Raw genomic sequence first — 72,089 nt, forward strand, 5'->3', positions numbered from 1 at the left:
AAGCCCGGTTTTTAATAAAAACCCATTGTAAGTGAGTTATGCCTATACTATATTTAATATAGCTTTTATTTAATTATAGTAACATTATTAGGACCTTAAAATAATTATTTGGGCTATTATTATGAGTTATATTGAGTGTTATTTAACGCTTATATAATAGTAATAATAGCTAGACTATTAATTAGTCGTGGTTAACGTTAAAAACTAAACCCTAGTGGTATTGATACTAGGTTTTGTCGAGGAAAATTGTTTTGAGATAACGAAGTGCTGTCTGAGTTCGGAATCACCACCTAATCAGGTGAGTGCATAGTCCCTTTCATCTTACACATAGATATGAAGTATTTAATATAAACTACGTGCTATGTGTGCATATTATCTGAATACTTGCTGTCTATGTTGGATGAACGTTTTATACATGTTTTAAAGGATTTAAACTGTATACGTATTTTATATATATGAATATGTGGGGTATGATGATGGGTAGATAGATGATGAGAGATAGAAGATGACGTGAGTATACATTGGCAGCTATAAACTTAGTGCCTATGGGACAAACACCGGTAGCTATGGACTTAGTACATGTCAGACGTTGGTAGCTATGGATTTAGTACCTGTTAGAAATTGGTAGCTATGGACTTAGTACCTATTAGTTAGACACTGGTAGCTATGGATTTAGTACCTGTAGGAATTGGTAGCTATGGACTTAGTACCTGTTGGACGCTGGTAGCTATGGATTTAGTACCCGATGAGTAGGATATAGCAGCTATGGAATTAGTGCTTTACGAACTAACATCGGAAGCTATGGATTTAGTGCCAGTCCTATAACCTTGGAAGTAAGGGACTTCGGAATAAACAAATGCAGGATAGACGAATCTTAGGTTAAATCCTTAAGAGTAAAGAAGATAACGGGGATGGGTAATGGGGTTAATTGTTTGATGATTAAACATAACAATTATATTATTGTGGGTTGAAAACCCTATGTACTCACCAGGTTTCCCAACCTGACCCACTCAGTTTATGTATATCACAGGTGTTGATATGAAGTCACTTTACACTGAGAGATTTAAAGAGATGTAGATCACTAGTATAAATAAATGTAAGTTCTGTTTATGCTTATGTTTCTGTATTAACGATGACATCCCAAACGTTTTAAGATGAATAAAAATACGTATCTTCGAAAATGTTTTAATAACGTATTTATCATGTTTTTCTGGGAACAAATTCCGCAACCTTTTTATAAAATGAAGTACTCTGATTTTTATAAAGCATAAACAAAATCAGTCTTTTCTGGCCGTGATTTTGGGGATGTCACAGACACAAAACATCGCCCTGAAATGTTCTCTTCGCAATCCTCAAAACTTGCGAACATTGCTCCATGTGTGGGATGCCTCATTTCCTCGTCATCAGATCCTGAAGACCAGATCTGATAAGTTCCACTTTCTTCTTCAGCAGATTCTCCCTTAGCAACTAAAGACACTCCTTTGGTCTTAGCACGTAATTCTTCAATCTTTTCGGAGTAGTATGCTTCATCTTTAACTTTTTCTTTCTTCTCTTCTTTCTTTTGCAACATGCAATCAGCTGCGAAATGATTCACACCATTGCAATAGTGACAGTAAATTCCTGAATCACCCTTCAACTTTTTCTCTTCATTCGCATTTTTCTGTTTTTCATCTATTTTCTCCATTTTCTTCCTCTCCTCCCCTCCAGTTCTTGTGACAGCATTTTTCCCATCACTATTCTTTCCTTTTGGATTAAAAGGCTTTTTGAAAAACTTCTTAACTCTGTTGTTTGAATAGAATGCTACAGCTTCATCGTCGGAGTTCATCAAAAATCCTTCTTCATCTGAACCATCTTTTTCATCAGTTTCTGATACCTTTGAAACAAGAGCCAAAGGACCACCAATAGCTTGTTTTGATTCTTCATACATTTCTGTGACCTCACATTCATGTGTTTTCACTTGATTGTAAAGATCATTCAATGTAGTTGTATCAAAACTTTGTTGATTCTTAATCATCATGCTCACACTTCGCCATTCCTTGCGAAGACCCATAATGAAAGTTAAATTGAATTCTATGAGAGATCTAGTGATACCATACCTATTGCATCGAAACATAAGCTCATTCGGACGATCATAGTAATTTTTGAGAGTTTCTGTATCCTTTTGTCTGAATTCCTTCAGTTCAACTAGACATTGCTTCACAGAGTTGATCTTCGTCTTTTCGCTACCTTGATACTTTTCTTTTAGAGTATTTCAGATATCTTTGGCTGTTTTACAACTACGAATGTAATTGTAAACCACAGGAGGTAGAGCACCTCTTAGTTCCTTCATGCAGCTCTTTTCATAATTCTTTAGTCATTTTCGTTGTTCTTCAACATCAGTAGATGCAGTGGATTATCCAATTGGTTGAACATTAGCAGGAGCTTGTACTGTTCCATCGATACAATTCCAAAGTTCTTCATCAATTCCATTTAAGTAATCTTCCATTCTATCAGCCCACTGATCATAGTATTCTGGAATTAACATCGGAATTTTGATTGATGAACCAAGCAAGTGAGAGAAAGAAGTCATTGTATTCATGTTGAAGTTCGCCATTGATGAACACAGAAAATATCCAAAAACTTGAAAACTTGATGAATTTCAGAATTTGATCAAATGAATTGATCACAAATCACTAATCGATTACTCGACTTAACAATTCAAATACAGAATCAATTCAAATATGAAGATCAGCAGTGATTTTCAAAACCAAAAATGCGCGGAAAATTTTGAGTAAATTTGTAACTCAAAAAGCAAATGATTCTTATACGAAAATCAGATCTAAGCAGTTTGAAACCTGCTCTGATACCAATTGATGAGAATTGTTATCGAGAATTTAGAAAAGAAAAGATAGATTTGAACGATTAAAGATGAAGAACACAAAAGAGTAAATATTAATCAGATCTTATATTGATTAAGACTGATTACAAAATAAGCAGAAGAGAGTTTTGCTTTCGTATCTCTCTACTTCTAGCCTAAGTCCCTATTTATAGGGAACATACAAAAAAATATACTAAGTCTATACATTTTCACTTCGCATACAAAATGACTTAGTAAAATAACATAAAATGCGAATTAACACAATACACTATTTTCGACTTTTTACAATTTACATCTACACCTAATATTGAGGTTAATGCATTTAAATATTAGAGAAACCCTAAAAATCCTAGGCTTGGGCAGCAGTTGCCACGCCGTGGCCACCTTCTTGCCACGTCGTGGCAACAAGCCAAACATGCAATCTTCATTAATGATGTGGATATGTCATGGTGGCCTTCTCACCACATCTTGGTATTAGGTTTTTCCCCAAAACCTCATCTTTGGAATCCTCTATCCCATGTCTAATCAATTCCAAAAAATGGGTGTTACAACTCTCCCCACTTCAATTAGATTTCGTCCCTGAAATCTGTCCTTGCATGTTACTATTAAAACACCCTTCGAACCTCTTGTTAGTCCCTTCAACCCCGAATTAAGACCACTCCAAATGCTGGAAAATTGTATCAAAAATCACGGGGATTTCCAAAACCAAGTACATAAACCAAACCTGAGCGAAAACTCTCGGAGGCCAAAATCGCATCCAATGCAACACTAAGATGACACCATAAGTAGCAATGATGAATAAATACTCAGCGAGAAATATGCGACCCGACGAAGGATGAACACCAAGACGTCCTCACTAACCCACAACGAGAAGAACTAATTTTAATGACCATACCTTGAAGATTCCAAATTCATGTCTGACTCCCAGGTAAACAAAGTCACCCCATACGACATCCATGCTGAACATAAGCTCATAGATCTAGTCCTACCGAGACCTTCCCGACCTCGCATTGTCTACCTGATAACTGGAAGATATAATCCATGACCAACCGTTAATGCCGACAACCTCACACTCAGATACAAAGGTAAATCCAAACATTAGCCCAAAAAATAAAGGCTAAACTAATATATATACCAATCATGCTGATCGAAAATTCACAAATTCAATCTCATCAAGATCTTCCTAGTCCCACACCGTCCTACTAATAATTTGAAATACGGAATCCATGGCCGACTGCAATCATTAACTGATGGGTATTATAGGTTATACCGAAACATATGTAGTGGAAAAAACTTAATTCTTAAGTGCACATGCAACCTATAAATGATCTATTCTTTCTCTAATTGTTAGCAATAAACTATGAACATCAAGAACCCTAATGGTAACCTATTATAATCGAAATGTACATAAGATTAGGTTACATACCTTTTGATTATTGTACAAAATAATCACACCAATATCCTTCTTGAAAACTTTGGAAAGCAAGCACCAAAAGCTTAGTGCCTATAATGGTTTGAACCCAAACCCAAACTATAACATCCATAAAAATCACAACATATTTAAGCTTTAAAAATCAACCAAAAATCATAAATTGTTTACAAATCATGGTTTTGAAAATATTTTCTAAATAACAGAGTCACCAAAAATCATAAGCCATAAACAAAAGGATGTGTATGGTCACGCCTTCGACTTCCCGCGATCATCTGAAGTACCTGAAACCATAACTCAAAACAGTAAGCCAACGCTTAGTGAGTTCCATAAAGTAACACCACATATAACATATCAAACACATCATTCATAACCAAGCCTTCAGCTTGACTGGATCGCCTCATAGGACCATCAGCCTATCTGGACCGCTCCCGAGCCTTCGACATGAGTGGACCGTCTCACATGGTCTACAGCTTATCCAGACTGCTCGTCGGGCCTTCGGCCTAATTGGACCACCTCACAGGGCCTGCAGTCTATCCAGACCACCGTGGGTATCTTGGCCTTCAGCACAAAGCATGACGTCCTTAACTTGACTAACCATAACATGTCGACATACACATAACAGATAAACATATAACTAGGTTTCAAAGAACAGCTAGATTTACTGATCACTATGCATTCCAACAGTCCATATACAAAGATACCGAACTAACATGTCACTATAACATAGCAACATATAGCAAAACAGGATATCAATCCAAAGGGCTGGACACGGTGCCTTTGACCCGTAAGTACAGTGAGGAAGACAATCACATCTGGCAAAATTAGGTTAGGATGTTAATTCCTAAACAATATAATCTCCTTGTATATGCCCAAAAACTCGATCCAACAAGCCAAACCCAATCATTTTGGGCCTTAACCCATAAATTCTCAACCCAATACCCTTATTGGACCAAGAATCTCTTATTGGGCCCAAATGGGCCGATAACCCCTCCTTTGGGCTTTAAGGGGATGAAAAACCTTATTTTAGCATTAATAGGCCACAATTTGTTATTGAATCTTCTATTTGGTCCAACCATGGGCCGAGACCCCTCTTGGGCCGATTAACGTTTGAGTTATAAAAAAAATTAAATTAAATTAAATTAAGTGACAAATGGATGCATGCCACCTCAAATTAGCACAACATGTAACAAAGCTTATTGACCAACAAACTTCCATGCACCTCACATCACCAAGCCTAGGTCCACTCCTATTTCCTTCTCCTCTCTCCATTTTTCGGCCGTGAACCCCCTTCCCCTCTCAACAATTCACTTTCAAATTTCTCTCTTATTCCATTTTTCCTCTTAATTATCCTTTGTTTCTCTCAAGCATTTTCCTCCTTATCCTCTCAAGCAATTTCGAGTTTTTCATCATCAAGGAGGGATTTCTAAGATCCTAGGTAAGTCCATAATAAACTCCATTGTTTTATTTCAAGTCTTTACAAAGATCTTTCCTCTTACAACTCTAAATTTCGTGATTATGTTCTTAGAACACCAAAACTACACAAATATCATCAAGAACTCAAGCTAGGTTCAAAGTTTCACTTTCTTCTTCTTCATCTACATCTTAAAAACCCCCAAGGTGAGCTTCATACCCCCTATAATAAGCTATATATGAACTTAAATCATGTATTTTCTTGGCTCTAATGCATACACAATCATATTCCCAAACACAAATGTTATATGAAAAATTGATGAAACCATATCATATATATTACATGTAGAAACCTATATATACACCTAATTTACTCGGTCCCTGCAATCTTCTTCTTTATCGACTCAATATCTGTTGCCAACTCTTTTCTACTAGACTGAAATATATCAAATATATAAAATTCCTAAAACATCAGTATCCATGCCTTTTAATTTCAACATAAAATGTGGCTAAACCCTACATTCTTTTAATATTCAAATTGCAAGAAATTTAATTACCTTGAACAGAAGGTATCGGTACACAAACCATCCGGTATATCCAAGTCCTACCAACTCAAAGATCTTTGGAAGCTATAGAAAACATTAGACACCAGATTCAGAAAACAACAAATCAAAAACACAATACAAACAAGATATAGAAAACATACCAATGACACTGAGTTGACTGCACTAATAAGGATTGAAGATATCCAAATTGCAACAACTGCTCCTCCTCCATACACTATAACTGTTGACTTGTTTTCAAGTGCATCCTACTGTAAAGGAAACAAATATTGTATCAGAAACAAACACTAATAAGTAATTAGATCATGACAAAAGAATTGAGCTTATATATGTTTCTTGAATCTTCACCTTTTCCATTTCCTTGTTTGGATGTGGCTTTAAGGCATCGGTTATCCGTTCGAAGGTGGTTTAAATATTAATTATATATCCTGTATACATATATAGTCATAAAAGTTCTTTCATTTAGATCCATACCTTTAGGTAGCAAAGGTATTCAATCATGATCATACATTGCTAGTAAACTACTATAGGAATAGTTTAGGAAGATACTAATACTACTACTACAACAATGAAACATAAAATGGTCAGTTCATACATGAGTCAAGAGATACAATGCCCTTGGGTAGCAAGGGTATACAAACATGTTAACACTGTGATGAGAAACAAACATAATACATAGTGATGAGAAGTAAACATAATACATAGTGATGAGAAACAAACATAATACGTAGTGATGAGAAACAAACATACAGGCTAGACAGAGAAAGAACACACAATACAGCTAGCACATACATTACATATACATTACATTCAATTATGTGAGTCATTAAACGGGTCATGACACTACCTGCCATGACCGTTTTTGTATCCAGAATCTCCTTAATTGGGGAGTGTATGAGTTTGCGTATAGATCTATACTGGATTAACTATCCTACACCTTGTTGCTCGCTACAGTGGGACCTGCAAGTCTACGGGTGCCAAATGTCATTTCTTACGACGTCTTACATCGTCGTTTTACTATTGAGTCGCTAGCAGGGTACATGCCGATCACATGGTACTTTAAATAACAATTGGTTTAAGGTAGTTAGTACAACAGTAGTTACTTAATACAACACTACAATACTATAATATTTTCCTATTACATTCACTTCGAGAACATTCACACGATGTACGCTAATGTAAAAACTATATTTTTGGTTAATGATAGTCGGATTTGGGAAAATACACACTCTTACAAGAGACACACACAGTTACTAGATGCCTTGGTAGAAGGCTACTCTTTGTAGGAAACATAGGATTTTCTAGGATAGTACAAACAAATACACACTTTACAAAACTTATACATTACATCTTACAAATGCTTTCATACAAACTCAGACACTAATATACTTATGATCTCACCAGATTTAAAGCTGATACTCGCTTTCAAAATAACTTATATTCTCAGGCCACCAGTAGACAGGTACCGATGCCAGGTTTTGAGAAGATGAAGCTTGTTCAAGACTCTTATTTTATTTTGATGTACTTTTTGGTGTCTATATAACTTGACAGAACACAGTTGTATGGAATTATATTATTAATGCAATGGATGATGTTGTTGCTTGTTTAGTACTTTGCATTGTTGTGATATTATACATGATGTCCTCCACCCCTGAACGATTCTGCCATCCAGGTTTTGGGGTGTGATAGATTGGTATCAGAGCATTGTTTATAGTGAATTGAGTGTATCAACTCATAAAAGATATACGAACTATAAACACAAGCAGGATTAAATTACTCTGATAAAGAGTTTATACTTTTAAATAATAAAATATTTAACCAAGTATACATCCCTGCATTCATACTAAAATCAGTGTCACTAGGACAGAACAAAAGTATTACGATTGTTGGACAACACAAGTAGACTTAGAGACATATGGTCAACCCTGGGAAGATGTAGCCTGATCAACTACATTATCCGAGGAGTGACTAGCATGTGCCTAAGGATGGCTGTGAGCTTGCAACAAGTCTAAAAACTTACCAACACTACCACACTAAGAAGAGTAGAACATAACATTAAACTTAAAATACTATAGGAGTATTTGGTGTTACTATAATTACTTATCTGAGAATTGAAGGTCTTTATTGGTATGCCCTAGACAAGTATTAGAGTAACTGATAAATATCACATTATAATTATCTAGCTAGTCCGTCTATTAATTAGTTCCTTATCTCTTTTCTCTCATAGATATCATGGTTGGATTCCATCATCATGACGACCCGTACTTTCCACCCAACGGCAATGTTGGATGGCTTGAAGCAGAGTCCGATAATGAGCATCAAATCCCTTTGGATGATCATCAAGCAGAAGGCTTCTCGGATGGATATGACTCTGAGCCCGAAGTCAACAACCTACCTCAAGTAGGTCAAGCATAGAATAACAACCCCCGACCTGCATTTCAAGGACCCACACCTCTGTGGGCAACAAACTTGAATACATGGAGCCAGGAATAGGTTCAATCCATTCCCTACAATGGAGACAAAAGTTTCTACAACATCACTGAGGGAGGTTCTACTAATAGGGTCTTACCTGTCATGGTTCGTAGGATTTCTTGGAACACGATACTGGGTCAATCAACTATCAATCGAGTCTTGGAGATTGACACCAACTCTGGCATTAACACTGTCCGCATTCGCCAACTAGAGTCTGCTCATGAAAGGGCTCTGGTTCACAATGCAGCTCTTCGGAGGGAACTCGCTGAAACCCGAGCTGAAGTCATAGAACTTCGAGCTCAGCAAGCAAGAGCTGATAGGCGCATGAGGGACATAGAACATCTCCTGCCGGAATCAAGAACTCACTCTGATAGTTCTCGTCACCGATAGATTCTCATCAACTTCTCTCTTTTGTATATAACCTAGTTATGTAAAACTTTAGTCTAATTCCCTATCCTTGTAAATCATAGGCCTGTTAGGTCTTGGTTAGGTTGTAATTCTGTCAAAATTTTCCCATTTTGGTTGATGTAAGGTCTCCTACTGTAGGCTATTTTTCCTGAACATGTTACATCTGTAATCCCAGTAATATTGACAGGTACCTAATCTTGTGGGAATTATTATCCAAATAAGATCATCTATTAGTTCTAGATCTACATTCAATCGTATTATTGGGCTATGAAGAGTTAGTCCATGAGTCATTCTCATCAATTCTTCCGTTAAATTCTTATCAATGTTTTCATCTTCACAAACTTATAGATCAAAGATGCCGCCTCGCAGAAATCCAAGGAGAAACCTTAATAACGAAATACCACCTCCTCCACCTCGTCAACCACCTACTCCCCAGTTCGACACGACAGCCTTAAATGCTGCTGTAGCTGCAGCTGTGGCTACAACCATGGCTCAGTATTATTCATCTGGTTCCACTGGAGGAGGAACCCCTATTTAGTCTATTCAGGTTGATGCTCCTGTCCGCTCGAGAGAGTGCTCATATAAGGACTTCACCAACTGCAAGCTATTATCCTTTAAGGGGACTGGCGAATTCATTACCCTCTCGTAATGGTTCGAGAAGACCGAATCGGTTTTCGAAATTTGCTCCTGTCCAGAGGAGAGCAAGGTCAAGTTTGCTGCTTGCACCCTTGAAACGAAGGCCCTAATATGGTGGAATAGACATGTTAAATCACTATCTATAGTAGTGGCTAATGTTATGAGCTGAGATACCTTGAAAGACCTCATGATTAAGGAATACTGCCCGAGGGGCGAGATCCAGAAGTTGGAGGAAGAACTGTGGATCCTAACCATGAAGGGCTCCAACGTAACCGCCTATACTGCCAGAGTCTGCGAACTGGTGGCCCTCTGTCCCAACATGGTTCATACAGAGGGAAAGAAGATTGAAAGATACATATGGGGGCTGGTGCCGCCGTACCAGGGAAATGTCTTGGCATCACACCCCACTACATTTGATAGTGCCAAGCGATTAGCACAGTGACTCATAGACCTTGGGGTTCGTACCCCGACCGCAACAACAACTACCCTGGACATCTCAGAACCCGCAAAAACCGCTGATTCCAAGCGGAAGTTCTGGGATGACAAAAAGAAGACTAAGGCTGCCAAAAAGCAGCAGGTCGTGGCAATAGATGCTACGATAGCACCTTCCGCTGCTGCTTCGGTAAAGCAGTTTGCTGGAAGTTTGCCCAAGTGCAACAAATGCAACTTCCATCACGTCGGCACCTGCCAGGAAATGCAGTGTATGAACTGCAACAGGAAGGGGCACACTGCCCATTTCTGTAAAGCTCCTGCGAAGCCAATCAACCAAGTCCCCAGTGCAGGAGTGGGCCAAGCTTGCTACGGATGTGGCGAGGTAGGCCACTACAAAAGGAACTGCCCGAAGGCAGGGTTTGCCGGTGGATTGGCAAGAGTTTTGGCCATAAGCCATGAGGAAACAGTTGCCGACCCCACAGTGGTCACTGGTACATTTCTCCTCGATAACACTTATGCATGCATTCTATTTGATAGTGGAGTGGAGAGAAGTTTCGTGAACCAAAAATTTTCTCAATTACTTAAGCAAAAATATGAACACTTAAAGAACCGTTCACTGTAGAAATGGCTAATGACAAGACAGAGAGCACTAACAGTATATTCATAGGGTGTACCTTAACTTTGGATAACCATTCATTTTCAATCGATATCATGCCGGTCTCAATTAAAAGTTTCGACGTCATTATCGGCATGGATTGGTTGAGTTCTCATTGTGCCGAAATCATGTATTACGAAAAAGTTGTTCGCCTAAAGCTACCGTCTGGCGAAACCCTAATAGTATACGATGATAAACCCGGAACGAACCTTCGTATCATCTCGAGCATTCAAGATCAGAAATTCTTGCGAAAGGAATGTCGAGCATTCCTTGCTCATGTGGTCGATGTGAGCCAAGAAACGAAAGACATTCAGAACATTCCAGTAGTACACGAATTTCCCGACATCTTTCCAGAAGAACTCCTAGGATTACCTCCTCAACGTTAAGTCGAGTTCCGTATCGATTTAGTTCTAGGGGCTACCCCAGTAGCCAAATCGCCCTATCGTCTAGCACCTGCAGAGATGCAAGAACTGTCCAGTCAACTTAATGAACTGCTCAGCAAGGGCTATATAAGACCAAGCTTCTCACCCTGGGGAACTCCAGTCTTGTTTGTCAAGAAGAAAGATGGATCGTTTCGTATGTGCATTGACTATAGGGACCTCAACAAACTTACCGTCAAAAATCGTTATCTGTTGCCTCGGATCGACGATTTATTTGATCAACTTCAAGGGGCGAACTTCTTTTCAAAAATTGACTTAAGATCCGGTTATCACCAACTACGAGTGCCAGGGGAGGATGTTTCGAAGACAACCTTCTGAACTCGTTATGGGCACTACGAATTCATAGTGACGCCGTTCGGATTAACAAACACGCCTGCAGTATTCATGGACTTAATGAATCGGGTGTGTCGTCCTTACATGGATCAGTTTGTCATCGTCTTCATCGATGACATACTTATCTACTATCGTAGTGAGGAGGAGCATAGTCAAAATCTACGACAAGTCCTCGAAACATTACGTTCGGAGAAGCTCTACGCGAAGTTCTCGAAGTGCGAATTTTGGATTCGACGAGTCGAATTCTTAGGGCACGTGGTTAGCGAAGAGGGAATACACGTGGACCCTTCCAAAATCAAGGCCATTGAGAACTGGTCAGCACCAAAGACGCCTACAGAAATTCATCAATTTCTATGCCTCGCTGACTACTATCATAGGTTCATTCAAGAGTTCTCCCGCATTGCGAAACGTCTTACAACACTAACCCAGAAGGGCGTGGCCTTTGATTGGCAAGAGAAGCAGGAAAGAGTGTTTCAAACACTCAAACGAGCCTTGTGCACCGCGCCAATACTATCCCTTCCCGAAGGAATAGAAGACTTCGTCGTCTATTGCGATGCGTCAAATCAAGGACTCAGATGTGTTCTGATGCAGCGAGGTAAGGTCATCGCCTATGCCTTGAGACAGCTAAAGACACATGAGGTCAACTACACGACCCACGATCTTGAACTAGGAGCAGTTGTGTTTGCTCTGAAGACCTGGATACATTACCTATACGGTACGAAGAGAACTATCTTTACAGACCACAAAAGTCTGCAACATATTTTCGACCAGAAGGAGCTCAACATGAGACAACGACGGTGTGTCGAGCTACTCAGTGACTACGAATGCGAAATTTGTTATCATCTGGGTAAAGCCAATGTAGTAGCTGACGCCCTAAGTCGGAAAGAATATTCTGGTCGTAGAGTCAAATCATTGACTATGACTATCCATTCACACTTGTCCACACAAATTAAGGCGGCTCAACTCGACACTTTGAAGCTTTAAAACGTGGCAGGTGAATCCCTGAGAGGGATGGATAAGAACTTGGAGGTTAAGGGTGGCGGAGCTCATTATTTCATGGACCGGATCTGGACCCCGAAGCTAGGTGGTTTCAGAGACTTGGTTATGAACGAGGCGCACAACACTCGTTATTCCGTGCACCCAGGTTCAGATAAGATGTATCTGGATCTTAAAAGGTTATACTGGTGGCCTAACATGAAAGCAGAAATTACTACCTTCGTGAGTAAATGCCTTACTTGCACTAAGGTCAAGGTCGAATACCAGAAACCCTTTGGTTTACTACAACAGCCGAAGATACCGGAATGGAAGTGGGAGCAGATTACTATGGATTTCATAACCAAGTTACCCAAGACAACGGGTGGACTTGATACCATATGGGTCATCGTCGATTGATTGACCAAGTCTGCACACTTCATGCCGATCAAAGAAATAGACAAGATGGAGAAGCTTACAAGAACTTACATCAGGGAGATTGTACGAATGCACGGTGTTCCCTTATCCATTATCTCAGACAGAGATAATAGATTCACTTCGAGGTTCTGGTAGTCGCTAGAAATTTACTTAGGAACTAGGCTGGACATGTGTACAGCCTACCATCCACAAACAAACGGACAAAGTGAGAGAACTATCCAAACCTTGGAAGATATGTTGCGAGCATGTGTGATCGACTTTGGGAAACATGGGATACTCATTTACCCCTTGTTGAATTTTCCTACAACAACAGTTATCACACGAGCATAAAGGCTGCTCCATTTGAGGCCCTCTATGGCAGAAAGTGTAGATCCCCTCTGTGCTGGGCTGAGGTGGGTGATACCCAGTTAGCTAAAGGATGAGTTCCTGACAACACTCTCACAGGTCCGGAGATCATACGGGAAACGACGGAGAAGATCGTTGAGATCCGTGAACGACAGAAAGCCTCCAAAGATCGATAGAAAAGCTACGCTGATAAACGTAGGAAATAGTTGGAATTCCAGGTGGGTGACCGTGTGCTATTGAAGGTCTCACCATGGAAGGGCTTGATACGCTTCGGAAAGCGTGGAAAGCTAAATCCAAGGTACATTAGGCCTTTCGAGATTTTCGCAAGAATTGGCCCTGTAGCTTACAAACTTAACTTACCGCGTGAACTCAGTAACGTACATTCTACTTTCCACGTCTCAAACTTGAGAAAGTGTCTATCCAACGAGAATCTTGTAATCCCACTCGATGAGATCGAGATCAACGAGAGCCTTAACTTCGTGGAAGAACCAGTAGAGATCATGGACCGAGAGGTCAAGCAAATGAAACAAAGCCATATCCCAATAGTGAAGGTTCGCTGGAACACCAAGCGAGGACCTGAATTCACTTGGGAGTGAGAGGATTAGATGAAACTGAAATATCCTCATCTTTTTGCTTCGTTATTTGTAATAACTTAGTTGCTTAAACTCTAATTTCGGGACGAAATTCTCTCTAATGGGGGGATGATGTGACAACCCGGAAATTTCTAGCTTACATTCTTAATTCTTATCAAAGTTAAACTCGTGTTTAGCACTTTTTGGAGTCAAATAAAGTGTTTAAAGCCTAGTATAAGCAGGGTAGGAGTTGTGGGATAAGCATTGTGGGTGTATCGCCTTGCATTTGAGCCATTCACACCAACACAAGGTGTGTGCGGCTGCACACAAGCGTGTACGGCCACACACCCATCCCAACTGCACACTCCTTCCTATATATTCAACACTTAGCCATTTGGAACACTTTTCTACACTTCTTCAAAGCTAGGACCCGAAATCCTCTCAAGTATCATCCAAATCTCCTTGAGGATCTTCATAAAAGGTAGCATCTTTAGCCAAGAACAGCAAGAACACCAAGAAAACTAAGTGTGTCCGGCCTCACACACATTTTGGCCGCAGACACTGGCCGCACAACCTTACCGCACACACTTATAGTGTGTGTATTGACCGCACACTCCATTGTGTAGCTAAATACCCCTTATATGCAATCATTTATTGTTGTAACACTTCAAAATAAGTGTTTACTAGTCCCTAAGGTGGAAACACTAATTGTATTTATATATGTGTCATATATGTTAAATAGGATCCGCATGTGTGTTCAAGCCTTCACTTGACACCTATCATCCTATACAATCTGTTCATTCAAGCCAGTCACTACAGGTGAGTTCATACCCCTTAATCAATGGTTTAAATATTTTTAAATGCTTTTATGGGGAGGGGGGATACAAGTTGAACAATTATAGTTATTATATCAATTACATTTGATTAATAACTACCAAACAAGTGGTATTATTACTTGTTAAACTGTTTACTAAACTGTTTTACTTCAAACTGTTTTACAAAACTCTTTTACTTATCAAACACTTTTACTTCAACTTTTATACATATATATTGTCAAATGCATGCCTATATATGTGTAGTTATATAAGAAATGTTTAAAGGACTTACGAAGGCTAAATCGTTTTAATTCCTTTTCCTTGTTTGGATGTGGCTTTAAGGCATCGGTTATCCGTCCGAAGGTGGTTTAAATATTAATTGTATATCATGTATACATATAGTCATAAAATTGCTTTCATTTAGATCCATACCTTTGGGTAGCAAAGGTATTCAATCATGATCATCCATTGCTAGTAAACTACTATAGGAGTAGTTTAGGAAGATACTAATACTAGTACTAGAACAATGAAACATAAAATGAGTCAGTTCGTACATGAGTCAAGAGATACAATGCCCTTGGGTAGAAAGGGTATACAAACATGTTAACACTGTGATGAGAAACAAACATAATACATAGTGATGAGAAACAAACATAATACATAGTGATAAGAAACAAACCTAATACATAGTGATGAGAAACAAACATACAGGCTAGACAGAGAAAGAACACACAATATAGCTAGCACATACATTACATATACATTACATTCAGTTATGTGAGTCATTAAACGGGTCATGGCACTACCTGCCATGACCGTTTTTGTATCCAAAATCTCCTTAATTAGGGAGCGTATGAGTTTGCGTATAGATCTATATTGGATTGACTATCTTACACCTTGATGCTCGCTACACTAGGACTTGCAAGTCTACAGGTGCCAAATGTCATTTCTTACGGCGTCTTACATCATCGTTTTACTATTGAGTCGGTAGCAGGGTACAGGCCAATCACGTGGTACTTTAAATAACAATTGGCTTAAGGTAGTTAGTAAAATAGTAGTTACTTAATAGAACACTACAATACTATAATATTTTCCTATTACATTCACTTCGTGAACATTCACACGATGCACGCTAATGTAAAAACTATATTTTTGGTTAATGATAGTTGGATTTGGGAAAATACACTCTTACAAGAGACACATACAGTTACTAGATGCCTTGGTAGAAGGCTACTCTTAGTAGGAAACATAGGGTTTTCTATGATAGTTCAAAAAAATACCAACTTTACAAAACTTGTACATTACATCTTACAAACATCTTACAAATGCTTTCATACAAACTCAGATACTAATATACTTATGATCTCACCAGCTTTAAAGCTGATACTCACTTTCAAAATAACTTGTATTCTCAGGTCACCAGTAGACAGGTACCGGTGCCAGGTTTTTGAGAAGATGGAGCTTGTTCAAGATTGTTATTTTATTTTGATGTAATTTTTGGTGTCTATATAACTTGACAGAACACACTTGTATGAAATTATATTATTAATGCAATGGATGATGTTGTTGCTAGTTTACTACTTTGCATTGTTGTGATATTATACATGACGTCCTCCACCCCGAACGATGCCGCCGTTCAGGTTTTGGGGTGTGATACATGCACAGAGAAGTTCAAAGTGTTTAACAAGATTATGCTTCAATCAATCAAAAGGTTGACATTATTTGTGATGTTGTCACCAAATTTGTCAAATTATACGAAAGCATGAGTCCTTAACTTACTCATCTTTCTGAATTGGAAAACAAGAATTTTGTCGAGTTGATTGTGTTGTTAAAAGAGCTGAAGGAGTTATCTATAAAACCTATGTCCACTTCGATTATCACTCCATAATTTTTATCCCAAAAATTCATACAGTTTGAAGCTATTCTTCACAAACAATTATCTCCTCTTACTCGCATTTCAAGTCTTCTTCCCTGCAGTATCAGATGCCCAACTACTTTCACAGTGGTGCAAGGGGGAGAAAAGATTGATGAATTTAAGAAGACTGGTGAAGAAGTAAACACAAGCAAAGAAGATTCGAAGGTGGTGGGAAAAGTGTTCCCTTCGAAGATCCCAATTACAAAGCCAATCATTGTATCAGCTGGTTTAGCTACTTCAACTGTGGTCACAACAGTTCCAATAACCAGACTAGTTCTGAAAGGTGTTTTGATTGGAGAAGCTGCTGGAAGTGCTTCGAAACCAAAAATTGTGGTGGGAGAGTCTGAGTCTAGAGATAAAGGTAAATCCAAGATCATTGAAAAGACTAAGGAAGAAAAGAAGGCTGAAGTGGACGCGGAGTTGGAAAGGATGAGGCTTGTGCAAAGTATTATGACTCTTCGTGCACAAGACCCTGTGGGTTTGGAAAAAGGAGATCCTTCGAAGCAATACAATTATGATACAATTGAGGCAAAAGTCATGTTTGATCACATGTATTCATTTGAAAAGGTGCCAAAACAGAGTTATGTGGTTACAAACACTGATGCAAGTCAGCTTGACTCTCCTATAAATGAAATAATGTTCATCATGCCTCAGTTTAAAGCTGAAATTATGTGTAAGACAAAGAAGAAAGGAAGAAGATGAAGATTCGTTTCCATTCAATGTTGGCGAAAGCACCTAAAGAAGTTTGGTCATTGTTGAAAATCAAGAAAGTTATAAGTATCAAAAGAGACGTGGTCTTCAAAAAAGTTATTCAGAATCTCAAATACATAGTGGCTAGATCAAATGGAAAGGTTTATGAGTTTACCATTGCTGATTTTCCGATAATGAACTTGTATGATCATATACAAGTTGCATTAATCCTGAAAGACAAGTCATTCTCCTTATTACAATAAACAGTCGGATGTTTTCCAACTTGAAGTCAAACACATCAAGATCTTTATTGAAAATTATTTTGAGTGTCTTGCTCAAACTGATGTGGAATTGGCTACTACGAAGGGTATTGAAATTACAGCACCAATGGCTCTTACGAAGAAACAAGTAGATCTGAAGAAATATGAAGATGGTGAAATATGCTTAAAGCCATTGGGGGTTGTCTTCGCAGGGAAAGACAAAGCTGGTAGAGCAAAGCGATTCTTGTTCCAAACTTATGAAGTGGAGAGATATGCAACTTCTCAGTATACGAACTTAATTGTTCGTATGAACCAATGCAGGAAGAACGGTGAAGGAGACAAGAAGGAGATTAAGAAGGTCATTGCATTGTACACAGAGATACAAAGGGTGATGATGTAATCAATTCAACTGCTTACAAATTGAAGACTTCGACTTTGATTACAAAGGGGGAGATTGTAAGAGTAAATCGAGTTGTAATTAGTCGAAGGGTTTCATGTCTTCGAATGTACTGAGTCTTCGTATCTTTTGTAATCTATTTTACTAAGACATTGTATTCAAAGCTTAACGCTTAGTCCTTAGTATATTTTTTTTGTACGCTTTCATCTCCTATAAATAGGAGTGTTTACTAGAGTCATAGATACAGATCTTTTACAGAATTATCATTTTGTACTCTGTAAAACTTGAAAGCGTAATAGAACTAAAACAAGATCATATTTACATTTGTATTCAAATCTCGCAATCTTATTTTTTGATCATTAAACTCTGATTCATTTCATACTTGATTCATTGCTTCATCAACAAACACATAACCAATCGGATTCTCCATTTCAATTCGTAATATGCACAACGAACCACAACCGGCCGAGATGGTGTACACGGTCGTCGTCGTGGTCCAACTCAACCACGAAGCCGGTCGTGCTATCCATACCGGATGGTCTCATTTTACAAATATACTAGATATTATGGTATTTGTTATTAAGGAAAAAACAAACACACAATCCTTATAATTAATATAAATTTATTTGTGTATGCGTATTGCATTCATTTCAATAGGAAGTATCTTCATAATAATATAGTTAAAAGGTAGTAATGTACACATTACATTTTTTAATTAAGTTATAAAACTGAATTACTACTACGCTCGAACAAATTTAACAATGTGCGCAAATTGGCATTGACACAGTATCAATTTTCATTGCAAGGCTTTCAAGAATACACCAACGTGTGTTGCCTAAAACTGAAACGTGGCATTGCGATTCCATTTGAAAGGTGCGATGCGGAGGCTCTTAAGCCTATTGTGATTCCATTGGATCCATTTGGTATTATTTTCTTGAGTAAATTACAAAAAAGGTACCTACGATTATGTGAATTAAGTCTATTTTTTTAATTGTAGCGTTGGTCGTACTCAAAGTTATATTTCTTTTGATTTTGGTCCTTATTAAACATTATGTTTTAAGTTATTTTTTATCTTTTATTTATTACTTATAATCTTAAAAAGAAAACTCATCCGTCACCAAAACCAACCTAATTTCAATTTGATTAATATAACATGGGTGATTAAGAAAAAAGGATTAAGATCCTTTGATAATCACAACAATTGAAAATCTAAAACATGTTGTGTTAGGAAAAACGACGTACCAAATATGAAAAAACATTAAAGTACAACATATCATGAACTGAGAAGGACATGCAAAAACTAGTTTCATTGATTTAAGAGGGCATCATCAGATCCAACATGGTGTTATACACTACAAAAAAATGTCAATTAGTGATGAAAACAAACTGGTCACTAACAATAGAAGGAATCGTCACTAAAGGATAATCACCTATAAGAAAAACAAAGATGTCATCTCAATCTGCAATTCATTTATACAATTTCAGTTAATAAAATTCACTTTTTTTACTTGACAAAATCCATCAGTCAAAGCTTCCTCGGAGCCCTTATTCCATGCTTTACCACCAACACAATTCAAGGCATAGAACAACTAATGTTTTAAGTCTTGTTTATAAATAAAAAGATAATAGTAATAATTAAAATATACATAATGCATGTCTTCACATGTCAAGACTCCAAATATAAAGTGTGAATAAATCAGTTAAAGAAAATGATACAAATGTGAGAAAGAACATCAAACTCATTTCTTGCTTCTCCTTTGTGCTTGCACCTACCATATTTAAGCAGGATAATCACCTATAAGAAAAACTTAATTATTAAATTTATAGAAAATTAATCAGATCATATCAAGTAGAAGCATAACCTAAACAAATTTATTTATTAAGTTTATATATCTAAAAATAACCCTTATTTACTCAGAAAGGCACCCATGCTAAATGATAGCAAAAAATATAGCATGCTTGTAATTAATAGTCCTGAGTAATAATTTATGTTCAAAATACTTTAAACAAAAGAAGGTAAATCCAATATGTGAACATATTATCATCATAAACATGTATAGTTTTAATGGTTGATATTCTTTATCTTAAAGGCTGAATGTGTTGCAATATAGTCAAGAGAAAATCTGTCTACTACCAACATCACTGAGTGCACCATGATTCCTAAATGAAGAATGTAATAATGATAAAGTAAGTAGTAACATTGGTGGAATTTATACAAATATATAATTACTCTATAGTCAATCATCAAATAACTCATTTATTTACACGTAGAACCATCAATAACTAAAAACAGTTGCTGATTTATTGTAAAACAAAGAGCAATAATCTAAATAATCAAAGCAAAAACAAAACACCTTGAGAAAGCCATAGTTCCCAATGAACGCCAAGCTTATTGAATCAATAGTCAAAATTGTGAAAATAACAAGAACACAACAAATAAAATTAGGTAAATTGAAATTCATCATCAAATTTATGCTCTTAAGAACATAGATTTAGATGTCAATGTAACCTACTATCAAAATCTCATCCAGCCTATGAAATCACGAGGCACAAATCGATTGACAGAGAGGGAGAGAGAGAAATACCGGAGGATGTAGGGAAGGAGGAGGTGGCGCCGGTAAGTAGGATACGACAATATGGGAGGACGAACCTTACTACAAGCGGCTCTGTTGCCCCATTCGTGCTTTCGCCGCAAGTAAGAAGTGGCGATGGCGAAGAAGCGAAGAAGGCTGACGGCGGTGAGGAGAACGAAGGCCGACGGAGGCGAGGAGAACGAAGGACGGCGATGGTGGTGGTGAGGGCGACGACAACTTCAGGAGTGAAAAACTAGGGTTTGTGTTTAATTCCTTTTCATCGTCGCTTAGCCTTTGGACAAGGTTATTTGGTGTGGGCCGGTTTAAGATCAAATACATTGCTTGTTATTATTTCACCATCCTTCAAAAAAATTAAATAGCAAAAAATATGATAACTTGTTAATTAAATAAACATAAAAATAGAGTAGAATATTTGTTTTTTATTTAAAGGTCTTAGGCTCTTAGATCTTTTTTTTTTATAATGTTTCCATTGTTGATATATAGTTCGTGGAGACGTGGACGTTAAATTTAATGTGTAGTGATCATTTTGATAATTGTTTTCTACATTTATTAATTATTAGAATAAATTATATGAATCATTGAGGTAAATAACGTGTCTATATATTTTTATCCACTCAGTTCTTTAGACAGTTTTTTGTTACAGATTTTGTCTTGGAGTGATGTAAATGATATATACCTTTTTTTTGTGTGTATCTTCTTCATCACCAAAGACAATTATAAACACGAGTTTAATGGATTCACTAAAAGGGTATACAAAGTGAAACCATAGCTAATGACCATTATTGTATGGTCATTAAAGCATTCCATTAAGTCTTTAAATTCATTGACAACTATTTTTTGTCATTAAGAATCAAATGCAGTGACGATTATTTTTGGTCACTAAGTCTTAAATATAGTGATCAATATCTCTGACATTAAGCACCAGATAGTGATCATTATTTTATGGTCACTAAATTTCTTTTATTTTATAACTCAATGACCAATGTATGTCGTCAAAATATTTCAACGTGAAGGTTAAGTGGGTTTGGAAATTCATCGACAATTATTTTTGGTCACTAAGTTTGCAATGTAGTGACCACTTAATATATTGGTCACTAAATTTGTAACACTACCAAAACTGAGTGACGACGACTAAAGGATGTTGTTAGTGACCAGATTTTCGGTTGTCACTAAAAAGAACTTTTCTTGTAGTGATATGTCGAGCTTAATTCCATTGGATTTGATTAATTTTTTAGAAATTTGGTTGGGCAATAGATGAATCCGTTATGTTGGATTGATTTGAGGTTCTGCATTTACAATAACAAGTATTCAATCTATCATTGATAAAAGTAATTCTTGATTGAAACTAAAGACGATTACAAAATAATCAGACCGTTTGATATGTAACAAGTAGAAGGATGTTCAACGTTATAATACAAAAATATGGACTTGATTTAAAAAACCACATGATCATAAGGACCATTTTTGTAATTTACTATTTTACTCTATAAGTTTATGGTAGAAGGTGGAACACGTAGAGGGATGTTCAGGGTTATTATAGAAAAAAAATTGACTTGATTAAAATAAACCACATTATCATAAGGACCATTTTTGTAATTTACTCTATAAGTTTATGGAAGAAGGTGGAACACGTGTCTCTTCTTTATATCCTCTACTTCTTTGTGGTTATATGAAGTCCGAACCTTTGAAGACAGTGATCATTTCCTACATATATATATCCCAACCACTAATTTTTTAATACGACCCTGATTTTGTCTTTCATTAGTAGCACACGAATCCACCAATCGAAGCATCTACACTGTAAGGTACGCTACACCTCTTTTATTCATCGTCTCTAATTTTTTGCCTGAATAGATATCGTTTTAATTTGCATCATGATCAAGTTTATGTAGTAACATTGCTATCGTTGTTTAATTGGATGTTTTTTTCATCGAGATTTTTCTGTATTAAAGGGGACTTTTTATGTATCATAGCTATTGTTATTTACTTGGTGATAGAGTAAATAGTGATCTATCTTGAGGATTATTATTAGTATTAAAGGGGCATAGCTTATCGAGTTTTCGTGAATTATGCAATTAGACAAGGAAAACGGATCGGGTCGCGGCAAACAGGTCGGATCAAATTTAAACATGTTGACACAAAGTAGACACGTTTAATAAATGGGTCAAAAAGTGCAAACCTGAATCGGCATATGGAACATTTAGGTTAAGCTCAAGTGGTGTTTATCAATGTTAAATTATTTATGTCATGGGTGACAAGTAACGCACACTAGTTTCACCTTATAATCGGCATATGGAAGAATCCCCTCATTGGAGTTCTACAATCAATAGCATTATGAATATTTTAAATCATTTGGGTTGAAAGATATTATTTGAATTAATGGATTTTTAAGTAAATCATGTAAAAATTGTTGTTAAATTTGAGGTGATGTGTAAGCTAGATTTGATTTTTAGTATGTTTTTTTAGTAAAAACACAATATGGTTATTCTGGCTTTTTGTTTTGTTATGTTCTCACTTAACAAAACTCAATCAGACAACTTCTTATATTCTGTTCCAGTCTTACCAAATGCTATACAAATTATTTGTATTCTCCAGTTCAGTTTTGTTCAGTCTAATCTTCACATTATATATAAGGGCTCTCAATCACTATTTGTCACCTTGAATATTGTCATTTCTTTAATCATTGTTCTCTTTTTATGAGCGTTCGGTTATTAAGTTACAGAAAACAAAATGATAGTTTTTTTCAATGATGCCTAGAATGTTATGTTATGTACATATGTTTCTGATTAACAAGGGCTTGATCCTAATCTCTCCTGCTTGTTCCATAGCCTTGTGAAAACTTTCCAATTAAGGGATAACAAATGAACTTTAAAGTTGTGTCTATTCAGATTGAAGTGATTTTTAACCATTTTTAATTCGAAACAACTAGAACTACCAATTTAATGATCCTGTGGAGTTAAACCTATTTGTTGTGTATTCAACATGCTATACTTGAACTAGTAGAAGTTGATTTACATTTACTCCTTTTTCTATTTAATGATTCTATGGATTTACCTATTTCTTTGTTGTAGGAATTATCTTACAAATAAAAGCTCTTCCATTATTCAAAGTTCTTCTTAGATACATCTTGGCATGGGAGTTGTGACTGTATCTAGCTCTGCTGCAAGGACCCCACTTGGATTAAGTTCAAGATTTTCCTCTCATCAATCTCCATTCAAGAGAAAGTCAATATTAGCATTCAAAACAGATAAACCCAAGAACACAACGTTAGTATCTTCCAAAGAATCTGCAAATTTATCTGTCGACAAATCTAAAGAAAACCCTAAGAGACTTAGACGAAGTAAAAAGCCTTCAGAAAGAGTACAAGCTTTGTCCACTGTTGAAGCTCCTTCATGCTCATTAGATTTGGATTACAATGAAGCTGCAGCTGAACTCGATAGATTATACAAACTCAGTCCAAGTCCAACAACCATTGACTCTGATACCAATGATCATGTGAAAAAAAATCCACGAAGAAAAAAGAAAAACTTCGATACCAATGAGAAGCTAAAAAACACAACCCTTGATATTGTAAGGGGACACCATAAAAAGTTGCAAAGGTTGACCCTTGAGAAAAGGATTCATCTAAAAAGTGAGAAAAACTCGACATTAATTACATCGACTTTGAAAAGAAAACAAGGAAAGGTGAATGAAGATGAAAAGATCAACAGACTGGTTAAAGATTACACAGCTTCTACAGATTTAGGAAGTTTAGATTGGAAGAAAATGAAAATCCCACCAGTTCTTCCTTCTTCAGAACATACTCGACTCTTTAAGTTACTACAAACAATGAAGGTAACAAATTCGAGTCTCTTCAAATCTATTTTAGTATATTTTTTGTCTATTTCTTAGTGGTTTCTTTTTGCTACAATAGGCAATCATTGGAGTGAGAGAAGAGTTGGAGAAAACTTTGGAAAGAGAACCAACAGATGGAGAGTTAGCAGAGGCTACAAACATGAACGTGTCACAACTGAGAAAACAAATCGGAATAGGTCAAGCAGCTAGAAACAAACTAATTAAGGTGTGACAAGTTAGGTTTTCGTTTCTCTTATATTAAACTTACTATATATAGGAAGTTGTTCGTTTTTGCTTAATAATTGTTATGATAATGTACATGCAACAGCATAATCTTCGACTGGTTTTGTTCGTGATGAACAAATATTTTCAAGAGTTTGCAAATGGAAGAAATTTCCAAGACTTTTGCCAAGCAGGAGTAAAGGGTTTGATCACAGCCGTTGATCGTTTTGAACCTGGAAGAAAACTACAACTTTCAACCTACGCTTTGTTTTGGATCCGACATGCTATCATACGTTCTATGACACTTTCAAGTTTCTTTAAAGTGCCCTTTGGCCTTGAATCGGTATGTTTTTAGTCGCATTCTTTGTATGAATTACCATAGAAACAGTATTGAGAGACTTGAAACCTTGGATGGATGGATGCAGGTTAGAATAGAAATACAAAAGGCGAAAAAGAAGCTTTGGTTTGAACTTATGAGAACTCCAACAGACGAAGAGATAGCAAAGAAAGCTGGAATTTCACTTCAGAGATATCGTGAAGTGACAAAAGTATCAAAACCTATTCTCTCTCTAAACAGAAGAAATTCAGTTACACAGGAAGAATTTATTAACACGATTGAGGATAACGATGGTGTTGGTGATGATGAGAGGCGCCAAACTGCTCTTCTCAGGCTTGCCCTCGATGATGTGGTAATTTCAATTTTTTGTTAATTTCACGTTTGGTTATATATATAAGATCTTTTTGAGATTAACCCTATGTATGTATGTATGTATGTATGTATGAAGCTTGATTCATTGAAACCGAAGGAGAGCTTGGTGATAAGACAAAGATATGGATTGGATGGAAAAGGGAATAGAACACTGGGAGAGATTGCGGGTAATTTGAATATATCAAGAGAAATGGTTAGGAAGCATGAAGTGAAGGCTCTGATGAAGCTTAAACATCCAGCTCGAGTTGAATATCTACGCCACTATCTCTTGTGAAGGATTCCTTTTCTACTTGAATATAAAAAATGTGTGTATACGAATGACAACACCTGTATCATAGTTATGAGCTAAAAAAAATAAAACAACACTCGTACATTGTAGTTTCATTACACTATAGTAAAGAGAATTCTGATTATAGGGAGTTTTGTGGGGATTATGTTGCTAATGCACCAAACATAGATGTAAAATAGGTGACGAGGTGAGAGTACATGCATCTGGTTCTCTTACTTGTGTTTTGAGCAACTAAAACAAAAGAATCGGATGTGTTAGAAACAAAACACTTTTTGATTTACAATCATAATTTTCTCCCAGGAATCCATCTTTTTAATATGTATGTAATTCTCTCAAGAATCATTCAAATATTTAGATTTTCTCACTCTGGGGAGAACCAAGCAACAGTTCTTCTAAATTCTACTCGAACGGGACAAAATTAAGTTTATACAATGGAGCAAGACCAGGTTGGATTGCCAATACCGAACCAAACCGGAAATTTGATCATAGTAAACTACTAAGCAATGGAGGTAAATACAACCAAAGTTTCATTATTATGAAAGAAAAGTATAATTACAAAGAAAATGAGACTAAATAAATAGGAAAACTAATTAAGTTAAATCTAGCTAAATGTATAAACAAGGTCCCAAACCAAAAAGGTCAATAGAATTATTAGAAAAGTGCTCACAATCCCTCACTCTCTCCAACCACAAATCTCTCACAATCTCTCTCCCTCTTCCTCTCTTCATTTCAGCTGAAAGAGCACTACCAGCAAGCCCTCCGTCGTCGCATCATCGACGTGTGTCACAACCGACAGCCCACCGATCAACATTTTTGCCACCTTTGGCAGCCTCCCCTAGTCCGACACCATCCCCATCCACCGTGTTTGACGCTGACAGCCGCCACATGCGACTATTCCGATGAGTTTTTTCGACAACCAACGACCATTTTACGGCCAAACTCTAGCATAATATTATTCATCCGACATGTTACTACATCCAACATGCTGAGTGCCAACCATCTAGTTTCTGATAATTTCCGAATTTCGTGATTAATTCAGTTTAAAGCTATGCTAACCTCAACATGAGTTTCACAACCCCTCTTTATAACATTTTATAGTTTTCGTGGGAGAATACATGTCTAAATTGCTATTCATCTGTCATTTAAACTTGTGTTTATTCAAACCGATACTTATACACTATTGAAATTATGATTACAAAACATATACAGTAGTTATATACCGTCAAAACTCTGTTTACAAAACTTATAAAGTAGTTACATAGTGTCGAAACTTTGTTTACAAAACTTATACAATAATACGATATTGTTGAAAATCTGATTACTAAACTTATACAACAGTGTTATACTGTCAGACATTTACCTAAAAACTTTGACATTAAAAGTTAGGGCTTACAAACTTTTAGATTATTTCACTCAGTGGTTTACATGAGACATATTCATCACTTAAGTACAATACTTAGCAGAGCCCTGGCTTATAAAAGTTAATCTTTGTGAGTGATAGAGTTATGTATAAATCTATACATGTTGACACCCCCACTTGTGGTTTCTAGCTACAAACTTGGCGGTTGAGTCACGCAAGGTGATAATTGTTTACACATGTACAATGTCTAATGAAGCGTCATGATGGGCATTACATATAGCTAGAAGCTCGGTTATAGGTATTCTTTGTAACATTGAAAACGTTCTAAATAAATTTATATATAAGCTGGGAAACCACTTATATACATTAAAACATACTTTTTGATTTAAGATTACTTATAATTATAAGCCGGGAAACCACTTATATACAGTAACAACATACTTTTTGGTTTAAAAGTACTTATGATTCAAACATTTCAAACATGTGAACTCACCAAGATTACGTTGACACTCTTTCAAATCACGTGAGTTCTCATGATAGTAAGAGCTTGAAGATACAATCATGGGATGACAATCTACCTAGTATAGTTTAGTATTTTACATAAGCTGGCTAGTGTTAAGGTCGGGTTGGTTGTACTTTCACATTTTAGTACCTTTAGACTGAGTAACATATGTAATTTCCCTTTTCGTAATGAAAATTTCTTATTTCATGTTATGTTGTTGTATTGTTCTATGTATGCAAATGAATGTGATCCATGATGTCGTCTCACTGCCTAATGTTTCTATCACCGGCGGGTGTGACATAGGAAGTGGAAGAAAACACAAGGCTACATAACTGAGTACAAAAAAGATATCTCAAAATACGAAGATCAACTCCCTAAGAACAATAGAACGAGTAAGGACAAATTGGATAACCATAGGGATTGCATGAGCAATATCTGCCCTAGCGATAGTAAGTTTAACCAAACTTCCAACAATCGTATTATCAAGGCTCGGATATGATAAGGGAACACCTTCAGTTAGAGAATACTTAATATTACTCTTTAGAGGCGTGTCACCTGTTTGGTTATCCGAGATATGTGCACGTTCAAAGAAATCTAAGATATACTTCGTTTGAGATAAAAGATAGCCTTTGGAGATTGAGAAACATTAATCTCAAAGAAATAATGTAGTAAGCCCAAGTCTTTAATAGCATATCGGTACGTCAAGTCACCATTCAAAGACTATTATGATCATCACCAGTAATAATCATGTCATCAACATATAAGGGATAAAAGAAATCGACATGCACTCATACATCTAACAAATTAAGTGATATCATGATTAATAGACGAAAACCAAGAAAAGTAATTACTGTAGAAAATTTCTCAAACCAAGTATGAGGGACTGTTTGAGAGCATACAATGCTTTTTGAAGCTGCAAAACTTCACCTGGCTGGTGAGCAATACCAAGTAGAGGAGACATGTATACTTCCTCATGAAGATCACTATTAAAGAATGCATTCTTGACATCCATCTAAAAAATCTTCCATTATCAAGTAGAAGAAATAGTAATCAAGGTGTGAACAATCATCATTTTTGCAATTGGAGCAAAAGTATCCTCATAATCCATACCATACTTTTGTGAATATCCTTTTGTAAAAAGTCTGACTTTTTTACGTTCAACTGATCCATCAAACTTGGTTTTGATATTATATACCCAATGAAAAATAATCATGTGCTTTCCAATAGGGAGTGGAACCAAATCCCATGTTTAAGTGTGATAAATAACTATAAGTTCCTCAACCGTTGTGTTGGCCAAAGTGACATGTTGAGAAACATATATTATTTGACATGTCGGGTCGTAATACCAATATCCTTTTTGACCAATACTGATATTCCTATATTTAGCCATATGAAACACCATGAATTTTCACCCAATTTTTTAAAAACATTTATTTAATAGAATACTTTAGCGAAAGTCTCATTTTAAATATTTTGAAAAACATCACCAATGTAACTTTATTATCAAAAAAATTCCAGCACAATAAAATTCTCAAAAACCTACACCAAAGTAAGATCTCAAAACCAAATGTAATGAAAAAAAACTCAACAAGATGTTCAATGTGGTATCATCTCTAAATAATATAAACAAAACAACCCCAAAAGACCCAACCTCACCAAGCAATCAATATTAAGCTACATGTACCAATACAAGCCACAACAACAAGCAAGAAGCAAGTGTCATCATCAGCACGAAGAGTCAATCCCAAGCACATGGATAACGAAATAAACATACTTCATACATGATGTTTAGTCTTGCAATCAATGCAACATACATCAATTATACTTAATATATAATAGATATATTAATTTAGACATTCTTTTCCTCGTAATGATTTTTTTTATATTCATTGATTTAATTAATTATAATAGCCCTCGCTACATGGGTCTAAAACATTGCTAACATTCCCCAAAAATATATCCCATTCGATAATAGCGTGACCTGGCGACCCGGTGCACCAAATAGGGCGTGACTCCCACCCTTAACACTGTCCCTAGTTCTCTGTTTTCACTACTCTGACTTTGCATGTGTGAACACAATGTGTTGTTGTTTGAGGGTGGTTAAACAGTACTTCTAAACTCATACCTACACCCAAACGTGATGCTTGGTGTGGCGTCTCAGAGTAGCCAACATCACTTTATCCCCCATACACCAAGTGTACCAGAACCATGATTCGAAATTGTTACCTAGAAAACCACTCGACATCAACTTGGATTAAGCTCCTTTCTTCCAACGATATCCTTCCACCGTGATATCCCATAGGGCAGGTAACTAAGTTTAGGTTTCTACCCTTTAACCCCCACTATATGTATTCCCCTTTTATTTAATTAATTATTCCACTTACATGGGGTATACACACATCTCACCAATAATCATTATTTAATAATGATTGTTTATTATTGTTATTAATTCAAGACAATTTACATCTCATATAATACATCAAAGGTATATTCTCAAAAGTACCATATACATCAAGTTGTAGCATATAAAGAAATACACCTTTTAAATATCAACTTCAAGCATGCATTTCATAGTTTTATTCAAGTATGAAAAAATGGAAATTATTTCATGCAAATGATCACTTTTTAACATCATAAATAACCTCACCACTAGCATGACCCTAAAGCTCTATTTTTGCAACAAATAGTTGTTGGTGAATTGTTTTACTATTATTAAACGAGTAAGGAAGGTGTAGGGTTCACACTTGTTTCAATTTATTCAATACTAAAAGTACATTGCTATACAGGGGTGAAGCATCTAAACTAAATTGGTCCAAGGGGCGGTAACCCTGGCGGGGTCCAAAGGGCAGAGCCCCTAGATGGGGTAGAGTTGAAATTTGAGTTATATTGCTTTATTAAAAATGAATCAGAAATTTTGGCAGAAACTACCGAGTTTTGAAATTAGGACAATAAAGCTGAAAAATTGAAGAAGTTACAAATTTGGTTCCTACAATTGGTGCAACCTTACACTTTATGCCCAGTTTTGCAAATGGAGGAGTGTTTTACATCTTTACCTGTTTTTGGCACAACGGGTCCCTGCAGAATTCAGATAATGACAATTTTTACCTGGATTTTGGAAAATCTTGCAACTCTCACCCAAAAGTCAAATTTTTTTCACAAATTGGAAATTTTTCGAGGATTTTTCATGATTGTTTTTCCGTGCAAGATTTCCAAGGTTTCATTTTTGGCACACATCAAGGGGAGTATTGTGAAGTTCATCCATCGGGTGATTCTCACCTTAATGGATTTTATAATTATTTTTTGATTATAAAAAGGGGAAGAATGATGGGTATTCGAAGCGAGTTTTTCGGGTATCCATTTGTGGATTTGAAGACTGGTGTCACTTCAAGCGTGAGTTTTGTCTTGATCGCGCAAACTCGTTGGGTATTAAAGCCGAGACATCCAATCCTAACTTTGAGGGGAGAATGTTAGGGCGCAAAGCCATGCTTGGATGTGGAGTGTTAGGCTTTCCCTCTTGTATGATGTAATGAGTTATCTTTCCTATAAATAGGAAGTGAGTGACACTCATTTATGTAAGGAACCATTTGGAGTGTTAGAATAGAGTGAAAATTTGTACAAGACACACTTTGTATATTCTTTCTAGATCTAATATGAGCTTAAAAAGATGTATTTACTTGATTTGTTCTTGATTTTACTTGATGATTCACTAGATCTTTTCTAATTCCGCACATACCATCATAATCAACACCATTATACATCTGTTTGATATAATGTCTATGTGTATGTTTGAACTTTTCTATGAAAATTTAAAAGGTTAGAAGAGTGACATATTTTCAGGTGTGATTTGAGTTTGATACACAATGTGAATATGAATTAGGATTACTATAAATGCAATGGTGGTTGGGTTAGGGAGTCTTATTATTTTTCCGTAAAGTTAGAAAATCAAAATTGTCTTAATTGCTAAACTTTTGGTTCGCATGATTGTACAACTCTCCATTATGAGTTTGCATCTGATGTATGTAATTCATATTTTTTTAAAAAAATAAGTAGAAAAGTTTGTGCAAAATGTTAACATGAAATAATTACTTCCACTTTCCTTTACTTTATCACAAATTTGATTGGTAGAAATTGCCTTATTATATATATATATATATATATATATATATATATATATATATATATATATATATATATATATCTTTTCAGATATTGATAATAATTTGTAAATATGTGTTTCATAAGATATACATCCACTTTCATTAAAGCATCTAGAGTTCAAATGTTTGTTGACACCTTATTGCGGGGGATATTTATCTAGTAATTTGGATATTAGGCTAGAGGGACAATTTTACCCATGTTCGTTTTTTTTAATCTTATAAATGATGGGTGAGAGGGTGAGGTAATTATATTAGTGAGAACTGGTTTATAGCATTTTTGGTTGCTATTATAGGGTTATTGTTAATAGACTTGGTACATATGGTTAGATTTTCTACTAGATATTGGTATTTTGGACCAAGAAGGATGTTTATATAGCTGGGGGAACAGTTTTGCTTATTTTTTTGCAGATGGAAATTATTCTTGAACATAGACAATTTTTTGATAGATAGAAGTTATATTGTGGTAATCTCATAGAATCTTTGGTAATTGGAAATTATTATACTTTGTTATGTATCAGTTCTAGGTTTTCTTATTGGTATATGTAAGCTGTTGAGTAGAAGGATGTGTATGTCGTTAGCTAAGGTATTGATTGATGTCAAACAAGACTAAAACTTTGCACTTGACAATGTGCTCTATTGGATCATAGCAATACATATTACACACAACAATATCCTCATTTTTCATGTGTAAGAAACATGCCTAACTTGATATTGATATGATATTTGCAAAAGAATACAACTTCTGGAGAAAGGATGATTAGGTGAAGGGTAAATGAGAACCAATGGATTGGAGGATCCGACATCCTCTTTAATCATAATCTTTACATAGAACCGGTTGTTAAGTTCTAAGACGCCAAAGGGAAGCATAACTGGTGATATAAAGATCTAGGTGCGTTGTTTGTGCGAATTAATCTACTTTTTTAAAAATATTTTATTCAATTTGATTGATTGTTGATTAGAGTTTTTTGATTAAGTGTTTTGTCACATATGATATTAGTATTTTCTTAAACCGCAAAACTTGCTTATTATCAATTCTTTTTTGTAAGCAAAAAACAATTGTGTACAATATGTTTAAACTACTTTGACTTTGAATATAAAGTAGTTTCGTTTTGTAGTAAGTTAAAAAGACATATTTCATTCTATCAAAGCTAATGGTTGATGATCTTATTCATATATTATGTTACTTGTGTTCCAGATTTTTCAATATTGTGTGTAAGGGTGTTGCAATATATTCTTATTTTGAATCATATATGTGACTTGAAGAAATAAAGGTGTATTGTGGCATTCTTAAATTAAGCTTTGCTACTTTTGAATTGCATAACAGTTGGACCCACATGACAACTTTACATTCCCATTACAATCTTACTAGACACTGAAATTCTCAGCTTGAATCATTAATTTTTTAGCAAATTGTCATCCACATTCATAAAATTATTCTTTTATAGGTGCTCATTTAATTGATTGTTTGTTGGTGCACCTTCATCCAAAAAAAAAAAAAAAGGAAAACGTTGATAGTACTTTATTGTCTCTGGTTAAGGAGAGGAAATGTGGATCAACAAAGGCAACTTAGTTTGATGATGCATCCAACTTTTAATGGAGCTATTGTTAGGTGATATAGGATGTCTTTGCAACTATTGGAATATGTTGTTTAAGTTTTTTTATTATGAAATTTTAGAATTTATTGTTTTAAACTATATTTTGCAGGTTGTCGTATGTGAAACTAAAAGTAGTTTTATATTTGTTTTGTAACATAAAATTGATAAAAAAGGTAAATTAAGTTTATTTACAACAATTTAAAAACTTTTATGAACAAACTTTGTTGAAAATACTTTTATCTGTCGATATTATATTTCAAATTTATGACAGATTTATAAACCAAATACTATAATTATAAAATTTATGGAAATTGAGTTCTAAACTATCCCCTTTTAACATGTGTAATAAAATTAAACTACTCGGTATTTGAAATTGAAGATACTGTAGCTTTTAATTTCATTGACATGTTATAAATTTATAAATAATTCTTATTTTAAAGGTCAATACAACATTTAAGTAGATATGTTTTTTTATTTGAGATAATAAATTTAAAAAACAAAAATTTTAGGTAAGTAAAATTATTTTTCTTTTATTTTCTCTCTAATCCACAGATATTTTAATATATTGTTTTGTACTATTCATAAAATATTTTTTTATGAAAATTATGGAACAAACCATATACAACTTGTTACTATATGCAAACGTACGTGTTATTTATGCGAGGAAAAACCAATTATGTACTATCTTTAAAAGAAATATATGAATTTTATTACTCCAATAACATTTTTAAGATATTAACTATTAGTTTATTTTTAAAAATCCATCAAGGTAACTTTAATTTAAAAAGATACAATCGTATATCCCAAAAAAAATGTTTTTAAACCATCTGTAACCTATTCCTATTTCACCCCCCCCCCACCCCTAATACAGTGTTTTATTTTCAACGATACTTCATTTTTTTACCCTATTTTACCATCAAAAAGTATATTTATAGTATATTCTATTTTTCCAACATATATAGATTGTCAATTATAACCCTTCTACTAATTTGGTTTTAACAAATATATAATTTATATTTTTTTTTTCATTACAATACTATTAAATAAATAATATTATATTTATAACAGATAATTATAAGCTTTTATAAAATACGTTATCGTATTTTAAAATTTCAATATTTATTTAAATTTTCATATGACTTTGATAAACAAAAAATAAACTTTATATTTATAATTAATTAATATAATATAATACATCATACAGTATTATAAGTATTAAATAATACATTTAAATTATAATTAGTAGATAAAATAAACTAATAATATATAAATATATAAAAAGAAAGATTAAAACTGACAACTTAAAGTTCATCATCATTTTGAGGGAAATGAATACTATAACACCAAATATGGTGTTATACTATTCATTTCCCCCAAAATGAGGCAATAAATGAGGTAGGGTTGGAAAGAAATGAGGTAGAAAATGAAAGAAAAGTTAGAAAATAAGAGTGGGTTGGAGTTGCTTTAACACTAACAAATCCATTTCGTTCATTTTTAGCTATTGTATTCAACATAGTTGGTTTTATTATTTGCAAGTTAAGTAAATTTCATCACTTTTTTTTTTTTTATTTTATAATCTATTTTTTTCATAAATAAAATTTTATTTAAATATAGATTCATAATGTATAATCAGTACGATCAATTATGTGTGTTTAAGTATTTTCATATTTCGTGTATTTTTATATAATTCTACTAAGTTATAACCCATGAAAATCACGGTTATAAAAATAATTAAATTCTTGTAATAAAAAACTCAAATTATTAATCAATTATTTTCAACAAATTATTAATTAAGAGATTTATGTTTTTTTATTTATGTAAAATTATAATCATTGATTAAAATAAATATTCAAAATATAGTATTTATAATGCCTCAAAAAACATCGATCAAGGAAATATTTGATAAAGTAATAATTTTGACTGCTATGTTTTGTTATTTTTGTTTTCAGAACATATTTTCATCGATTTGGTTTAAACTAAAAATGGTTATTTGTTTACAGATACAATAAAAAAAGAGCGGATTAATGTTTTTAAAGATTAAAGAAGAAGAACAAAATACACCAATGTATGTACCTGTGTTTACGAATAACTTGCAGAAGTTATCGTGAATTGAAGAGAATACAATTTGAGATGCAGAATAACATATGAATTCAATGTTTGATTATTTATTTTATTGTAGAAATAAAAATTTCCTTATTTAACCAGATAAAAATGGAATGGAAATCAAAATCTCCTTATTTACATGATATAGATACACAAAAAATAGAAATAGTGATTAAAAAAGGATAAGCATATATTTATGTCGTAAATATGTTTATCTTTTTACAATTTATATTATATGTAAACTAATTATATACCTAATATGTAGGGATTGTATAAATCGTAAGTAAAATACAATTTGAGGTATTTATTGTATAAACAAAAGATATAATGGAAATTCAGTACCTTATTAAATTAAAGGATTTCATATCAAAAGAATTACATTAAATATATTGACACATAATAAATTGTTAGAAGATCCTTGATATATTGACACTTGTACAAACAAAATATTCTTTTTATTAATATATGGAGAATATTTCTATTAGAACGATTTACATAATTTATATTTTGTACTGTATTGAACAATTTATTTTTATTGGTTATTTGACGTATCATTTACATGTCTGTTGTGATAAAAAAAAAATATATATCATGATTATACTGAAAAAATAAAATTTTAATCGTGTTTTTATCAATATTTTACATTTATATAAACACAACAATAAACATTTATTTATAATCTAGAACAACACTTTCTTTTGTAACAAAACACATTAACAAACTTGAATTTAAATATACACGAACATTAACGAATGACAAATAAGCATCGAAAGGAAACGATTCGTCAAAAAGTAATTTTTGTTCCTTGAAATATAACATATCCGAATTAAAATAAATGCTGAAACAAACTATGCTCTACCTGTAATTTTGCGCGGGTAATCGGCTAGTTAGCCACTAATAGCTTTGATACCACTATTGAGTTAGCCACAAAGGCACATCCAAAGCAATACAAAATTAACAATCCGAACGAAGAATCTTGCTTTGTCGTGTATGCAGGGCCAGTCCAAGCGTCTTGCGGGCCCAGGGCGAAAAGAAAAAATAGGCCCCTAGAATAATAATTCAATTTAATTTAAAAATAAACACATCGTTGCAAAGCCCACAACATAAATATGACCACAATATTACCTAAAAGAGAAATTAGTATCATTTTAATTCAAATTAGTTTTCCTTCATTCAAACTAGACAAACTCAATGGTTTGAAAAAATTATGCATAGATCCTTTATAAGTTTGATCGAAGGTATCAAAAAAAATTCGTTTCTTTCTTTTCTGGCTTCCAGATAAATGTTTTTTGGAAAACATTGTAGATTGTAAATACTTAAACACTATCTATTTATAGGAAAATATTAGATCTGATTTTTGGTATATGATTTATGTCTCAAAGTTATAGAAGCCTAATATCATATTCAATGTAAATTCAGGTGCAACTACAAATTAAAATCAGAAACAAACAATCAAACATCTGAAAATTAGAACTGGATTTAAAGTTTTGAATTCTAAATCATATATCAACAAAAAAATATTACGTTCTTAAGTAAAAAATCTAAAATGTAGGTAGAATATATAAAGTCAAGTCTCGAGAAATCTGAGAAAATCCAAAACCAGGAAAAAAAATATATAACCTTTCAGCATTTGATTAGATACCAGGATTAGGAACGTGAATACAAAATAAAATCAGAAACAACACTAAAACATCAGAAAAATTAAAATTGGATTTAAATTTTTGAGTTTTGAATCAGATATCTACAAAAAAGTTACATTGTTAAGTAAAAAAATGAAACCTAGGTAAAAGCTAGAAATAATTGACAGTCCAGTTTACAGCAATCTGAAACACAGATGCACAAACAAAATAAAAAATTAAATAAATAATAATAAAATATAAGAAACATGAATAATAAATCAAATCAGAAACTAATACTAGCTGAAAAACAAAAGAATCAAAGGAAAAACAAACAAAAAAAAAATCTATGGCCAACCTTATGGTTTTTATCTCATTCGTCGGGTGCTTTGCAAATTTGCATTCACTCGACATAACTGATTATAATCTGAAGGCTGGTAAGAGGCTACGAGAAGGGAAGAAATGGCGCAACATAATTGATTATGAATCATTATTTTGATTAGGATTCACGAGGCAACAAGTAGGATTCACGACGTGTCGATTTGATTAATTAGTTTCCACCAGATGTAGATTCCTGAAAGACACCTTAAACGGCAGTATTTGCTTAACGTTACTTCAAAACGAGTTCCAGAGTCTGGATAAAAGAGGTTATTTCATTGACCTAAAGTTCGGTTAATTTGGTAATTGGGCCTTTAGAAGACATATACATCAATTTATTTTATATATATATATATATATATATATATATATATATATATATATATATATATATATATCAGAAATTTTGGGCCCCTAAGAGTCGTGGGCCCTGGGCGATCGCCCGGATTGCCCACCGTCAGGACCGGCCCTGCGTGTATGCACCATGTGCATAAATTTGACACGTCGTGTCTATGAGAAATACATAAGGTTTTGAGAGACGGAGGATTGTGGCAAATTTTAGGTGTTTTTCAGCACTTAAAATGTTAGCCATACATCCCTATTTATAGGGATACAATAAGGTTTCCTTAACGTGATTGTTTGGTCACCAAACAAGTATCTTTCATTTAAATCCTTAAAGATTTACATGTTTCTATTAATTTATTAATTTCCAATAAATTAATAAACTAAATCCTTTTTATTTCTTTCTTTGTCAAATATTGCTAAAAATTTTCTTGAACATAACCCAAAAATACCCTATTATTAATATTAACTAGTGTGTGATCCCATAGTAAACTACGGATCACATTTTTTTAGGTATTTCTTTTCGATGTATTTATATTGTTCTCTAATTTGTTGCAGTGTGTATTATTGTATGTGATGTAGTCACTATTATTGTATATATTTATTGTTTGTTCTTATCTACGGTTTTCATCATTTTTCATAACCGACGGAGATCATTTATCTTAATATTGTGATTTTCTTAAATCTGTTTCTATAAAATTGTTTATGAATTCTATGCACTGTTGTATTATTTTAACAGTAAATGTAGTGTAACTTTTTGGGATTTAAAAGGTAAAACTAAAAATGAAGAAATAAAAAGGAACAACAATAAATGAAAAAGAACATATGAAAATAGTAAAAAAATGAAATAAATACATATGTAGACATTCTATTCAGCAATAAAGACGGCAGAATTAAAAACCAGATATGCACAAACATAGTGGGCAAAAGAGCAATATACACAAACATTGTGACTAATATCGGTGTAACACCCCGCTCTTCGAGTATTCAATTATAAGTCCCTGAGATTTAAGAGAAAGGTAATTCTAGTCCCTTTCGAGAAATGAGTTTCATCCGAGAAGGTTTCGGGCGAGTGTATGTGTTAGAAGTATTGGGGCTTCTCGTCACCCTCGTTTGAATGTTAGCTATTTGAGAGTGGGTTTAGATTAGAGGAGTTGCGGTGTCTCGAAGTTGATCATTGTTTATAGTTCTTTGTGGAATAAGAAGGAAATGGACCCATGCATGCAAGTTTATGTGTTTTGAAAGGTGGCTGGGTACGCCCAGCGTAAGCTGGACGTACGCCCAGCGTAATGGCTCGAATAGTTGCGGGTAGTCGTGTGAGTACGCCCCGCGTACCAGGGAGGTACGCCCAACGTACTCCCAGGAATCCCAAACCCTATTTTTAGGATCAGCCACTATATAAGGAATATGATGGTTCACCCCTCAGCCTCCATATACTCATCTTCAACCTCAGAGAAACCCTAATCTCGTATTCCCTCCATATTTGAGTGTGTTTGACCTTGAGAAGCTTGTATTGGCAAAAGAAGGGCTTGAAGGAGAAAAGGGAAGTTGTCAAAGAAGAAGAAGAACGTGTGGAGCTTGTAGATCTGATGAAATATCACCCTTTGGAGCTGGTTTAAGGTATAAAGCTTCTTGCTTGACCTTCATATTGCATAGATCTATGTATTTTGAAGTTTTGTTATCATTCTTGTCCCAAAAGTCTTCATCTTGTTGCATAGTCCGATTTGGTTAAGTGTATCTGTCCTTTCAGACCTTTGGAGAGGTCTTGAGTGATAAAAATGAGGTCCCAAGGGCTGTAGTCATTCCATGTATGAGTTATGTAGGTCTTAATGGATTAAGACCTTGGATTAAGAGCTTAAGGACATCCCAAGTGATAAAGCCTGAGACTTTATGATTTCTAATCATATTTGGCACATGGATCTGTAGTTTGGGCTTAAGAGCTTAAGCCATTAAGATGTTAAAGGACTTATTGGATCTCATAGTTACGCCCCGCGTAGCGGGCCAGTGCCCCGTTTCATTTTAGCAATCATTGCAGTACGCCCCGTGTACCAAGGAGAGTACGCCCCGCGTACGCCTCCTGTGGACTTTCTTTTGGGCTTTTGTGTTGGGCCATTTGTGGGTTGTTGGTGTTTGGGCCAAGTCTGGAAATTATGAATAGAGTGTTTTGGGCCCAATTAATATTATGGATATTGGATCTAGGCCCATTTGGTGAGGTGGGCCCAATTTGGTAAATTGGGCCAATGTTGGACTTTGTGTGAGACTTGGACTTTGGTCTTGGCCCAATAAGTGGAAGTATGTTGACCTAATGCTTATGCTTGTTATGTTGGTTAGTTCGGGATTTGCGGCGAGTTGGTGGTTCGAGGGTCTGTTTCTTCCGTTCAGAGTATCGACATTCGCAAGGTGAGTTATCCTCACTATATCGATAGGGTCTACGGCACCAAGGCCGGCCCTTTACCGGATGGAAATCCGGGTAATTGTTTGTTATGATATTGCTTGATATGGGCCGGAAGGCATTATGGTATTGACCGGAAGGCATTCTACGTTATGTGGATCGGAAGGTCATGGCCTGGAAAGGCGTATGTCTGTAAGTAGTATTTTGACTGAGACGTAGGGTGATATATGCTCGTGATTGGCTAGGTTGGTATCCTGGTTAGGGTGATGATATGTTATGTGATCTGTTTGATCGATTTGTTGACTGTGAACTATTATATGATTGAATGTTATGTGCACATGGTTGTTTAGACTGGAGTTTGACCTGATATGCATGACTGTTCTATGTTCTGTTATGTTATGTATGCTTTTTATGTTATGGGTTGGAAGGCAATATGTTATGGGCCGGATAACAATATGTTATGGGCCGGAAGGCAATATGTTATGGGCCGAAAGGCAATATGTTTTTGGACCGGAAGGTTGTGGCCTGGAAGGGCGCATATGTGGTTGGTATTTTGGGGGTATCTCACTAAGCTTTCGGGCTTACAGTTGTGGTTTAATGTTTTTCAAGTTCTTCAGGAGACTGTGGCAAGGCAAAGGCGTGATCGTACCGTTCATCGCGTTTATGTTTTATGAAATGGACCTGAGAATACTCTGATAAATAATGTATTGAAAACCTTCTTGTAATAATGTTATTAAAATGGATTGTTTTGGAAAAGTTTAAATTATGTTGAAATTTTTGGTCATTACAATCGGAACTTGAGAAATATGGTGGCCAATATCTTAAAAGACAAAGTATACTGTTGTTTAGCAGTAATGGCGGTAGAAATTAAAAACAAATATGTACAAACATGGTGGGCAAAAAAGCAAATATACACAAACATGATGACCAATATCGGAACTTAAGAAATATGGTGGCCAATATCTTAAAAACCAAAGTATATTGTTGATAAGTGTGTTATGAATTAATATAGTATATTAATGATAACTAAGTTATGAATTAATATACTATATTAATATTACCAACAGTCAAAACTTTGGGCATTATTTCCATCACAAGTTCACAACTATTATCGGTTATTATAAAAGTTAATTGGTGGAATCAATTCCTGCTAAGGGAAGTATACATTCATGATTGGAGAGTTTTGTTAACTAGGTTACCTATCATAGTGAATCTTGATCAAAAAAAGGATGGGCATTCCTTTTATTCTGTCCTCGGTGCACGAATTCCGTTGAAAACTTAGATCATGTGTTGTTGAATTGTGATGTAGGGGGATTTTTAGGGAATTTGAGTGGATGTTTGATCACCGAATTTGAATTCAGTTAAACACGTGCTTCCTTGGGTGGATGTTAGAAGAACGTCGGCTTCAAAAGTCAGTGCTCGTTCACCTCTTCGATTCCACCAGTTAAGGTAGTTTTTTTTTTTTCAATTTTTTTTTTATTTTTAAATTTTATTTTTGATCCATCGAGATTAGAATAGATAGAATGGTAACTAAATAAGCCCATTAGTTTCGCCAAGGTATATAGTCTAAAAAATTATAACATCTATCGACTACCTTGCATCCGCTATGGAAGCTATTATATTGTCGAGTTGGTGGGTACTCTACATATTTTGAAACTCTAGTGTTTGAAAATAACAAGTATAGGTAGGAAACCCTTTTTGAATAACAAAAATCCAACAAGTTTGTGAATTTCCAGAACTTTTTTTTTACGAACTTTGTGGTCTTCTTATGTTAGATGTTGAAAAATGGTTATTTTGGTATATCTGTCTTCCTAATATGATCATTTTTAATGAATATTCTTGACAATTTTTGAAGCTATTATCTATTATGAAGCTAAGGTGGACATTCTTTCGGATAGTCACATAGATGTGACATGTAGTTTGCGTTCCTCCTTGTTCCATTTTTTTGCGCTTGATAAAAGAAGCTCATACAAAGTCCAGTATAGGCCAAAACACATTTCAGTATTTACATGGTTCTGGCGTGTAAAGTATATAAGTGGTGTTTTAAGTTGTGTCGATCAAAATTTTGTATAAAATTTTTAAATTAAAAAAAAAAATTTCAACAGTTCTGTTTATCCAAATTCAAATATTTTTCTCAATTTGTGTAATACCCATCCATCGATGTTTATGGTGAATGCAAGAAAGACAGGATAAGTAAACTTTCGATATAAAAAGGATCATAATAGCAATAAAATAGGTATAAAAGATAAAGGCTGTATTCGTTTGAAACACTGCCATTTCATGGTATAAAGTAAATTCTTATCTCAAGGTTTATTCTTTTTCCTGAAAATGTAGTCTAGTTTTAATATTTAACATATTATACAATGTTTTATTTAACGGAAAAAACGTCAACAAACATGTTTATTACACGTCAAGTTATGGAAAGATAATAGTTGTCGATCGAAATATATTTTGCAGGACCATTTAGTGATAGAAATGGACCACGCCTTATGCATTATTGTTTCCAAAAATACTAATTTTAGCTTTAAAAAATAAAAGAAAGTTTTAGTAAATGCTATTCAATCAAGGACTAACCTTTAAAATGAAAAGAATCGTTACGTATTGTTGGATTGACAAAGGAATTAGGACCACATCATATCATGTAGGTTAAATATTTGGTAAAAACAATTATTGAGGGATTTAGAAACTTCTTTTTTCCATAAAAGGGAGAATATTTTACTAAAAGAAATTTATTAACAAAATTAGTAATACTTAACGTAACTGTATAATATTGCGAACTCTTAATGAAAGCAGATGGCAAGGAAACCAAGCTTGTTTAATTTATTATTATTAGTATTTTTCATTATGATTTGGTGAGTAAACATAGTAAGAGGGATCAAAGTGATTAAAAGTCCAACAAAACCTTCACCATATATAGTAAGCATATATAACTGTAACGATTAAAATTGTTAATCTTATAACTTTATAAATCATATAATAAATCCATACTTCAAATCATTCATTAACTTCAATGCCCACATGCCTTCGAATATTGGCTTGTGACACTTTATAAGACTACCAATGTCCTGAACATCCTCCCATCGAGCTCTCACTTAGATTTCATTCCTTTCGGTCATCTTACCCCAACAAAAAACCCTATCGTTGGAGCCAGCTCTCACTTAGATTTCATTCCTTTTAGTCATCTTACCCCAACAAAAAACCCTATCGTTGGAGCCAATTGATAAAACCAAAACTAGTTCTTATTATAACTCAAGAAAATAACTCAAAACTTGGTATACAAACAATTCTTATTAGCTTTCTTAATCAGACCAATCCTAGCCAATACATAGCTTTTATGTATAGAGATCCTAATCCTTGCTCACCAAGAAAACTTGACCTAACTCTAACCCCTAGTATCTTACTTAAACTAGGTTTTTATACACCAACTTGTGCATAATGGTATATTCTGAAATTACACAATATTTACCTCCCTAATTTCTGAATAGAAATTGAGAGATTTTCCAATCCTAACAACTTGTGCATTTGAGTAAACTTAACCTTTGCAAGTGCTTTTGATAAAATGTCAACCCGTTGCTCCTTCCCATGAGTATGCTCCACCATGATTTCCTTTTCATCCACCCTCTTACGTATGTAGAAAAAGAGTGACTTGATGTGCTTGATCTGTCCATAATACCACCTCGATCTTATATATTATGACTAGTTATTTCAAAAACAAGATGACACAGCCATACAAATTGACAACTTGTTGCACTTGCAACGATGTACTCAGCTTCACATGAAGATAGTGCAATTATTTCTTGTTTTTGTAAGCACCAAGTAATTGATGATTCATTCATAATTATGACCAATTGTACTCCTTCCATCATCTTCATCAATGTTTGTGACTGCTATTGCTGTAATCAATAATATTGTGTTGGGCTTTTATTCAAAAATTGTTTCAAAAACATAAACAATGCAACAAAAGACTTAAAAATTGAACAAAAATAAAACTAGTTTTATTCCCACCAATGATCATTTTCAAAGAGTTAGAAAGATTAAAAAAAAACAACCATAAAAGAGCAAGCATAACAACCTTTGAAAACTTTGATTCTCATGGGAGGTTGGAAGTTAATGAAGATGCTATTAAAATCTAAATTAAGAGCTCTCTAGAAGTATCCACCAAACAATAATAGAACCATTAATACATGCTAGTATATACTTATTTTAGTTGTTCATAAGCCTTAGAAATACATACCAAATATATGTTCTAAGGTGAAACAACTAAGGGAATTTATCTAACATCAAAATACAAGAAGGAATGAGGGAATAAGGGCTTGTTAAATTTGAAATTTAGCAGCCCTGTTAAGAGCTTCATGCTCTTAGTTTTCATGCTCCCAAAGGAGTGAGAATATATCTTGTGAGAACTAGTTCTCAACACTCTCTTAAGGCGTTCTTTTATGCATTTCTTATGTGTCCAAAAGCATAATTCAAAAAACATAAAGTTGAAAGCAAGACCATATCTTACAAGCATGATGTAATGCATTAAAATTATCAAAAACAATCTTACACCATCATGTTAAAAATTCGGCCATGGGTAGACAAGAAAAAAAGTAAGGAGTGTTTTATACATAAAGTCATGTCTAGATGTTATATATATAAATATATGTCAACTTTATATAAAAGCATATCATTTATACAAAGGGATTCTAATATATATATATAACATATAACTAATCACACATATATAACTATCTCTTTTTATAGAAAACCACCTTTTATAAAAGTAAACTCTAACTAGTTTATTAAGATATAAATATAACTTATAAATTATAACATCCCAAAATTCAAGATCAAAATTTTCATTTTTAATCAAGTAATTATAAAATAATTAGTGTAAAAACATCCATCGTGTCATCCCATATCAAAACCAAAATGCCAGTAATCAAAACATGTGATAATAAAACATGATCAGAATATATCTCCCAAAGATTTCATGTGCGGAAATCATGGTGTGATGCACTGCAGTCATGCCAGCTCCTTTCCTTTTGAAGAAGAAGTGCCTGAAACCAAAAATGAAAACCATAAGCACGAAGCTTCGTGAGTTCACCCATCATACCACATACCATATAATAAATACATTGCCAAGCATATTTGAGTGCTGGCATCCCCTTCGGTCTATTTCAACCGGATATTTCCGAGCATATCTAAGTGATGGCATACCCCTTCGGTCTCTTTTAACCAGTAACTGCCTAACATATATGGGTGCTAGCGTACCCCTTCGGTCTCTTTCAACCGGTAAATGCCTAGCATATTTGGGTGCTGACCTACCCCTTCGCTCTCTATCACCCGGTTACGAGTACTATTTCACCCCATACCACTACCACATAATATCCACTCATATAAACAAATAAATCACATGCTGCCTAACATATCTGGGTGCTGGCCTACCCCTTCGGTCCTCGACCGGCTACAGGGACTATTTCACCCCTACCACTACCACATAATAACATAGCATAACATCACATAAATCTCAACAGATAGTGGCATACCATAAAATTATCACAAATACAATCATCTCTACTGTAAACAACTACTAGTGGGTCGTGATTTGTGCCTTTGACCCACTCATATAGGAATGTAACTCATCTTATACTGCTCAAGTTCCCTGCAAGAAATCCTTTGTTGCTACCCTGGAAACTCCTCGAACTATTAATACGAAAACATCACCCAATTAGCAATTGGGTCCCAACCCATGATCTATAATCTATAATTTGGGTAAAATAACCATTTTACCCCTAGCCTAACAAGATTCATAACTAAGGCCTAAACCTAAAACTCCATAATCCATAAGCCCACTAATGCCCTAATTTTCCAAATTGGGCCCAAACACTTGCATTGGCCTTATTGTAAAGCCTAATAAACTTATTCCCAATCCAACATACCTCCGTAATAGGTCCATCAATCCACAAACCCAAATAATAGCCCAAACCAAAGTAGCCCACAAGGCCCAATAAGGCCCAATCCATTCCTGTGAGCTTTAAAGCCCAATAAGGCCCAAAAGACCCAATACGATAAATCCCAGTCCAAGGCCTAGAGGCCTTACTCTACAGTGGGTCATGAGGCCTAACAAACTCAGGCCAAAGATCCTAATGACCAAAAACACCTTTAGCCATTCTACATGCGTACATGCGATGTACATGGCACATACGCCTAACGCACGTTGACCTTGATCAACTTCGGGGAGGTTGACCTAGTACACGCATCATACTAGGGGTACGCCCGACGTACTGACCAGTCTCTTAAGAAACTACTTTGTGACTTAATCCATTAAGTCCTAACATCCAAAACTTAGATCCATTCCCTTTAATACATTTTAAACCATAAAGTTACAAAGTTTATGTCTTTGCATGCATAAATTGGGGTTAAGACATGATTTAAGTCCTTAATCACACTTTTCGACCATCTAACACTTGCATGGTTGGGGTTTAACCATCAAGGCCTAATTTTTATGGTCCTAAATGCTTCCAAGGGCTCAAAAGGAAAACTCTAATGGGCTGGAACTACGAGAACACAAGAAGCCTCACTTGTGGGGCCAAAATGCCACAAATAATACCCCAAAACTACAACTAAGCACGAAGTGGTCAAGTTTGAAGCTTGATACCTCAAATGAGTCAGAAAAGATGCCAAACTTCTTGATCTACAAGCTCTTTTCACGTTCTTGCTCTTTCTTTGTGACTAACATCAATTTTGGTCATGTTAAGTCAACAAGTCAACTCGATCAACTTAGCTAAAACTTGTATGTTAGGGCTTACTTGATATTTCCTAATGTAAAACTCACTATTGTAATGCAAAACATCACTCGGAAGTTTCATATGTTCAAAAAGATCTAAAACCTAAATAGGATGAGTTATGTAATGACTCGATAATTTCAATTACCTATTTTTCAGGGATGAGTAACATTCATAACGAGATGTAGTGAAGTTCATAATGTTAACATTACGGGACAAAACCATGACACAAGCTGCATATATAATCTCTTTCTCTTTCTCTCTCTCTCTCTCTCTCTCAAATCTCTCCTAAATATCTCCTAATCTCTCTCACAACTCTTTTAACTTTTCCCATAAACACAAACATCATTCCATCCTTTCCTTTGTATAAAATAGACCAAAACGGGAGTAGAAATCCTAAAAGAACAAGCCCACTTTGGAAATAGAAGCCCCACTTTGAAACTTGAAAGCTGACTTTAGAACTAGAAGGTTGGTTTCGGAACCAAGGGTTTGACTTTGGAACCCCAAGCCTGATTTCGGAACCTGATGACTTCGGAATTAGCTACTCGACTTCGGAATTCAACACTTCACTTTAGAACCTGTTCGACTCCGGAAACATGAAGGCTAGCTTCGGAACTTTCCGATTCGACTCCGGAACTTCAAGACCCACTTCGGAATTTGTTGGATGACTCCGGAACTTGAAGATTAGCTTCAGAAATTCATCAAATATGTAATGCCCCATTCATGGTATACATTTAATCTATTTAAGTATTTATTTTTAGAGCTACTCGACAAGTTGGTATCCCTAACTCGTCAACTAGATGCCAGATTTGGACGCGAGTCTTAAGTGATATACTCGACAAGTCGTAAGCCTAGACTCGATGAGTAGGCCCGTCATGAGGAAACCCTAATCTTTAGGGTTTGCACCCTAACCCCAGTCTCGATCACCTCCACAACCCACTCTCGAAACCCTACTCAGCCTTGTGAGATATTGAGCGATTTCTTTCCATTTTTGTGATTTAAAGTTAGAAGAAGGAATCAAAGGCCTAGAGTTGTAGAAGGAAGGTTGGTGATCCTGAGTTAAGGACTCATGTCTATCTTCATAGAGGAATAAAGCTTATACGTTGGCTGTTATTCACTTAGATCTCCTTCCTGGCTTGTATGTTGTCATTTTTGGGCCATTTCCAAGGTTATTCAGAGATTTGAACACTTGGGGATGAAAGGACTTCAATTCTTGACACTCTTGAGCTTTAGAAGCTCAAAGTTGCCACCTTTATTCAACCATGACTCCATTCTATGACTTAGACCTTCATTTTGGCTTGTATTGGGTGTTTTAGCTTCATAGCATCATGCATGCACATAAAGTTAGCAACTTTACGTGTCTATGGAGTCTTGGAAGAATCGACTTAATGGGAATGTTACATGGGGGACTCGACGAGTTGTTATTGGAATTAGGGAGCTGGGTCGTGAAGCCTAACCCCTTTTCTGGTTGTGAGTGAAACCATTAAGCTTAGGAGATGACTCAGTGAGTTGGATAAGATTAGGACTCGGACGCTGAAGAAGTCGATGAGTTCGAGGAAGGACTCAATGAGTTAGAGTTGATATGTCCCGATATTATGAAAGGAAGAACTCGACGAGTCTAGGAAGGGACTTGACGAGTTGATTTAGTTGACTACGATGCTGAGTAGTGCATGAACTCGCCGAGTTGGGAGATAACTCGACGAGTTAGGGTTGACTGAGAGTTGACTTTGACTTTGACTTTGACCAGGATGTTGACGTTGAAGAAGGGTAAAACAGTCAAGTATTATCAGATTTTGATTAAGTGTATTATGTAGTTGTTAGCCCAGGATTCATCGGAGCAGTAGTCAGAGATTATTCACTCGAGTTTCAACAGTCAGCCTTGCGAGGTGAGTTTCCATTCAGTAGGAACGGGCCTAAGGCACCATGGCTGGCCTCCTGGCTCGTAGTATTATATGTTAGTAGCTGAGTGTAGGTGGAGCCTGTATCTCACAGTTTAGTTTGATTATGGATATATGCTTCACTGATAGAACTAGTTATACATGTTGTCTGTGTGAAACCTATATGTTTGTTTAGTAGCTGAGTGTGGGCAGGGCCCATATCTTGTAACAGTTGAGTGTGGGAGAGGCCCGTATCTCATAGTAGCCACGTGTGGGCGGGGCCCGTATCTCAAAGTAGTTGAGTGTGTGCGGGGCCTGTATCTCAGAGTCAGTGGAGTGTGGGCGGGGCTCGCATCTCCTAGTTAGCGGAGTGTGGGCGAGGCCCATATCTCCATGAGTGTGGGTGTGGCCTGTAACAACGCAAATTTTCAAATAAAATTTTCATTTTAAATAAAGTGATTTCATTCAACCAATAGTATTTATTCCATGTTTCATATCAAATACATATATAAAATCCCCAAGATCTCAAATAGCAGCAGTGTGTATGCATCATGCCGGCGCCTTCCCATGGTCCTCGCTAGTACCTGAAACACATACATAACAACTTGTAAGCATAAATGCTTAGTGAGTTCCCCAGTATACGACTTACACACATACGCCCTTCCAGGCCCTGACCTTCCGGTCCACAACACTTCGCCTTCCGGCCCGTAAAATAATCGCCTTCCGGCCCATAACATATTGCCTTCCGGCCCGTAACATATTGCCTTCCGGCCCATAACGTATTGCCTTCCGGCCCATAAACATATACAGTACATAATACATTTACTCTAACACATATAACACATGTATCATATATCATACCTGACTTTTCTGTCACATAACATATTGCCTTCCGGCCCATAAACACACATAGCATGCATAGCAACTACCTTTCTATTTATAGCATAAATAACACATATCATATCCGACCTTCCGGTCTCACAGTCAAACCCTTCCGGGTGTAGTATAGTGAGAAGACTCACCTCGTGGTAATGAAAACTATCAACTCTTCAAATCACTCGCACTCGATCCGACGATCTGCAGACTCCCTATAATACCATATACCCTTATTAATACTCTTATCATTCAAGACGACTGACCCTAAAAAATTATATGCAGGTCAACTCTGGTCAACGGTCAACTGGACCGGACTCGTCGAGTGCAAAGGTGACTCGACGAGTCGAGACGTCCTCTCCAACTTTCCCTGATGTTCCCTTTCTACTCGTCGAGTATCCACCTTGACTCGACGAGATCCACGTGGAAGAATCGCGGGGCCACCCCGACTCCACTCGCCGAGTCTGAAGAACAACTCGGCGAGTCCCAGTGAATCTTCAAGCTACTCGCCGAGTCTGTTCATTAGACTCGGCGAGTCCATGCCATGCAGTCGATCAACTGCTTCCTGAAATACGTATGGTCCCGAAATACACAATCATGGGACTTTCTGGACCTCTAAACATCCTATTACTGGGGTATAAACGTTTGGGTAACAACATAATAATCCATCTAATCACCAAATGGGTTTCATAAACCCTAAATCCGTGTACACATCAAAATAACAGGAATGATCCGAAGTATTACCTGAAAAACGTACTCTCTGTGTCCCCAAACCTCAGAACTCGATCCCCCTTGATCTTCCTTTGGCCAAAACCCTTCCTCTTCTTGCCTAACAAATTCTTCAAGGTTCCAATAGCCTTCACTCCTGCTCTAGATGTCCACAGACGCTTAGGTTCTTCTCAATCGGCCAAAAGACGGACAATGACGGCCTAAAAGGCGTTATATATGATCCAAAACCAAACGGCTAGGGTTTCTGCTGAACAGCGTCGACTCGCCGAGTCCATATCTGGACTCGTCGAGTCCAGTCGCGAACCCGCAACCAAGTCTGTGGTCCTACTCGGCGAGTCTGGCTCCAACTCGCCGAGTCCCTTCCAAAAATGCCCCAAAAATAGTTTTAAAGCAATACCTGAAATTCCGGGCTGTTACAAATCTCCCCCACTAGAACTAGACTTCGCCCTCGAGGTCTCACTCTGTGAATAACTCCGGATGTTGCTCCCGCATCTCACGCTCCGGCTCCCAAGTCATCTCCGATCCTTTCCGATGTTGCCACTGAACCAACACCAGAGGTACTTCCTTGTTCCGGAGAACCTTGATCTTCCGATCCCTGATAGCTACCGGTCTCTCGGCGTAATTCAGGCTCGCATCCACCTGAATATCCTCTAACGGAACCATTGCCGATTCATCGGCTATACACTTCCTCAACTGTGATACGTGAAAGGTATTGTGAATCTGTCCCAACTCTGCTGGCAACTCCAACCGATAAGCTACCCGACCTACCCTTGCAATTACACGAAATGGACCTATGAACCGGGGCCCCAACTTGCCCCTCTTTCTGAACCGGATCACTCCCTTCCAAGGAGAAACCTTCAGGAGAACGAAGTCGCCAACCTGGAATTCCAGCTCGGACCGGCCTCTGTCCGCATAACTCTTCTGTCGGCTCTGGGCGGTCAATAACCTCTGCCTAACCTGCTGAATCTGCTCTGTCGTCTGGAGTACGATCTCTGTACTGCCCATCACTCTCTGTCCCACCTCTCCCCAGCAAATGGGAGTCCGACACCTCCTACCATACAACAACTCAAAAGGTGGCATACCAATGCTCGAATGATGGCTGTTGTTGTAGGAAAACTCAGCCAAAGGCAAATGCGCATCCCAGCTACCCCCGAAGTCTAACACACACACTCTAAGCATGTCTTCCAATGTCTGAATCGTCCGCTCGCTCTGACCGTCTGTCTGGGGATGGTATGCGGTACTAAAATGCAGTTTAGTACCCAGCTCCTCATGGAATTTCTTCCAGAACCTGGAAGTGAAGCGTACATCACGGTCTGAAACAATCGAGATCGGCACTCCATGCCGAGATACTACCTCTCTCACGTATAACTCCGCCAACTTCTCCGCTGATGAACTCTCGCTAATGGCAAGGAAGTGTGCACTCTTCGTCAATCTATCCACAATCACCCAAATTGCATCGACTCCCCTGGCAGTTCTCGGCAATTTGGTGATGAAATCCATAGTAATCTGTTCCCACTTCCACTCAAGAATCTCCAAGGGCTGCAACTTACCATGCGGTCTCTGGTGCTCGGCCTTAACCCTACGGCAGGTCAAACACCTCTCAACGAACCATGCGACGTCTCTCTTCATACAAGGCCACCAATATTCCTTCCTCAAGTCCAAATACATCTTCGTAGCACCGGGATGGATCGAGAATTTCGATCTATGAGCCTCCTCCATCAAAGTAGCACGCGTACCGCCCACGAATGGTACCCAAATCCGACCCTGAAACGTCAGAAGTCCTCGTCCATCCTTAACGAACTCTGAAATTAACCCAACGACCCGCTCTTTCTTCTGCATCTCGGATCTCACAACCTCGGCCTGTGCCCCACGAATAGCATCTAATACTGGAGACATCACCGTCAGTCTCAGACATACGTCTCGTAATGGAGTGCTCTCCGCCCTACGACTCAATGCATCGGCTACCACATTAGCCTTGCCTGGGTGGTATAGGATCTCACAGTCATAATCCTTAACCACGTCCAACCATCTCCTCTGACGCATATTTAGGTTGTGTTGATCCATCAAATACTTCAAACTCTTATGGTCCGTGTATATAGTACAACGAACCCCGTACAGGTAGTGACGCCAAATCTTGAGAGCGAACACTACTGCCCCCAACTCTAAGTCATGCGTGGGATATCTCACCTCGTGAGGCTTTAATTGCCTCGATGCATAAGCTATCACATGGACTCTCTGCATCAACACTGCACCCAGTCCCGAAATCGATGCGTCGCAATATACGACAAAATCCTCCATCCCCTCCGGGAGGGCTAATACCGGCGCTTCGCACAGTCTCTGACGTAGTGTCTCGAAGGAAGTCTGTTACTCGGGTTCCCATGAGAATGTAACACCCTTCCGGGTCAATCTGGTGAGCGGTACCGCGATCTTGGAGAAGTCCCTAATAAACCTCCGATAGTACCCCGCCAACCCAAGGAAACTCCTGATCTCGGAAGGTGACTTCGGTGCCTCCCAACTCATCACTGCTTCCACCTTGGCCGGGTTGACCAATATCCCTGCCTGATTAACAACATGTCCAAGAAATTGGACCTCCTGCAACCAGAAGTCACATTTGGAGAATTTTGCATATAGCTTCTCCGACCTCAATACCTCAAGGACCTCCCTCAAATGTCCCTCATGCTGCTCTCTAGTTCGCGAATACACTAGGATGTCGTCGATAAATACAATCACAGACCGATCCAGCATCGGCCTGCATACCCTGTTCATGAGGTCCATGAACACTACCGGGGCATTGGTGAGCCCGAAAGGCATCACCACGAACTCGTAATGCCCATACCGCGTCCTGAATGCTGTCTTCTGGACGTCCTCATCCCGCACTCTTACCTGATGGTACCCTGATCTCAAATCGATCTTGGAAAACCAAGATGCCCCTTGCAACTGATCGAATAGATCATCGATCCTAGGTAACGGATAGCGGTTCTTGACCGTCACCTTGTTCAACTCCCGGTAATCAATGCACATCCGGTGTGAACCATCCTTCTTCTTGACGAACAGAATCGGTGCCCCCCACGGCGAGCTACTCGGCCGAATAAATCCCTTCCCCAGCAACTCCTGGAGTTGCGAGGACAACTCTTGCATCTCTGGAGGTGCAAGACGATAAGGCACCTTCGCAATAGGCGCATCCCCCGGAATCAGATCGATACCAAACTCTACTTGCCTCGCAGGAGGTACTCCCGACAACTCCTCAGGAAAAACATCTGGAAACTCGCGCACCACTGGAACCTCCTCCACTGTCCTCGGTCTCTCGGAAGCCTCCCGCGTATCCATCACATACGCCACAAAACCTCTACATCCCTGCTGTAGGCATTGCCTCGCCCTAGCGGCCGAACAAAAAGCTGATCCCGAACGGGTACCCTCGCCGTATACCGTAAGAACTCCCCCACTAGGGTCTCGGATAGTCACCAGCTGGCGCTCACAGTCGATGACAGCGCTGAATCGGCTCAACCAGTCCATGCCCACGATGACACAGACATCCCCCATCGCAATAGGAATTAGGTCAATCGGAAACGCAACCCCGAAAATCTCTAGTACGCATCCCCGAAGAACCTCCGTGGCACAAACCACCCTCTCGGCCGCTATAGAAACGCTCAGAGGCCGACTTAACGGCTCACGACTAATGCTGATATGCTGACTAAAAGCTAAAGATACAAAGGATCTACTCGCACCCGAATCAAATAACACTAGAGCAGGCATAGAGTTCACAAGAAAAGTACCTACACATACATTAACATAAGCATAACATTTCGACTTTAAAGTAAATACGTGAATTACAGCATACCTGCCACAACATCGGGCGCAACGCGGACCTCCTCCGCAGTCAGCTGAAAGGCTCTCCCGCGAGCCCTCGGGGCCTCGACCTTCGCCGGTCGGGTTTCAGTAGTCCTGGTAGTAGGTGTAGATCCCTGACGAAGCTGCGGGCACTCGGCCTTCCGATGGTCTGTCTGGTTGCAGTGAAAGCAAACCATGAACCCCTTAGGACAATCCCTGGCAATGTGTCCTTCCTTGCCACACTTGTAGCAACCACCAGCTCGACACGCCCCCTCATGACCCTTGCCGCACTTTCCACAAGTGCGGCCCTTCGGACCTCCCATCCTCGAATCAGCAGACTTGATCCGCTTGGCTGCCGGCTGAGACTGAGCCGGTCGTCGGTCCACCTGCCGAGACTCGGCCTCCTCCCTGGCCTGAGTCTCCAACTCGATCTCGCGCTTTCTGGCGTTCGCCTGAAGCTCAGTGAAAGTACGATAGGTGGAGCTTGACACAAACTCTCGGATATCCCTCCTCAAAACGCCTAAATACCAGCTCATCCATGACTGCTCTGTAGACACCAGCTCTGGGCAGAACATCACCCTCTCGTGAAACTTCCGTGTGACCACCGCAACGGAATCAGTACCCTGCTTAAGGGTCAAGAACTCCTGAATCAATCGTTCCCTCTCCACTGGGGGAACGTACTCGTCCCTGAACATCTTAGTAAACCTCTCCCATGTCACCGCTGTAATCTCCGCCAGAGTGAAGTTCGCCGTCACGAACTTCCACCAATCCTTCGCTCCCAGACAGAGCTGGTTCAAGGCGAACCGTACCCTCAGGTGCTCCGGGCATGAGCAAGTGTAGAAGCACCCCTCAATGTCGGCGATCCACCTCATCGCAGCAATCGGATCCTGCGTCCCATTGAACTCAGGGGGTTTCGTGTTGCTGAATTCCCGGAACAGCAACGAATCGCCCCCTTGCGGCCTGGCAGCGGCCACAGCTGTGGTAGCGGCAGCGGCTGCAGCCTCAGTCAGTGCGGCGTACTGCTCCTCAAACGTCACCATCAGTGTGGTCTTAATAGACCCAAACATCTCCGGGATCTCAGCCCGGATCGCTGCAGCTACCTCCTCCTGAATCATCTGACGAATATCCTCGTCGCTCACACTGCTCGAACTCGCCCCATGACGTGTGGTAACCATGATGTCTCTGATATACAACATAAAATTATCAGAGACTCCATCAAGTACAATTGTACTCGATAACGCAACCCTACCCAGTCTCCGATATCCAGGGATTCTTACTTGGGTCTTCCACCGACCTGGTGTCTTCGGTAGTACGGGCCCAATACTACCGACCACACCATGTCAGTATTCGTCCCAAATCTTCCTCCCCAAACCCCGAATAGTGAGTACTCTACCTCTAGTATGCACTATCTACCTGCACGCTATCGAATATCTCATATAAGCAAACTCCCTAGACTAAGGCATCACAAAACAGGCCATTCTAGTCCTATCATGAATACCTAGTCTTCTAGCATGCATAACAATTCATAATTCAGTGCATAACATAACATTGTAAGGTATTCTGGGGATCTTTACCGTTCGGGCGCTGGCTGATCGTACACACTGCTCCGTTCTTGTTTACCACTTTACCATTTATAAAAATTTATGTCTTTATTATTTTTAAAAGATTTTTCCTCAAATCCTCGGTTTGAGTTCAGTTACACCCGAAGGTACACCCGAATCCCTCAAACCAAGGCTCTGATACCAATTGTAACAACGCAAATTTTCAAATAAAATTTTCATTTAAAATAAAGTGATTTTATTCAACCAATAGTATTTATTCCATGTTTCATATCAAATACATATATAAAATCCCCAAGATCTCAAATAGTAGCAGTGTGTATGCATCATGCCGGCGCCTTCCCACGGTCCTCGCTAGTACCTGAAACACATACATAACAACTTGTAAGCATAAATGCTTAGTGAGTTCCCCAGTATACGACTTACACACATACGCCCTTCCAGGCCCTGACCTTCCGGTCCACAACACTTCGCCTTCCGGCCCGTAAAATAATCGCCTTCCGGCCCATAACATATTGCCTTCCGGCCCGTAACATATCGCCTTCCGGCCCATAACGTATTGCCTTCTGGCCCATAAACATATACAGTACATAATACATTTACTCTAACACATATAACACATGTATCATATATCATACCTGACTTTTCTGTCACATAACATATTGCCTTCCGGCCCATAAACACACATAGCATGCATAGCAACTACCTTTCTATTTATAGCATAAATAACACATATCATATTCGACCTTCCGGTCTCACAGTCAAACCCTTCCGGGTGTAGTATAGTGAGAAGACTCACCTCATGGTAATGAAAACTATCAACTCTTGAAATCACTCGCACTCGATCCGCCGATCTGCAGACTCCCTATAATACCATATACCCTTATTAATACTCTTATCATTCAAGACGACTGACCCTAAAAAATTATATGCAGGTCAACTCTGGTCAACGGTCAACTGGACCGGACTCGTCGAGTGCAAAGGTGACTCGACGAGTCGAGACGTCCTCTCCAACTTTCCCTGATGTTCCCTTTCTACTCGTCGAGTATCCACCTTGACTCGACGAGATCCACGTGGAAGAATCGCGGGGCCACCCCGACTCCACTCGCCGAGTCTGAAGAACAACTCGGCGAGTCCCAGTGAATCTTCAAGCTACTCGCCGAGTCTGTTCATTAGACTCGGCGAGTCCATGCCATGCAGTCGATCAACTGCTTCCTGAAATACGTATGGTCCCGAAATACACAATCATGGGACTTTCTGGACCTCTAAACATCCTATTACTGGGGTATAAACGTTTGGGTAACAACATAATAATCCATCTAATCACCAAATGGGTTTCATAAACCCTAAATCCGTGTACACATCAAAATAACAGGAATGATCCGAAGTATTACCTGAAAAACGTACTCTCTGTGTCCCCAAACCTCAGAACTCGATCCCCCTTGATCTTCCTTTGGCCAAAACCCTTCCTCTTCTTGCCTAACAAATTCTTCAAGGTTCCAATAGCCTTCACTCCTGCTCTAGATGTCCACAGACGCTTAGGTTCTTCTTAATCGGCCAAAAGACGGACAATGACGGCCTAAAAGGCGTTATATACGATCCAAAACCAAACGGCTAGGGTTTCTGCTGAACAGCGATGACTCGCCGAGTCCATATCTGGACTCGTCGAGTCCAGTCGCGAACCCGCGACCAAGTCTGTGGTCCTACTCGGCGAGTCTGGCTCCAACTCGCCGAGTCCCTTCCAAAAATGCCCCAAAAATAGTTTTAAAGCAATACCTGAAATTCCGGGCTGTTACATGGCCCGTATCTCTTAGTTGCATGTTATATGTGTATGGTATGTGGTAGTTTGGGGGAGCTCACTAAGCTTTGTGTGCTTACGGTTTTTAGTTTTGGTTTCAGGTACTTCCAGTAGCAAAGGGAAGGACTCAGGATGATCGCATGGCACACACCACAATCTTCAGCCTGGGAATTTTACTCTTATATTTTGATATGAGAATTTGATATGTGACAGATAGTATGATACTTTATGATACATGATACATGATTTTATTTATGTTTATGGATGATTTATGGTTTTAATAATGATTTGAAAATGAAATTTTTGGACAGTAGTTTTGGGATGTTTCAAGTTGGTATCAGAGCCATAGTTTGAGGGATTCGAGCACACTTTCAGGTGTGTCTGAACTCAAACTAAGGAAGTGGTATAAAGTTTTCAAAAGAAAAACCATTTTATAAAAGGATTTTGAGAAAAGAAAAGAATTCAAGAAAAGAACTTTAAAAAGAGAAAAGGGTGTGGTGCATGCAATCAACTGTGGTCAAGTAAGTACTCCTAAATTGACCATACAAGTTTATGTTATGATATGTTTGTCATCTTTATGAGAATAACATGCGATATTAGGACTAAGGATCTAGGAAGGATGCCTTTTGTGCCTGTTATATGTGTATCAGCTTTATGAGAAACATGTGCTAGTACAGATCAGTCAGTATGATAGACAAAGTAGTGTATGCTTGATTATGTGTACTCAATGCTCGAATGCGGATTGCTTTGTGCTTTTAGGAGTTCTGGTTGTCTTTTACTAACTAGTAAACGAATATGTTAAGTTACATATTGCAAGGACTAAATAATTTTAGAAGGTTAGGTTTAGCCTTATTTCGTAGCTCTTGTCTAAGTCTAACATCTGTTGGGTAGAACTCCTCATTCGAATAAATATATAGTCTTAGTGATATGTAATAGTATTTACGAGCAAGAAGAGGGGTATTTTCATCGGCCACCCACAGAAATCCTTCGGTTACCTCTTCTACAGACCCAGTGAGAATGTGGTCCTTGTAGCAAGAAGAGGGGTATTTCGTGAGAGAGAATTTATAAGCCAAGGAGATAGTGGGAGGCAAATTGATCTTGAGGAAATCCAAGAATCAATTGGTGAAGGAACCTCAAACACTAGCAATCAACTTGAGGAGGAAACTCATGTTGAGCCAGCTGACGAGTCTGTACCTCCGAGGCATTCCACACGGGTTAGGAACACACCTGCGTTTTATTATGGCTTTCATATTACTACGGAAGGTGATACATTTATCAGCGATAGTACACTGGTAAATTTGGATGAACCTAGCAGTGTTAAGAAAGGCCATGGCAGGCCCAGAGTCTGCTGAGTGGAAGGAGGCTATGGACAGCGAGATACAGTCCATGTATGACAATCACGTTTGGAACTTGGTTGACAATGTACCAGGCTATAAAACAGTCGGGTGCAAATGGATCTTCAAGAAGAAGATCGACATGGAAGGAAAAGTGCATACTTATAAGGCTCGACCGGTTGCGAAGGGTTTTACTCAGACTCAGGGTATTGATTATGATGAAACCTTCTCGTCGGTAGCAAAGATTAAGTCTATTAGGGCTATGCTAGCCATTGCTGCATTTCATGATTATGAAATATGGCAAATGGATGTCAAAACCGCTTTTCTTAATGGAAAATTGGCTGAGGATGTGTACATGAATGAACCAGAGGGTTTTGTCAGTGCAGAGTACCCTAATAGAGTATGCAAGCTTGAGAAATCCATTTATGGTTTAAAACAAGTATCTCGTAGCTGGAATCTTTGTTTCGATGAAAAGGTCAAAGAGTTTGGCTTCTCGAGAAGTGAAGATGAGTCTTGCGTGTATGTCAAAGCTAGTGGGAGTATAGTTAGCTTCTTGGTACTGTATGTAGATGACATACTACTTATAGCAAATGACATCCCAACCTTGCAGGAGGTTAAGTCCTGGCTTGGGAAGTGCTTTGCTATGAAGGACCTAGGGGAAGCTGCCTATATCCTAGGGATAAGGATATTAAGAGAAAGGAGTAAAAGACTAATTGGACTTAGTCAGAGTACCTACTTGGATAAGGTGTTGAAAAGGTTCAACATGCAGAATTCCAAGAAAGGAGATTTACCGATCCAAAGCAATACCAAGCTGAGTAAGACTCAGAGTCCGAGTACAGAGGCAGAGATAGCTGAGATGAGCTAATTACCATATGCTTCCGCTGTTGGCTCGATTATGTATGCTATGACTTGTACCCGCCCTGATGTGGCCTTTGCTTTGAGCATGGTCAGTAGGTATCGGGGGAACCCTGGCAAGGCTCATTGGACTTTGGTAAAGAACATTCTCAAGTACCTGCGGAGGACTAAGGATTGTATCCTTACCCTTGGTGGGAGTGATGACTTGAGAGTATTAGGGTATAGTGATGCTAGTTTTCAGACCGATAGGGATAACTTTTGCTCTCAGTTGGGCTGGGTCTTTACCTTAAATGGAGGGGAAATCTCTTGGAAGAGTTCCAAGCAGGAGACGGTGGCTGATTTGACTTGTAAATCAGAGTATATAGTAGTGAGTGAAGCAGCGAAAGAGGCGATATGGCTGAGGAACTTCATCGGAGACCTTGGGGTTGTGCCAGCTATTAAGGAGCCTATGGAAATTTTCTGTGACAGCAATAGTACGGTTGCTTTAGCTAAAGAACCGAGAGATCATGGGAGATCCCGACACATTGACAGAAAATATCACTTCATAAGACACAGGATAGAAGAAGGACTCCTCGTGGCAAAGAGGATATCGTCATATGAGAACCATGCGGATCCCCTTACAAAGGGACTGACAAGGGCTAAGCATTTTCAGCATGCGAGGCGCATCGGGCTGAGGGACGATATTAGTTTTATAGATTAGATAGATTCTATGAAACTTGTAAAATGTAATCGACATTTGATGATGAATAAAATTGTGATTTATTTATGAGTAAGGTGTTGCTATCATTGTCAATTATTTACAATTGTTTCAGCTTTGCATGTTTTGACTTCCAGAATAATTAATTTATTCAAACCTCCACAATCGGTCATACGTCGGAAGTAGGTATGAATCAAGATTGTCATGAATTGGGTTTGTAGATGGCTAAAAGTGTTTAGACATGACAATGGTTGCTACAACGTTCATGAGTACTCATAAGTTATGAGTATTGGAATAAACCCACGCTCACTTGTATCACTTCATGGAATTTATCTCGAGTGATCGTGAGACGGTAATATCATATAAGTCTTCAAACCTAGAGATATGAGTTGTTACCTATGAGTTGATTGTGCATTGATTGCACGTAAACGCATCAGTAACTTGATGTTATAAAACGTGCCTTTGTGTACAATTCAACAAGTAGTAGAACAAGCATATGAGTCGAAGTTTATCTGTTCCTTCTAGAAATAGAAGCGATATCTGAGCCCCTCGATGATTTTGTGTTGACCCATGTACCGGGCCCGACAGAACTAAATTGATGTGTTCAGTTGAGTTCTTTGTCAAACAAATCGGAAATCGAGAAACAACTGCCAGACAATAAGCAAGACATAGTTCCATGTGTTTGTCCGGCTGATATCATGAGTAGAGAGGATTATATGATAACTTATCTCAAAATGGCGCTTCATAGTTCAACAGAGTTTTCGAGAGCTACGATTGCTGGTTGGTTCCTGAAGTAATATAGGCAAATATAGTTATTAGACTTATCCAAGTGGGAGTCTGTTGGATAAGGTGTCTAAGTCCATAACTTATTTGGTATATACTTGACCCGACCCGGCATGGTCCATTTGGGTTGCACTTCACCCGAACTATTTATGGATAATTTTATGAGAGTTATACACATATGTTTATTAATATATTGTAAGTTATAATATATTAATATGAAGTTATTTAATTAGTCTTAGTCTTAAATTAATTATGAATTAATTTAGAGATTAAAAGGAAGACTAATTAAATTGTGGGCTATTGTTTTATATGGTGTGGGCTAACACTCATTAGTTAATGGGCTAGGCTTATATGGAAGTCCATGGAGCTTTTAACCCATGTATCCTTGGAAAAGGAAAGGTCATGGGTTATTAGGGTTTCACCCTAACCATGCACACTATATAAGCGTGCTTATGTTGCATGAAATAGCCACTAGTGTGTGTGTTTGTGTGTGGCCGAATTTATAAGTGTGTATACACTCTCTCAAAGTTTTCCAAGTGTTTGTGGTGATTTGTGATTTCCATTTGAGGCATTCACACTATTGGTGCTTGGCTCTCAAACTCCAAGGAATCAAACTCATCAAAAGGTATGTGATCTCATCTAATTCTTTTATGTTCAAAAGTACCCCATGCCATGTTAGATAGGTTATGAACCTTGGAAAATTATTATTTTGCATGTATTAGACAAATATACATCCAAGGTTTATTAGGGTTGCATGCACACTTAGGAAGTGTTAGATTGCTCAAAACCCAACAGCCTACCCCTTCTGCCTTTTTCAATCGGTTACGGGGACTATTTCACCCCTACCACCACCACATAATATCGTAGCATATAAACACATAAATCACATACTACCAAGCATATATGGGTGTTGGCGTACCCCTTCAGTCCTTTCGACCAGCTACAAAGACTATCTCATTCCTACCACCACCACATAATAACATAGCATAAAATCACATAAATCTCAAAAGATAGTAGCATACAAGAAAATTATCACAAATACAATCATCTTTGTTGTAAGCAACTTACTAGTGGGCCGACATTAGTGCCTTCGACCCACTCATGCATGATGGTAATTCACCTCATACTGCTGAAGTTACCTACAAGAAATCGTTAGTTGCTGCCCTGGCAACTCCTCGAACTATTAATACCAAAACATCAACCAATTAGCAATTGGTTCCCAACACAAGATCCATAAACCATACTTGGGGTAAAATGACCATTTGACCCCTAGCCTAACAAGATTCATAACTAAGGCCCAAGCCCAAAACTCTAAAATTATAACCCACTAATGGCTCAATTTTCTAAATTAGGCTCAAACCCTTACATTGGCCTTACCCTAAAGCCTAATAACTTATTACCAATCTAACATACCTCCTTAGCTAGTGCATCAATCCACAAACCCACATATAAGCCCAAAACTGAAATGGACCACAAGGCCCAATACCATAAATCCCAGTCATATGCCTAGATGCCTTACTCCACAGTGGGTCATGAGGCCCAAAAAACTTAGGACCAACATCCAAATTCCCAAAAACACCATTTACACATTCTACATGCATATGTGTGATGTACATGACATGTAGGCCTAGCCTACTCTGGCCTTGAACAACTTTGGGGAGGCTGACCCAGTACGTGCAACGTACTAGGTGTATGCTTGACGTACTGACCAGCATCCTAAGAAACTCCTTTGTGACTTAATGCATTAAGTCCTAATGTCCAAAACATAGATCCAAGCCTTTAAGATGTTTTAAACCATAAAGTTACAAACTTTATGTCCTTCATGCATAGATGGGGCTTAAGACATGATTTAAGTCCTTAATCACACTTTGTGACGATCTAACACTTGCATGGTTGTGGCTTAACCATTAATGCCCAATTTTTATGGTCCTAAATGCTTCCAAGGGCTCAAATGGACAAGTCTAATGGGATGGAACTACCAAAACACAAAAAGTCTCGTCTATAGGGCCAAAATGCCAAAAATAACACCCTAAAATACAACTAAGCATGTAGTGGTCAAGTTTGAAGCTTGATACCTCAAATGAGTCAGAAAAGAAGCCAAACTTTTGGATCTACAAGCTCTTTTTCATGTTCTTGCTACTTCTTCTAACTCCTTATTCTTCTAAACCACAAAACCACCCCAAATGTGCACTAAAATAGCTCACAAGGCCTACAAGAGGCTTAGGGTTCGATTTGTACACTTTAGGGATAGTAGAGGCTGAATTGATAAATATTGGGGCGTACATAAGGCATTTATATGGTGAAACCCTAAAAATTAGGGTTTGGGGATCCTGAGCGTACGTTGGGAGTACTTCCTGTATGCTGGGTGTCACACCCCAAACTAGAACGGCGGAATCGTTCGAGGGCGGATGACTTCATGTAGTATCATAACAGTTGAGTAAATAGTAAAGCAAGAAAACACAACCATCATAAATATAATTTAAGAAGTTACATTGTGGATTGTATTACATGTTTCAAACGAAATTACATTTTGATGATATAATAAGTTTGAAATTGACGCCTTAGCGTCCCTATCCCAAAAGCTGTTGTTTACCTGTATTACTGAATCCTTGAGAAATACAAGTAGTTTTGAAAAAGTGTCAATAATTAAGTTCGTGAGTTCATAAGCATTTTTGTATAAGAATTGTATGCCTTTTTGTATAAAGTAACTGAGTTTGTATCTAGAAAATCCAATATTTTCCATAAATGAATAGTAGTTTAAATCTTCCCAAAAACCGGAATGCATAAATATTTTCTATGCCTAAAATAGTGTAAGTAGATTTATATATGTATATATAATCACTAAGGCGTTTGTTAGCCCCGTAAATCAAATGTTTTAATACTTCATGTGAGTTTTATAACTGTATTATTAACCCAGAATGCCTGTCACAACGTTCTTCAGGCATTGGAATGATATGACGTTTGTCACCCCAGACCTGCCGGTCCAACTGTAGCTAACAGTTTAGGTGCGGGATTATCAATCCCATATAGATTTATACATAAGTATCACGCTCTCCCTAAAAAAGATTATGGTTTATAACACAGGACTTGAAATGCAAACTTGAAAGTACGTGAAGTTAAATGTCTCAAAAACTTTGTATTAAATAGACTTACATACGAAAAGTCCATTTTTCTTGTAAATGTAAGTATTTCCTTTCCATAGTGTTTATAGAGTGTAAAAGATCATGACTATCTCGTAAACTATACCTATTATAGTTTTTCAAAAGTGTGTTTCATTTAAATGATAAACCTTAGTATATTACCAACTTTGCATGTAAAGTATGACATTTGTAATAACATTATTTTACTTATTTAACATTTATACACCACATGTAGATAAATCATTAGAAACTGTATGTAACTATTTGCAGTTTAACATAAGTTTTTCTTGCGTTTCAGTTGCATTTTCCCATAAAATATAGTAAAAACATGAAAATATAGGGGTATGAACTCACCTAGTAAGTGTGATGATTTGAGGAAAACGAGATTTTTCTTGGGCAGCACATCGACTAGGAAGTGGTAAATTTCTCAGGAGTTTCAGAGCTTCGGACCTTCGCCATAGCTTGGATACGTAACCGGGGCATCGGGGTATTTTCGGGACGCTCGAGAGTCAGAAAATATGGGAGAAGTTTTATGAATTGGAAAATAAGTTTGGAAGCCTCGCATACTTATTTATAGGCTGGGAACCGACCTCGTACACTAGTCGTACCTCTACCTGGTATATTGGGCGTACTCGCGTACACGGTGCGTACATCATGCATGATGCCATCTTCGGACTCCAGACATTGAATAGGATAAGCTAGAGGGTAGCGGGGGACGTGGTCTATCGAAGACCCTGGATTGGGTATGCTGGGTGTACTCTCGTACGTCAGGCGTACTCTCGTACGTCGGGCGTACTCTCGTACGTCGGGCGTACTCCCCATCGGTTTGTGTGTCCCGAACTTCTAAAATGCGTAACTTTCACATACGAGCTCCGTTTTTGATGTTCTTTATGTATCCACATAGGTGAGAATATAATCTACAACTTTCAATTAGAGTTCGTTAGCAAGTTTTGATTTATTTTTAATTATGACGTTTGTCACCCCAGACCTACCAGTCCAATTGTAGCTAACAGTTTAAGTGCGGGATTGTCAATCCCATATAGATCTATACAAAAGTATCACGCTCTCCCTACAGAAGATTATGATTTATAACGCAGGATTTGAAATCCGTACTTGAAAGTATGTGAAGTTAAATGTCTCAAAAAACTTTGTATTAAATATATTTACGTACGAAAAGTCCATTTTTCTTGTAAATGTAAGTATTTCCTTTCCATAGTGTTTAGATAGTGTAAAATATCATGACTATCTCGTAAACTATACATATTATGGTTTTTCAAAATTGTGTTTCATTTAAATGATAAACCTTAGTGTATTACCAACTTTGCATGTAAAGTATGACATTTGTAATAATGTTATTTTACTTATTTAACATTTATACACAAAATGTAGATAAATCATCAGAAACTGTATGTAACGATTTTCATTTTAACATAAGTTTTTCTTGCGTTTCATTTGAATTTTCCCCTAAAATATAGTAAAAACGTGAAAATATAGGGGTATGAGCTCACCTGGTAAGTGTGATGATTTGAAGAAAACGAGATTTTTCTCGGGCAACACTTCGACTAGGAAGTGGTAAATTTATCGGGAGTTTCGGACCTTCGGACCTTCGTCGTAGCTTGGATACGTAACCGGGGCATCGGGGTATTTTTGGAAGGCTCGAGAGTGAGAAAATATGGGAGAAATGTTGTGTATTGGCAAAGAAGTTCGGAAGCCTTGCATGCTTATTTATAGGGTGGGAACCGACCTTGTACGTTGGGCGTACCTCCGGTTGGTACGTTGGGTGTACACACATACGCGGTGCGTACATCAAGAATATTTCCATCTTCGGACTCCGGACTTCGGATGGGACAGGCTAGAGGGTAGCGGCGGACATGGTCGATCCAAGACCCTGCATTGGGTACGCTGGGCGTACTCTCGTACGCCGAGCATACTCCCCCTTGGTTTGTGTGTCCCGAACTTCTAAAATGTGTAACTTTCGCATACGAGCTCCGTGTTTAATGTTCTTTATATCTATACATAGGTGAGAATATAATCTACAACTTTCAATTAGAGTTCGTTAGCAAATTTTGACTTTATTTTTAATTATATATTTTTAATAGGCCGGGATAGGAAAAGACCGGTAAAAATTCATAACTTGTTCATCCGATGTCCGTTTTTGTGAGTCTTTTTACCGTTGTACTACTATTTTCGAGATCTTCAATTCTCGTTTAGGTTGTCTCGGCTAAATATTGCTTGATCTGTATTTCGAGTTTTTAGCTGTCTACCGCTACTCCGAAACTTAGAAAAATCAGAAATTCCTCATACGAAGTCAGATTTGGATGTTCTTTTTATATATGTTCACGATTTGATGATATATACGACATTCATTTAGATACCTAAGGCTAAAAGGTATTTTATTAAGATTTCGCCTTTTACGCTTAACAATGTTTTACCGGTTTTGATGTGGATTTTCGATTGGTCATAACTTCTTCGTTATAACTCGGATTTTTGTGTTCTTTCCTTTTCTTGAAACCATGTTGCAATATCTTTTCCTTTATGTATCCCGATAGAGGCTTTTAAAAATTTCATTTATGATGATATTTTTATTTATTTATTTATTCAAAAATAGATTACAAAACTTGACTTAGGTCATTACATTGACTTGAAATATCGGGTTGTCACATCATCCCCCCGTTAGAGAGAATTTCGTCCCGAAATTTATTCTAAGATAAGTATTTATGGACTAGGGAAAATATGCAAGTATTTTTGTTTCATCTGATCTTCGCGCTCATAGGTGTATTTTCACACCCCAAAACCAAGAATGGCGGAAACGTTCTGGGGCGGAGGACGTCATGTAAAGTATCACAACACAGTAAATGTAAATAAGCAAACAACATCATCCATTGCATTAAATATAAAATTTTAATACAAGCGTGTTCTGTACAGTTTTAGACACCAAAAATATAATGTAAATCAAAATAATATGATGAGTCTTGAATGCGCTCCATCTTCTCAAAAGCTAGCATCGGTACCTGTCTACTGATGACCTGAGAATACAATATGTTTTGAAAGAGTTTATCAACATTAAGCTGGTGAATTCATAAGTATTTTAGTGTCGATGTTTGTTATCAAAACGTTTGAACCTGTCGCAAGTATGAGTTGTAAATGTATGTAAGTGTTTGTAAAAGTTTGAATCTCTCAGAAAAACCTATATTTTCTGTTAAAGTAGCCCTCTACCAAGGCTTAACTGTTTTGTATGCTCGTTTGATGTAAAAGTGTGTAATTTCCCAAGTGTAACTATCTTTTAACAAAATATAGTTTGTACATTAAAGTTTAAGTGATGTTATCACCAAAATATAATGGGTAAATTATTGTAGTACTGTAGTTTTGTTTTATAGGAACTACTGCTGTACTAACTACCTTAAACTGGGTTTATATTAAGGTATCATGTGATAAATTGCACCATACTATCGACTGGTAACAACGACAACGTATAGTCGAAAAATAAGGTATGACGTTTGGCACCCGCAGACCTGTCGGTCCCACTGTAGCTAGCAGCGAGGTGTAGGATAGTCAATCCAGTATAGATCTATACGCAAACTCACGCTCTCCCTCCAAGAGACTCTGGCTACAACTCGAGTCATGACAATTAAGACATGCTCCCATACAGTGGATCACAATTGTTAACATATTCGTGTATATGTAATATAATGTTACTTGTTCTAGAATCGTTGTATATGTTCTCTTAGTAATAAGTATTGACTCCTGAATGAACTGACTCGTTGATCTAGAAATTGTAGTAGTATGATCCTGTGTTACCCTGATGGTAACTTACTAATGATGTGCTGATAAGTATGAATATGGAAGTACTTTTATGTCTATACATGTATATATGATATATCACTACTAGAAAAACAGCCTTTTACGACGCGCAAAACACGACGCTCTTTGATTTATGTTACGCATTAGAGAGTGACATTAAAAAAGTATCATCTCTTCAAAAATTTTAAGGATTTAGGTCGCGCATTACTGAGTGCCTTTAAATTAGTGTCTCATGTAAAAATATTAAAAACACGGAAGGCACTTGTGCGTCATTTGTGAATGTCGTTTTATATTTTTTTTAAGAAACGCGCGTGTCCGAGGGAAAATGAAATCCCCAAATTTTTTAAACCCCCACCTTCTTCTCCCTCGTCTCCACCCCTCATCCACATCCACTACCTCCAATCCTCTTCTAGCCTCAAACTACGACAATGCACCTTCCTTCTCGAATAATGCTTCATTTACCACCATCGTCCGATTATGTGCGCCCAAGGAATTGACGGAGACGAAGAAGATTATGGATCAATTGCTTCACATCATGTTTAAGGTTAAGGGTTTGAGATTTCTTTCAAATCGACCCTCACACCAAATGGTTCTATCTCCTCTCCTTTTACCTTGTTCGTTCTACTGATGCCTCCACCTTCTACCATCGATGTTGATCTTCGAATTAGCAACAAGAAGCCCTAGGGCCTCTTCCTTCACCCACCTCCAGCGCCTCCAACAAGAAGCCCTAGGTCCCCCGCCTTCACCCACGTTCTCACATGTTAAAGACACGCCATCCCAAAATTGGAAAAACTAGGGCTTTTGTGCTTTGGATCTCACAGGAAACAAGTTTTCCTCGTCCCCACCTCGCCCATCCAAATTCCTTCTTCTTCAAATGATTAAATGTTCTTACCTCTCAATCGTACCTGAATCAATATCTCTGTCTCTCTTGTGTCTATTCTCTCAACCAAATACACTAGATTCATCTTCTGTTCCGCATACAATGGCCATGCCACCAGTGGCACCCCAGCTACCACCGCTTCAAGCACCGAGTTCCACCCACAATGACTCACAAATCCACCCACCGACTCATGACTAAGTATCGCCGGCTGTGGTGCCCAATTCTTCACCACCATCCCCTTATCCCCAATCCTGCCCTTAAACCCGTCAGGAAGAATCGCATCCAGACCGACTTGTTTACCACCACCGGAATTCGAGTCGGTTTTTTTGTCATCTGGTGGCGGATCTCGAACCACCCACAAGAATCTTTGCTCACTTTTCTCTAAACCAATAGCTATTTCCTTCAACTACTCCTTCTTCAACACACCCTGACTCCCAAAGCATAAAAACACTACACTTTTACTCGGTTGTGAATTCAACCATTTTAAGCACTCGTTTTCGCTAGGATCCACATGATTGCCACCGGCGATCAAAGGTCCGATGAAATAAATAGGCGGAGTTGGACCGTTGGGGATGCATTTACCTTCCCGGAGTGCGTCAACAGCCCTTTCTTCAAACCCCACGAAGGTGTTCGCCATTGGGGATGCAAATTCATCGTCTTCTTCAAAACACCCTTCCAAATTTCTTAATTTTGTTGCTCTTAGCAATACCGTAAGTTTGTCTTACATGCGCTCTTTTGATCCGACTACTTGCTTTTGTGTTGATTGACTAAGTCAGTGGATCTCTTGATATGTTTTTGTTGCGATCCCTATTTTTGATGGATCTTTTTCTAAATGTAGTTGGGAACTATTTTTGCTTAGATTCCAATTTAGCATATAGGTGATTCAAAACTATTGCTTGCAGCAGAAACTCATCTACTGTTGCTTAATGCCATATGTCGAAGTATTAATTTGCATTATGCTTTCTACTAGATCAAGCTCCACTCATCAACTGCTAGGGGTCTACTGTTTAGCTAATCATGGAGCCAATCTGATCTTGCTAGCCTACCCTTTTGCTTTTTCAGGTTTACCAATTTATGGATCTTAAATAGTTCATTTCTAATTATGGGCTACCAATTGTTCAGAGTGCAGGTAAATCAGCAGTTTTGAACAGTTTAATTGGGCATCTTGCTCTGGTACGACCTTCATTTTTCTTTATTTTCATATTCAATCTGGACATATATATTCACTTTATGTTTTTTCTAATTCATTATGATAACAAAACAAGTCATTTCAATTTTCAAATTAAGTTGAGCAGCCAACTGGTGAAGGTGGTGCAACTCGCGCACCTATATGTATTGAATTAAAGAGGGATGGTAACTTAAGCAGCAAATCAATTGTAATGCAGATTGATAGAAAATCCCAACCTATGTCTGCAAGTAAGTCCTCATGTCATACTTAAGGGCTTAAGCCAATTCGATACATACATTTAGTAATAGGGTTCTATATATATATATATATATATATATATATATATATATATATATATATATATATATATATATATATATATATATATGTGTGTGTGTGTGTGTGTGTGTGATTATTGAATTTGAATGCTCTTTTTGTCCACCAACAGGTGCTCTTCGACACTCATTACAGGATAGGCTTAGTAAAGTTTCAAGCAAGAGTCGGGATGACATATTTTTGAAGCTTAAAACAAGTTTGGGTGAGTCTGTTTGCTTAAAAATATCAAGAATTTGACAAATGCATCATAGTAATTCAGTTTCTTTTTATACCACTTAGGCTTGATTGTTTGTTTGCTTCATTTTTTTTAAAAAAAATTCTATGTTTTTGACATATTCGAGATACAATTTAATTCCTTGTTTGATGTATTTCACTATTCCTAGGGGAGGGTGAAGGAATTCAATTCCATGGTATGCTACGTGTTGTGCAACAATCATTACTAGGGTCAATTTTGGCAAACATGTTGCTTGTTCTTGGATGCACGTTTTTCTGTGGAGGAATCTTTCTTCCTAAAAAGGAACACGTTTTGCAGCCAAATGTTGTGATGAGCTAAGGGTTGCTGTTAATGGCAGTGATGGGTCTGTTACTCCTTGTTATTCTTCACTTCACACACACTGAATTGCATTTGGGAAAGTCAGAATTGGCCCTTTCAAGATTTAGCAGTTGTGTAATGCTTATTACATATGGGGCCTACTTCTTCCTATTGTTGGAAATGGAGCAGAACATGCAAGTGCCATCATGTTTGTCATGAAAGACAAGCTTGTAAGTCATTAGTCATTACAAGAATCATAATTCATTTTATTTAGTTTTTTAAATATTTTTAGTTACAATCTTTGCAGGATATCTCTTTAGGAGTCGCGATTGGCTCCTCAACACAAATATCTATGTTTGTTGTACGTGTTTTTTTCTCTGTATATTAAAAGAAAGGTTAATTTAAAGAAATAGCAGCATAATTTAAACAAATACTAACTTTTATTTTAAAATTTTTGTGTTTGTAACTGCAGATTCCATTTGTGTGGTTGTTGGGTGGATCATGGGGCGTCCTTTGGACCTAAATTTTCAACTTTTTGAGACAACAACTCTTATTATGACAGTTCTAGTAGTGGCTTTCATGTTGCAAGTAAGCCTCATATTCATATATTTTTACAAAAATTTGATTAATTAAAATTTTCATTTAAAAATGGTTCTTTTATATATTTGTAGGATGGAACATCCAATTACTTCAAGGGAGTAATTCTTGTGTTTTGCTATTTGATAGTTGCTGCAAGTTCTTTGTACATATAGACCCTCTATCTATACGTAAGTTATAACCATTGTTCTCTTTCATTTGACTTTTGACTAGACCTTTTTTCTTCTACATTGTTTATGGAACTGACTTTTGTCTCTGGTTTTGCAGAAGATAAACCTTAAAGCTTTGAATCTGTCATAAAGAGTTTCAAGTCAATTGTATGTTCTAGTTTGACTTTCCTTGATGGCATATAGTTATTATTATTGCATACTACTACTAACTTAACCGAGATGAATGGATT

General features: G+C 37.2%; 2 protein-coding genes, 1 long non-coding RNA gene and 2 pseudogenes across 5 annotated transcripts in view; 2 read left to right on the forward strand and 3 right to left on the reverse strand.

The window, feature by feature from the left end:
* Positions 1-5,971: 5,971 nt before the first annotated feature.
* Positions 5,972-12,343, reverse strand: LOC145040823 (protein CURVATURE THYLAKOID 1A, chloroplastic-like; annotated as a pseudogene). Its single transcript, XR_013679906.1, has 5 exons — positions 12,334-12,343; positions 11,756-11,883; positions 6,406-6,510; positions 6,257-6,328; positions 5,972-6,135 (listed from the first exon to the last, which is right to left on the reverse strand). The product of XR_013679906.1 is annotated as a protein CURVATURE THYLAKOID 1A, chloroplastic-like (transcript).
* Positions 12,344-19,623: 7,280 nt separating this feature from the next.
* On the reverse strand, positions 19,624-21,006 carry LOC145043902 (uncharacterized). The gene is made up of 2 exons (XR_013681167.1): positions 20,628-21,006; positions 19,624-19,837 (listed from the first exon to the last, which is right to left on the reverse strand). It is a non-coding gene; the product is annotated as an uncharacterized LOC145043902 (long non-coding RNA).
* Positions 21,007-22,306: 1,300 nt separating this feature from the next.
* On the forward strand, positions 22,307-25,814 carry SIGE (sigma factor E). 2 transcript variants are annotated; one of them, XM_078992670.1, is made up of 6 exons: positions 22,307-22,441; positions 23,708-24,470; positions 24,550-24,696; positions 24,799-25,035; positions 25,118-25,381; positions 25,478-25,814. In XM_078992670.1, the coding sequence occupies exons 2-6, from the start codon at positions 23,769-23,771 to the stop codon at positions 25,673-25,675; spliced, it is 1,548 nt and encodes a 515-aa protein (XP_078848796.1). In that variant the 5' UTR covers positions 22,307-22,441; positions 23,708-23,768; the 3' UTR covers positions 25,676-25,814. The 2 variants fall into 2 exon arrangements, with proteins under 2 accessions (XP_078848796.1, XP_078848797.1); XM_078992671.1 differs by having other exon boundaries at positions 22,329-22,436.
* Positions 25,815-69,054: 43,240 nt separating this feature from the next.
* LOC145040825 (UDP-glycosyltransferase 88B1 pseudogene) lies at positions 69,055-69,693 on the reverse strand (annotated as a pseudogene).
* A 742-nt stretch (positions 69,694-70,435) lies between these two features.
* LOC145040826 (vacuolar cation/proton exchanger 2-like) overlaps positions 70,436-72,089 on the forward strand; it is a 2,439-nt gene continuing 785 nt past the window's right edge. Inside the window, exons 1-7 of the mRNA XM_078988717.1 lie at positions 70,436-70,472; positions 70,673-70,762; positions 70,944-71,083; positions 71,224-71,322; positions 71,400-71,457; positions 71,565-71,680; positions 71,764-71,827. Of these exons, the coding sequence (XP_078844843.1) occupies positions 70,436-70,472; positions 70,673-70,762; positions 70,944-71,083; positions 71,224-71,322; positions 71,400-71,457; positions 71,565-71,680; positions 71,764-71,827 (604 nt within the window). The remainder of the gene's footprint in view (positions 70,473-70,672; positions 70,763-70,943; positions 71,084-71,223; positions 71,323-71,399; positions 71,458-71,564; positions 71,681-71,763; positions 71,828-72,089) is intronic.

Source organism: Lactuca saligna, chromosome 4 (assembly GCF_052625555.1).
Source record: "Lactuca saligna cultivar CGN05327 chromosome 4, ASM5262555v1, whole genome shotgun sequence".
Classification (NCBI taxonomy): Eukaryota; Viridiplantae; Streptophyta; class Magnoliopsida; order Asterales; family Asteraceae; genus Lactuca; species Lactuca saligna.

Bases quoted from the DNA above. Each gene is read 5' to 3' on its own strand.
- SIGE (XM_078992670.1), top strand. From the start codon at position 23,769: ATGGGAGTTGTGACTGTATCTAGCTCTGCTGCAAGGACCCCACTTGGA. The intron at 24,471-24,549 runs GTAACAAATTCG...TTGCTACAATAG, and splicing joins AGTTACTACAAACAATGAAG to GCAATCATTGGAGTGAGAGA. The intron at 25,382-25,477 runs GTAATTTCAATT...GTATGTATGAAG, and splicing joins GGCTTGCCCTCGATGATGTG to CTTGATTCATTGAAACCGAA.